General features: G+C 36.2%; 1 protein-coding gene across 1 annotated transcript; it reads right to left on the bottom strand.

Moving 5' to 3' along the window:
- Positions 1 to 12122: 12122 nt before the first annotated feature.
- LOC124101589 (broad substrate specificity ATP-binding cassette transporter ABCG2-like) lies at positions 12123 to 45972 on the bottom strand. Its single transcript, XM_058583447.1, is given in 14 exon segments — positions 12123 to 12215; positions 12593 to 12699; positions 13852 to 13976; positions 15225 to 15314; positions 20732 to 20814; positions 26067 to 26314; positions 26624 to 26704; positions 28127 to 28278; positions 31574 to 31710; positions 37440 to 37455; positions 40428 to 40585; positions 41148 to 41262; positions 41860 to 41919; positions 45782 to 45972. Coding segments are annotated over 14 exon segments (1656 nt in total).
- Between the last annotated feature and the right edge of the window lie 6902 nt (positions 45973 to 52874).

Genomic DNA, 52874 nt, shown 5'->3' with positions numbered 1-52874 from the left:
ACATTCATTTGAGAGAATAAAAGATTGAGAATAGCCGAAGCAATTCTAAGTCAAAAAAGCCATGCTGGAAGCTTCATGATACCTGACTTCAAATTACACTACAGAGCTGCAGTAATAACTTCATGGTACCAGCACAAAAACAGACACATAGACCAAAGGTACAGAATAGATGACACAGAGACAAATCCACTTGAATGTAGTCATATTTGACTTCTGACAGGTGCCAAACACAAACATTAGAGAAAAGACAGCCTTTTTAATTTACGTGGTGTTGGAAAACTTCTTATCCATATGTAGAAGAATGATACTAGACTCTATAATCTCTTACCCTAAATAAAAAAGAACTCAAAATGGATCAAATACCTAGGAATTAGACTAGACACTTGCAACTTCTAGAAGAAAACATAAGGTCAACACTTCAAAATACATGCACAGGAAATGAATTTCTCAATAGGACTCTTTATTTTTAATTGATTTTATTTTTTAAATACATGGCAGCAGAATGCATTACAATTCTCATTATACATACATAGCACAATTTTTCATATCTTTATATATAAAGTATATTCATGCCAATTCATGTCTTTATACATGTACTTTTTTTGCATTACAATTCTTATTACACATATATACAACAATTTTTCATATCTCTGCTTGTATATAAAGTATGTTGACACCCAATTCAAGTCTTCATACATGTGCTTTGGATAATGATGTCCAACACATTCCACCATCCTTGCTAATCCCTTGCCCCCTCCCTTTCCCTCCCACCCCTCTTCCCTATCTAGAATTCATCTATTCCTCCCATGCTCCCCCTCCCTACCACACTATGAGTCAGCCTCCTTATATCAGAGAAAACATTTGGCATTTGTTTTTGGGGGGGATTGGCTAATTTCAATTAGCTTTATCTTCTCCAATGCCATCCATTTACCTGCAAATGCCATGACTTTTAAAGCTCAGGAAATAATGCCAAGAGTTAATAAATAGGATGGGATAGAATTAAAAGCATCTGCACAGCAAAAGAAACAAGAATGTGAAGAGAGAAGCTAGAGAAAGGAAGAAAATTCTTTGCTAGCTGCTCTTCTGATAGAGTATTAATGTCCATGATATTTAAAGAACTCAAAATCAACACCAGAAAAACAAATAACTAATTAATAAATGGAGTAACGAACTGAATAGATCTCAAAAGAAATAAAAATGTTAAACAAATATATGGGAAAAAAATGTCCAACATCATTAGCAATTAGAGAAATGAAAATTAAAAAAAAGTTATACTGAGATGTCATCTGCAGTTAGAATGTCAATCATGAAAATTACAAACCATTTTAACTGTTTAGGAGAATGTGGAGAAAAGGAGCACTTTTACACTGCTTGTAGGATTGTCAACTAGTACAACCACTGTGGAAATCAGTGTGGAGGTTCCTCAAAAATCTAAGCATGGAACTGCCATCTAAGCCAGCTGTACCAAGCCCTTAATATTTATCCTAAAGGATTAAAGTCATCATATTATAATGATACCTGCATACCCATGTTTATGGCAGCACAATTCACCATAGCTAGACTGAGGAACAAGCCTAGGTGTCCATCCACAGATGAATGGATAAAGAAAATGTGACATATATACACAATGGAGTTTTATTCAGCCATAAAGAAAAAAATAAATTATGCCATTTGCAGGAAAATGGATGGAACTTGAGACCATTATGTCTAGTGAAATAAGCCAAACTCAGAAGATCAAGGGTCATATATTTTCTCTCACCTGTGGAAGCTAGAAAGGGAAAAGGAAAAGTAAGGTGGCAAGAATCTCAAGAAAATAAAAGGGAGATCTGTAGAGGAAAGTGACTAGGGGAAGGGGGAAGGGGTAAAAAGGGGACATACTGGGGAATGATATTAATCAAGCTATATTGTTATATATGCATGCTCAAATATGTAACAACAGATCCCACCCTATGTATATTTAAAATGTACATAAAAATAATGATGGAAAAAGTACTATTTCTACATTTTACTGCCTTTTCACCTCATATTAAACATGTCCTGAAATCCTGATTTTGTTATGGTGACAGAGTATATTACTATAAATTATTTTACATATTGCATGGATATATATGTATATCTCTATATAAAATAATGTTACGAATTTATAATTTATACCAAATAACCAAAACATATTAACCTCATTCCTGCTATTGATGAACATTTCCATTTTTTAATGATTTTCTATGAGACTATAACTAATATAACCTCTTTTTTTATTATTTCTTTATAGAATTTTCACAAAAATTATGAGGATATAGTCTTGATGCAATTTTCCAAGCAATTCTTTAAGATGTTTGTACCAATTTATACAAAAGCCAAAACAATATGAGCCCATTTGCCTAATTGCAAACACAATTTTTTAAACAAATTATTTATTTTTAGTTGAATTGAAACAAAAATTTATTCATGAAATGGAATAAATTATTGAACCTCAAAGGTTGCCTCCAAAAGACAGGATTTCCTAATACTTCCTCCAGAGATTAAAAGAAACACATTCAAAACTTTAAGATAGAGATTTCTCAGCAGGTGTAGGTTTGTTTCAAGAGAGTAAAACACACCCAAGATTTTAATTGAAATCACAAGCCATCACTGATCTTGAAAAGGAAAAAAAAAAAAACCTTTGACTGAAAAAAATATTAATTTTTGCTAACTGAATAAGTCAAAATGGCATCAATTTTACAATTTCTTAAGGTTTGATTTTTTTTCATTTTAATCATTTATGTTTCATTGTATGAACTACGGATTCTTTTATTGGCTACAGGAAATATTTATTACTGTGGAGGAAAGGGTATGCCCAAGACATAATTAAAATGATTAATGGGCTCTTCCTATTGGACAAACTTCAGGCTGTATTACAAAGGCAAAGGCATCTCATTGAAAGAGTGGGATGAATAAGAGGGGTGGAGAAATTGAATATTCAGCATATTTCAAAATGAACCTGTCAAATGGAAGAAATATTGGGTATATACAATCTCCCAAGAAAACAGAAGGATCATGGTAAGAGCTGTGTTGAAAAAATGAACTTTTTTATTTACCAGTGAAGGTTAAAAACTATCAAGTAGCCTGGAAAACAAAATGGCTTTGTAAAAAGCAACATATATTAAACACTGGAGGCAGCCAGTGTTCCCCCAAATCCAAATGCACATGAACTTTACCTCTGAAAAGATTATTGAATGATTATGAAATAAATGCTGTTAACACAAATTTTATTATTTATCCAGATCAGTCTCTTAGTTTATCAAACAAATCTGAGCATATCATGAAATCCAATGTGCAGTTGCAAATATAGAAAAATTCTTAGGTTGTCAATTTATCTGTGAGTCCAGACTTTGAACTCAAAATAAATAAATAAATGGCAGTAGAAGAGGAGACAGGAAAGGGGGAAAGGCCAGTACAAAATTATGCTGTTAAAGTTGCCTTTGTAGGCAAAAGGCTGGATTCCTCCTCTGATAGCACAAAGGAATGCATCCCAAAATTTCCTGTCTGAAAAGCATCATGCTGGGACATTTCTCTCTGATCCTGTCCCTGTTTGTTACAGGTGCTCATGGGATATTAACCTTGGTCTTGCCCACCACACTTGCACACAATCTGACCTTCTTGTAACTTAGAAACAGGCCTAAGAGCAGTCCTAAGTGGAGAGAGGTGTGGTGCAGGCTGGAGGAGGGATGTTGTTGGAATGAGCTCAGCTCACAAGGAATTGTCCACCACAGCAGCAACCAAAAGTGGAGGTGCACAGAGGAGGTGTGACAGCACCAACAGCACCCAATTCAGCCCACCCCTCCCACCATACAGATCCACTCGTAAACATCTCAAGTTCACTCTGGACAGCTTGAGGGAGAGGCTAGTAGCAATATCTAGAAAACACAATACTGGAGGGTCAATGGAACTAGCTGGTCCCCATTGCTGCTATTTCCCACAGGCCACAAGCACCATTTTTTATTTCTCTCTTCTAGCGTCCTTTCTAGAACTTCCTTATTCTTGGCCATTACTTCAGCTGTACTAAGCTGCTTGCCAGGTGACAGCCCAGCTCTTATGAGATCCATTGACAGCCTCCATCTCTATCCCCTTGACAATTCTTTTCTAAAGCCCATTGGATATGCACTGGAGTAGGAAAAAGACATCTTACAAGTCAGTATTGTTACTGTTCAAATATGTATATGTGCAGTAGATGTTAATGAAATTCAAATCTAAGGTTTAAGAGGATGGCTTCAAAGACAGAGAAGAGATATGTACACTTCCTCTTTAATCTTTCTCTCCAAATTTCCTGCTTTTTCTCCCCTTTCTTATTCCATCCCCAACATATCAGCCTTCTGTAGCAGCATTCTTGCAGTTTTTGCCATCCCAAGAAGAGCAACTGGAGTATAATTATCAGATGATGCTTCATTTGCTCTTTGCTTTCTTTTATTTTAAACCAAATCAACTAGTCCCCTCCGTTATAGATTAGTTCTGACATCCAACGAAATAACAACAAATTACATGAGAGTACATACATGTTCTTAAATAAATTTCTGCAAACAAACATTTTTCCAACTTACTTTTTAAAATGTTCCTCAAAAGGGGATTGTTGAAAGCCATCTCTGGGCTGTGTGTAGACTATATCATACATCACAGCCCAGTGAATAGAAGAATCTGGTGTCTGGGAACTTCCAGTAGACATTTCCTCTGGCAGACTTCCCATACACGCTGTGAGTCCTATTCAACATCTGCCAAAGGTCCCACACGGTACTGGAGTTGGGGTGACCTGCTGTAGCTGCACAGCCCCCCCTGAGATGGGTGTGACCTGCCAAGACACGAATCAACCTGCTGACTGCAAGATATCAGGAAGAAAGACTCCTCCCCTCAAACCTTATCCCTGCCTTTGATGTACCCCCTTAAATAAACCAGAGGAGTTATTTTATAATTCTCTAGTTCCAGCTCCTGTGTTGACTAGACCTATCAGGGGCTCCATATTTTGAAAATATCTTTCTGACTTTGTCTTTTGTTCTTCACTAATTATTGTAGACTTTAATTTCATAGGTGGCTTAAACCTTCCTGAGCAGGAAAAAGAACCCCCCTAACAAGGCACAGTATTTACCAGTACTGGTAAATACTTCCCTATTAGAGGTAAAGTTAGAATAAAGAGTGTATATAAAAATAAATGAGGTATACAAATGATGGGGCATCCTGTGAGGGGAAAGATAGAACAGCTATTAGACCATAGCTCTAAAATTTTTAGAGCTGAAAGGACCTTAGAAATGATGAAATCCAGCCCTGGCAAATTTCTTCTTGGAGGTGGCTCTATACGTACTGCTGTGGTGGGACAGGAGGACCAGACGATTATGCCTCCCCATCGTGGATAAGTTGATAAATTTTATTATGTGTTTCTTACCACAATAAAATATATAAAAAAGTGATTATAATACAAAAGGATAAACAAACTAGGATTTATTTAAATTAGGAATAATCTAAAAAGAAAATATTTATAATTTTGGCTTTTTAAAATATTTTTGGTCTATATTGTACATAAAGTATGGATAAATATTTTCATATGTGTAATGAAATGTACATGTAGGGAACTGTAAATCACAGTTACAGAAAAAGCAGAATACTTCCAAAAATGGGAAAACCTCTTTGACTTTGATATTTACATAATAACCAGGTAAAGCAGATGTTATGATATGATGCATTAATGAAATGTTGTAAAAAGAAATAAATGTTAAAGTTTAAAGATAAACATTTAAAGTCATGTCTCTACTCTGATATTGCAGGAATATGGCAGGGCACCCACTGGTGGGTAAATGACATTCCAAGATGACCACATCAGGTCTACATCTGGTGATCCCCGGGTCCCTTTAATTCCTGTAAGTATTTCTGTCTAAACAAGAGGAGCTATATGTGATATGATGTCTTGAAACAGACCCCAAAACAATAAAAGAACTAGTCAAAAAGTGGTGGGATCGGAACTGGAGCTTGGTATGTAAAATGTGAATATTAAGGAAAGCTGGGCAAAGGGAACTTGGGAAATTTCCACACTACCTTTGCAGCTTTTTTGTAAATATAAATTGTTTAAGTACTAAAAGCTTATTAAAAGTGGAAGAGGTACTTAATCATGTACTTGTACACATAACCCCACAAACCTGAGCTGCAGTGATGATCTGATAAACAGGAACTGAGAGGAATACACATGGAGCATTTCAAAAGCAACCCATGGAGAGAGGAAGAAGCAGTGATTGCAGAGGGTCTACAGGGCACCTGTGTGCTGGTCACATTCTACCTCTTGACCTGGACTGGTGGCTGCAATATGTCTTCAATATATGATACTTCGCTTTACTGTGCTTTTTGTTACATTGCCAAAAGAGAAGTTTTGAAACACAGCACAGTACTGGTAAATACTTCTCTATTAGAGGTAATGTTAGGATGAAGAGACTATATAGAAATAAATGAGATATACAAATGATGAGCATCCTGTGAGGGGAAAGATAGAACAGCTATTAGACCATGAGTCTGAATTTTTTAGAGATGAAAGGACCTTAGAAATGATGAAATCCAGCCCTGGCAAATTTCTTCATGGAGGTGGCTCTATAGGTACTGCTGTGGAGGGACAGGAGGGCTAGACAACTGTGTCTTAGCAAAGCTCTCAGGAGAATCTGTTGCAACCAGATTATATACTACTGAGGCATCTGGGGAAGTGAAGTTAATTTGCAGAGCCAGAATGTCCCAGATATGACACAAGAGCTTCATTCCTAGAACCCAGGCCCTCAACTCTACCTATAGCTCAAAGCTCCCAGCCAAGAATCTTGAGATATTACAATTCCTTTAAAGAACTATCAGTAAGTTCCACCAACCTCAATTAGCTTATCAAAGACATGAATTTCTATATGAATGTTTTTTTTACTGTAGAAATGGCACTATGTTTCCAATATATTTTAGGTTTATTACTTCTAGTAGAACATTAGCACACTTGTTATTTATTGAAGAATGGCAGATCAAGGATACAAAGGCTGTTAAAACTGTCCAGCTACTAATCTGCTTACTCATTTTGAACATGAGAAATCTGATAGCACAAATATTAGCAACTTGTCAAGAGTTTCTATAGTTAAATTCTCCTTTGTTATATCAAGAAATTAGCTGGCATTTCTTCCTAATTCTGACTGTCCAATGAGATAAGTTAACATGCAATATGTAATAGCATTAGGTTTTGATGTGGATTATTTGATGAATAATTCAGTTATTTCTGTAATTTTTTATTAAAAATAATTATTGCTTACCTATGGTGTAATTAAACTGAACAGAAGACAACAAAAAATTTTCATTAGATATTTTTTAATGGGAGGGTAATTCGTAGAAAATTAAGGCAGAATTTAAGAATATTTGTAAGAGATAATATTCTTAGGCAGGCAATTATGAGAAAGATATTCATCAAAATAGCCAAAGTCACATGATTCTTCCACAAACCCCAAGGTGAGAGATCAATGTTCTGCAGTTCCAAGAATTCTTCACCAGAACATCTGAAATTAAAAACAGAAAGAATGTAACTTCATTCCTAGAATCTATGAAATTTTAGTCAATACAGTTGCTTTTCCTTAAAGACATCTCTATGCACACAAAATCTTCAATAATTATCCCTTCATATATAATACCTATGAATCATTAAATAAATCAAAGGGGTATACATATCCTACATATTTAAAAGAGGAAGGGAAGTAGGTTTAATGAACTTGGCCAAGTTTACAGTCACATTAAGAACCAAATTTCTAGCTTGATCAAATTCATATGTTTTTAAGTCTATAATGGTGCCCTCTTCAAAGGGCAGAAATGATTATCAAGTAACCTATCACTTACTCCTGATGGGGAAAACTGTGGCCTAAGTTATGACACCTATGCCCCTTCCTAAGATGATCAAAGTTGTTTGCAGTTCTGCTTATCCTCAAGACAACCTTCCTAAAAACATAGGCTAAGAATTCTAAAATCAGGACCAGAGAAGAGCAAGGGCTTCCAGCCAGAGTTATGTTTGTCAGCTGTCACTCCAATATTATGATGAGCATCACAGATGCTAGGGTACAGGATATTACCTGCAGGCCCAGAAAACAGACTCAGACCTGAAGTACCAGCTGGAACAGAGCAGAATGGAGCATTCCTGCCACAGGTAGAAAAGCACCTGATACTAAGACAGTATCAACTGTGCAGCCACAGTTATGGCCTGTTGTCTTGTGCATCTTGGCATTTAGAAGTTCCTAAAATAGCCATGACCTCCCTCTGCTAAGAGGAGCTTCTTCCTTCCTCTTGTGAAGATGAGCCCTATGTAAGTGTGAAGCCTGTGGTGGCTCCTCCTATCTGGTCCCACATTTCCAACCACTGCATCCTCCCTTGAAGCCTGGTGGTGACTCTATGTTACAAAGACGCCACACCCAAATCAAACCAAGGAGAGCGGGCAAAAATAGAAAATCTCTTTTCCTAGAGGTTTTTCCCACTAGTAATTCAAAATACAAAATTGTTTTATTACTAAGAATTATTTCTAAGTTATTTGAACATCCAAAAGGGATTTAAAATACCAGTATTCTCTTTTCTTTCATTAATTTTGTATTAATATCAAATGATTAAAAACAGTAATAGAAAAGTAAAATATAAAAAGCACAAAACAAGATCTTCTCATTTCACTAAAACCAGCATTTCTATTTTAAGAACTTGATGCAAAAATGAGAATTCCTTCTTGACTTGTTGAAATATGTGTTTATTCATTAAAGGACATAACCATTGATAGGGAGAATTCCAAGTCGGTCTCTCTCTCTCTCTCTCTCTCTCTCTCTCTCTCTCTCTCTGTCACACACACACACACACACACAAACACACACACATACACACACTCTCACACACACACATAATGTGAGCAGAGGAAAGGACTAGATCCAGATCTTAATGTTACCCCCTTTATGTTACTGCAGCCCTGTTAGTGCCTACTGTGGTCCATGGGCTGGGCTGACAGCACAGAATCCATACATCCAGAGACTATAAGCTTTGCTAAACTATCAAACAGCCTGTTTCAAATTCAAATGCTCTAAAAACTAAAAATCACTCAAAAACTGAAACATTAATTTTTCAACAGGCCCCCAGTGAACATTTCTATACAAAAACAATTTGGACTGTAGCATAATACAAGTACAACATGTTCACATGCATTAGTGCACAATCACTCACTTTATGAGGGAGAAAATGTAGGCTCAGAAAGGTTTGTTGACCCTGAAAATTCTTGTTCCAGCTCTAATCCCAGGGGACTCTCTATATCTCATCATAGTAATAATAAAGCCTCTTAAGACATTGGACACAAACTTACATTACGTAGTTTGGACAGTTATTGCCATGTGTTATATTGAGGGCTTGACAGAAGTATCATCCCAAAAATTCATTATGCTGCAAAGCCTGTGTGACACAAAGGACAATGCAAGGTGGTTTTAAATTTCAAAACATTTCCAAAGAATCATAACAATTAAATCTTCAAGTTCAATCTTTATTGTTATTTCCAAATATATACAAAGTTGCATATTCACAATATATCACAAATTAACTAATTTCCCTGGAAATTAAGAGGCCTAAGGTTGGGATATTCCTTCCAATTGGCCAAGAAGGGAAATCTCTTGGTAGATCACCCCATAGCCCCTTCTTTCTTTTCTCTTTAACTGTGTAACCCTATAATCTTTATAACTAAAATGATGTAGTATTGCTCAATGAATATTGCTGACTTGTGGTAATGATCTTTTCTTGTTTTCATCAAAATCACTTGTAGGAGTTAAAATCTTGGTTACACTGTATTAAGACACGGTTTTCTTTGGAGTTGATTCCTTTACTAGAGCCATAGGGCCAGGAGTGTTGTTTAGCCTCTTTGTTTCTCATAATTTCTCTTTAATTATAAGCTAAGTATCCCAGTCTCCCATCCTCTCATTTATTTCCTTATTGAATGGAAACACAATGTTTTTCATCTGTCATTCTTTCCACTTTACTATAAGATTTATTCTCCTCACTTTTCTCATCTGAAACAACAGGGTGACTGAGGAAAACCCCAGATAACTCCCTGACCTTGTGCTAAAGGATAATAGGAAGTACTCCTCCATTGCTCCTGGAAGGAAATTCCTGCGGGGGGAGGTGTCCACAGGTCAAGGCAGGGGAAGTGAGACTTATGGGCTTTATTTTCACTGTTCCCACCTTGGGCACCTATTCACAATGACAGTCAAGGACAACTTACTGTAAAGCCATAATAAGGAATGCTGAAGTACTGAAGCCACAAGATCTGAGGAGCCATGCTTCCAAAATACAATGTCAGACCCAAAAAAATCTACAAAAAGCAAAAATCATGAATTAGAACTGGTCCAGGAATTTCATGAGGAATTCTAGAGAAAAACATCTTCTGAACATTTCTGGTAGGAACAACTCTTGAAATTCTTTGACCTTGCTCTAAATATTAATCTTCCTTTGCATGTGTAAACCTCACATGGCTAAGACTGTTTAGGGTTTTAATTAATGAAAATATACTCTAGTCTATATCATAGATTTCATTTATTTGGAAGATCCTTAATTGTTAATACTATATTTTCATGTTTTTCTGTACTTGCAAACAATGGAAGATTAAGAAATATATTCATCTCTTGGTATCCAAGGGAGACCAGCTCTAGTACTCACATACATAGATACTCAAATCTGCAGATCTCAAATTCCATTATTTTAAAAGAGCATAGTATTTGCATGTAATCCCAAGCAAATGCTTTATACTTTAAATATATGTGTCCTTTGCATTTTAAATCATCTTCATATTTCTTTTACCTACTATAGTATAAATGTTGTATATGTAGTTTATACTATATACCTATGACCATATAAACTATGTAGTTTAGGCAATAATAACTAAAAAAGAAAATGTACATATTCAGTACATACCTAATTCTTGTTCTGTATGTTTTTCATCTGTGGTTGTTTGAAGTTTCTAATGCAGAACTCACTGACACAAAGAGCTGACTACTGACTATCCTAAGCATAACACCAAGGTGTGTTGCCCCAATGATCCTGAAAATCTAGGAACATATACAAGAATGTTCCTGAGCTTCACATACACCTCTCTATTTCCATACAACTGTAAGATTTGTTATTTACAAGGATTTGCTTTTTGCATCCATGACATTAATAATAATTTGGGGTTCAGAATTGTAGGCTTCAGGTTTCCCAAAGCCTAGAACTTATACACTGTATAGCGTGGTGTAGTACAGCAGAAAACATGGACAATCCCTCTGTTTAAAGCTATGAAAAAGTGATATTGCAATGCAGATTCAGGAAGGAGCGCTGGAGATGAACGAGAGGCCCACATAACACTGGCCCCAACTGGGGTGAGGTGAGCTGGGATTTGCACAATGGTGGCAGTGCTGTGGTGTGCCTGCGTATATCAGACTTGACCTACCAGAAGTGACTGGTGTATAACATGACATCTCTGAGTGAAATAAAATTTTACGACTGGCTTTTAAAATTCTACACGAAAACTTCCAAATCACAATCAATGTATCAAATAAATCAAACAAAACATCTCTATTTACTGAAGGACTTCTTTTTATAGTAGATTAAATACAAATTAGACATCACATTGTTGATGGTATATATTGGCAGTTGACAAATTCAGAAATTGAACTAAACTTTGACAAGAGTATGTATAAGCCATGCTTTTATGGTTGCCTCAAAATGAACCCCAAATTATAGATAACTATACCACATTAATAAAAAGAACTTTTTAAAGTGTTGTATATGTGCCATTCAAGGGCATCTCTTTCTATTGTACCAGAAAGGATGCTGTTTAGCTGATATTGTGTGGGGTGTGTGGTAATAGGCTCTGTTTATCTGTTGATTCATCTATGTGAGTGCAAATTTTAGGACCATGAAAGATTATGATTTTGTAATCATTTTCTAAAAAGATGAAACAGAAACATATTGATATTAGCGATTCTCAGGAAGCCAGACAACAGGTGACCTAATACTATGGACTTTAGAAATTTCCAGTAATTTTAAAACATTTTCAAATGCAAGAGGCATCCAAGCTAGACCCCTGTAACACTTCTCATGGAGCTTCACTTTCACCTTGGGGAATAATGAATCCAACCAAACAAGCTCTGCTGCTTACACGGCTGGCAGTTCTCTAACACCAGCATGAAAGGCAGGTAGACAGCCTGTGGTTTTTGCAAGGGAATCAATCATTATTCTTGTTTTTGAAGTCCTAATAAACGTTCATAATCACCAAAAAGTCTTTTTTAAAAGCTCATTAATAAGGACATAGCTAAGATAAGTAACTACATGAGAACACTAGCAGAAAAGCCTATATAGGAGGAAGGAAGAAAGTGGTACATTCTTTAATATAAACTATAGTTCAGTCTATGGCTTCCTGAAACCATCAGATTCCCACATCCGGAATCCTCAAAACAGACTTTTTCATGACAGGAAGGTGTCAGAGAAACAGGGGGAAAAATTCTGTCCCCAGAGAAGCCCAATTCACACTCACCAACATAAAAGTAAAATAGATGTTCATGACCTGTCTTGTTATAGTTACATCACTATGACTTATTCCTATGGCCAGTGACATGGAAATGGATGAAAAAGCCATCATCATGAGGGTAAAGATCATGATGAAGAAAGCCTCCACTGCTGGTTTTGATCCTTAAAGAAAACAAAGGATCAGTTTAGCTGTGTAGCTCCCTGTGTATCTGGAACTGTTTATAGTGCCAATAACACTACAATATCCTGAGAAAGTAAGATCAGAACAACAAAAAACATCACTCACATGCAATAAAATTTTACGACTGGCTTTTAAAATTCTTCACGAAAACTTCCAAATCACAATCAATGTATCACTAATTGTGTCACTAATTTCATTGTTTCTCTTCATGCGAATGAAGGGTAGCCATCTTTATAACGTAAATCCCCCTAGTATAATCACCACCACGTGGCTCTGTGATTGGGCTGCCAAGCTTCTTAAATTACTTTATAATTATCATGAACTCTGTATTAGAATGGTCTGAAGATTTTGGAATATCTGTAAGAATACTGATAAGAAGTCTACAGCTCTAAGATTCCATGCCTAATTCTCATAGCACACTTATTATTTATAAAACTGAAGTTTCCAGCTCTATTAGTGGTTATAATCCTGTGGTGAGTTGTCAAAGAAAATTTGTGTGCGTGTGTGTGTGCACGTGTGTGCACACACACACATATCAGAGAAACTTATAGAAATGATAATTCAGTGATCCTGGTGTGAAGCCAGAGCATAATGCACAACTGATTCTGTTCTACATCATCAAACAAGTAATTTTATTAAATCAATAGATCCCAAAGTCACCGTCTTCCTCTCGTTAGAGTAGGAGACAGGAAGAAAAGATATGCATACATTGTGTTTTTCAGTCTCTTTCTACATATCTCTGCATATCATAGATATTACCTGCCTGTATATATTTTTTCTCCACATAGAGATACATGTAGTAAGATATAGAGAAAAAAAATACAGATAAGCAATAAATATCCAGCTTCTCTAGCACAGTCTCAAATAATTCAACAAATTCTTTCCATGTTTGAGTATGACACATGGCATCCTTCAGAAAAATATAGTTCCGTAAATACATTTTAAAGTTCAGTTGGGAAAAAGTCTAGAAAAAGTGTCCACATTAACCAGCTAATTTAGAGAATATACCATCAATACATGATTCCTTATAGCTTGTTTTATAGTTTTGGGAACCAAAAGCGTGTTTGCAATGAGAAGTTAACATCTCAACATATTCAAGGCTAGAGACACATCCCCTTTGTCTTGTTACTTACCCACCACGAAGTATACTATAAAAGTAAATATAAAACTTGGCAAGAACCTCCTGGCTAGTAAGTCAGATAAAATATTTCCAAGGAAATAAGACGACACCCTGTAGTATCCACAGATGTGCTCCTGTCTACAGAACAAAAACACACACCACACACCCCAGATTAGTCCCAGAAGGCACAGCCCAGATGAGATGCTGCTGTGCAGACTCCTGCTGCCACCAGGTCTGACACTGCAGCTGCTCACAGGCTCCAGGCTGACCTCCACCCGCATCCTTCTCCACCTCAGATGCAGCCTCCCTGGGGCATCAGTCCCATGAGGCTCTTGCTGTGACCCTCTCATGACAGCACTCCTCCTGCTGCCACCCACTCTGGCCCATATCACCCCTCCAGGGACAGAGTCTGCATGTCCTCACTCTCCTCAGAGACTCTGCTTATGCTGTCAGGCTGGCTCTGCCTGATGAGCAGCACTTCAGGGCTAACTTCAGTGGTAATGGAGGCTTTTCTTCTCTCCACTTCTGAGCGTGAAAGTAACATTGTTAATTTCCACGGCCCTCAAGCAGATTCAGATCACTAAATTTGTTTACTTCTCTTTTGTTAAAAAAAGAAAAAGACTTCTTCCTCCAGTAATCCTGCCTCCAAGGTGCAGCACTGTCAGCAATCAAATCTTCATCTCCCCTCTTGCTGACACCTTTCTTCCCTAAATTCCAAACTCTTTCACCACTGTCTTCATTCCTTTTCTCTCTGGTGGGTGATTCCTGTCCTGGGCATTAAAGCCTGGGTAAATTTCCTCCATCCTTGAAAAATACAAGGGCAAAACCATCTTGCTCTTTCCTGTAAGGTTGCCCTCTGGGTCTCTTCACTTTTTCTTTGATCCACTCAGAGCTGTGCTTGGCCACATACTTTGTTAACTTCATATCCCACTTATAATTTGCTGCTTACACTTCCACTTAATCTCTACCAAAGCCTCTAAAAAAATTCCGTGGGAGGGTCACTATGACCTATTTTTTTTTCTAAAAACTAAAGATACTCCTTAACCCCTTTATTCCTTTCTTTCTCGGCAGAATTGGGATTTGATGACCATACCCTAACCTTGAAATTTCTTTTTTCTTTGTAGCAGGCCCCACACACTCTTGACCTTCTATCCCAATTGGGACTGCTTTTTCTCACTTAATATTGGTAATCCTTATATATACTTTGTGTTTTACATGATAAATATGTATAATTTAAATGTCAATTTGAAAACATAAAGAACACAAGGGAAAAGAAAAGAAAAATAAATACCAGTAATCCCCAGAATCATATTTTTGGTCTAATTCTGCATTTAACCATTTTCCCCCAGCCAGCGATGTCCCTTACCAGAATAGAGACCAACTCACAGAAATAGCTGCTTCTGGACCACAAAGAGTTTCACGGCTGACACGCTGCTGAAACACTGGTGAGCCATCAGGAAGAACAGCACTGCTGCTCTGTCAGGACAGAATGGGAACAAAAGCACCTCAGTTAACTCAGCACTCTTAGGTTGGTTTCTTCCCATAAAACTCCTTCCAGAAATAATGTAACATCAAATACATCTTAAAAAGAAAAGTAGAGCTCTTTAAGTTTAAACAGATAGGAAAGCCTGGCCCCCTCTAGTGGCTCTCCCAACTCTGTGTCTCCTCATTGGTACCCCTGTCACTCCACACTACAGCAAAAATTGAAATTCTTGTTTGCGGTTGTTGTGCACTGACTTGTTTTCCCTAAAATTCACCTGTTGAAGAGATAACCCCCAATGTGATAGTACCAGGAGGTAGGCTTAAGGAAGTAATAAGGTTTACATGAGGTCATGAGAGTAGAGCCCAATGATGGGATTAGTGAATTGGTGGAGAGGAAGAAATACCAGCTGTTCTCTGCCATGAGAGGATGTCCAGTGAAGGCCCCATCTACAAGCCAGGGAGGGACCCTCATAGAACCCTGACCTGCTGGAAGGGAATTCTAACCCCAGACTTCCAGACTCCATTATTGAGAGAAAATAACATTCTGTTGTTTCAGCCACCAAGTACATGGGATTTTCCTATGATAGCCTGAGCTAACATAAAAATACTCCCTCATCTTCAAATTAACTCACAAAAATGCTGTATGTCATTCCTAATGTACGAAAAGAGAAACATTAACCTAAATGAACCTAAATAAATCTCCCAAGGGTTAAAATATTTAATTATCCAGTTTTGTTTTAAAGTGAAGTAATAAGAAAGTAAGACATATGGAAAGAAATGAAATAGGGGAGGAAACCCCTGCTCAGCTCCTTGCTGTAGTCACCCAGGACAGGGCCATCAATAGCCTTGACAGTTACCCTTGATGTGGGACAGCCACTTTCCTACAGGATTTTCTAGGATGCTCAAAACAAAAATCAATCTGATGCTTATTTATAATATAAAAAGTAATTTGATCGTGTGTATGAAGCTTTAATACTTATTTCTTGGTTAAAATAATTGAGGTTTAGAAAGAAAAGTGTTCAGTTAATTTATACTCCAATAGAAATAAGGATTTCATGAAAGCATGCCACCATCCCTGAAAGCTTCCCTTCCAAACCAAACAACTGAACTGACAGTGAAAACCAGAAAGTGAGATGATGTGTGTATCATTTAAATGACTTAAAAAGAAGAGAACATTTTTATGCATGTAAACCCAAGTAAATAATTCCAACTACTTCAAAAAAAAAAAGAAAAGAAAAGAAAAAGAAGAGCCCATAGGCAATTTTTTTCACCTAAAGAATGAAGAACTAAGGGGTGCAAACTGTTTTTAGTTTGAAAGTTCACATAATAATCAAAGTGAATGGAAAATAGCCAAGCCCAAGAGAAAAACTACTATATAACTTTTGCTAATGGAATAAACATAATATCAAGTTGAAAGGCAATTTTAGAAACATGGGACAGGGCAAAAATTCACTTTAATTTGTTCTCTCACATTTAATAATACAAATACATTTAATAATTGTAAGTCAAAAATACAAATTAAAATGAGGTGAGTGTTCATTTTTTCCAGAAAACATCTGAAGAAACTGCTAAAGTTCTTCTTTATTTCTTTGGCTTTTTCTATTAAAATATTCATGATTCTAAGAAAACACAGCATAATTCCTTCTAATACATAAGATGATTTATTTTACATTAAACAGTTTTATTATTAAAAAAATTTAATATTAAAATATTCAATGCTTTTCAAGGGGTAACCTTCATATAGATCTGATTTATTTTTATTCATAAATTGACAAATTGTAACAGTATATTTCTGGGGCAAAAAGTAATGTTATGCTTCAAAAATATAATGTGTGAAAGAATAACAAAATTAAAAAAATTATGGTGGTACCCATCAATTCAAGTATTCATCATTTTTTATGATGAGAATATTTGAAATTTATTCCTAGAAATTATGAATTGTACATTATTCTTTTATGGATTCACCATCCTGTGCAGTGTACCTCAAAAAAGAAGAAGAAGAAGGAGGAGGAGGAGGAGGAGGAGGAGGAGGAGGAGGAGGAGTTGTTCAAAAGAAAAAAAACTATACTTCCTGTTTTACTGAGATTTGTACTTTCAACCTTCATCACCTCATTTCCCCATATGTTAGCCTTTAGCAACCCCCATTCTACTCTCTGTTTTATAGAGTCCAATAGTGTCAGAATTTACATATGAGAACATGTGACTTTTGTCTTTCTCTGTCTGGATTATTTTACTTAGCATAATGTTCTCCAATTCTATCCATGTTGTCACAAATGGCAAGATTTCTTTTCCTGAGGCTGAACAGCGTTCCCTTGTGTATACACACACTTTCCTTATCCGTTAGTCAGCTGATGGACACTTAGACTGATTTCTGAATCGACTATTGTGCACAGTGCTGCAATGAACATGGGAGTGCAGATCCCTCTTCAACAAACTGACTTCAAATATTTTGTGTAAATACACAGAAGTGGGGTTACTGGATCCAAATATTTTTTAAACACCTTTTTTCAAATATGTTTAGCAATCATCACAACTCTTAAGGCTATTCAAATAAGCTCACACTCTACACAGGATTCTAACCCAGTTCCTTGGTTACACAGGGTAAGAGAGAGTGCAAAGACATTGCTTGGTCCCCCCAAAGAACTAAACTGTTGGCCTCTTCAAATGCTGAGGCACTGATACTAAGCCCTGAAGAAAGGTCTAACAATCTGGTTTCAGAGATAAGGCTGAATTTTTTTTTCATAAACTGAAGAATCAATTACATGAAGATGGATTTGATGAGCCAATACACACTGGCCACTTTTACAATGCCCAAACTTATAAAAAGTTGTAGCAATTGTAAGTCAAAAATACAAATTAAAATGAGGTTAGTGTTCATTTTTTCCAGAAAACATCTGAAGAAACTGCTAAAGTTCCTATTTATTTCTTTGTTTTTTTTCTATTAAAACATTTAATGGTTAGCATTTCACTACTTTAAAATTGCAGCTGATGACAGATTCCTTAATATTTTTCCAAATGCTTCCTGCTACATGATATAAATGGTACACAACTTTGAGAACCTGTGATTATGCTGAGCTTGGTTAAGAAATAGTATCTACACAGGGCATAAACCAAGTATTGGCAGAGTTGTAAAAAATTCCAGAGATCTCTGCCTTTAGAAGCTAAAAAGTAGACTTAACTCTGGAAAACGGCTGTAATAATCGTCTCTTCATAGGGAAACACAACCTGATTCAATAAAGAGGAAAATTCACTGTACTTGAGTAAAGAATTAACTTTTATGGTTATTCTTCCATTAAAAGCAACCAGCCTGTAACAGGGATCCATTTCAGGCATTGAGTATGAACTTTCCTGCTCAAACACAGGAGGCTTATTTTAAAACTGATGTGTTTTATTCTCTTTTCTTCCTATTTTCCTTCTTCCCCTCCCTGTGTGTGTGGAAGTAAGATTCACATTTTTTTTGTGTCCTAGTCTGGGCTATCATATCCAGGTTGTTAACATGTTCAGATCATTAACAAGAATAAGGAAATTGGTATTAGTAAGATGTGCAAACATAGAAACTGGTACCAACAGATCTGACCAATGGCTTCTTCAGGGCACCATGTGGACATTATATATACCTTTAAAAAGTATACTTGGAGTCTGGTTCCAGAATTTCCCTTTAATAACACTTTGTTCCCCCTTGTAGAGAGGACAATAACTCTGGAAATGTTAATCTGCTCTTTCTTTTTCATATACTAGAGGAAATCAATAAAATTTATTTTTGTGTGTTTTGCAAAACCCTGTTTTCATGATTTGCACTGACATCTGGGACAAGGACTGAGCTTTTGGAATCAAGCCTTTTCTAGACATCAAAATAGATTCAACATCAAATTCCTCAAAGGTTATCAATATTAAAATGAGGATGAGACCATCCACTTCTCTGGCCATTGGTAGGTAACATGAGCCACAGCTGTCAATAATGGAGCTCAATGCCTAGCAAGGAGTGGTTCTCCTTATATGAATTATGATGAGAGCCCTGTGGACTGTGATGTTGAGAATCTAGGTTCAGACTATGATGCAACTGTGTAAAATGACATCCTGGTATGCAAGTTTGGGGGATACATTTTATGACTGAAACTAGAAAGGATCATAACACTGACAAGTGCTTTCCAAATGAGAGGATAAACACCATTCCGTCCATGTGTCCTATACTCCCAAATAAAAAGCATTAGGAAAATTGGCTCACAAACCTCCAAAGAAAAATGATCAATAGGACTATATCAAAATTAAAAAATCTGTGCAAAAATGGTACTATCAACAGAGAGAAATAAATCCACAGAATAGGATAAAATATGCATACATCATGTATCTGAAGAGGGATTAATAACTCATAAATATAAAGGACTGTACATTAGCAGCAACAATAACAAAAAATCCTGCTAAGAGCAAAAAAATCCTATTTTAAAACTGGCAAAGGACTTAAAACAGACATATCTTCAAAAATCTAATGGAACGCTGTTATTTCAAAAAAGAAAAAAATAATCAATTTTGATGAGAATGTGGAGAGATTGGAACTCTATGTTCTGCTGCTAAGAAGGTAAAATGAAGTAGAAGAGAGTATGGCATTAGTTAAAAAAATCAACAGAATTTCCAAATGATACAGAAGTTCTACTTCTGGTATCTTCTCCAAAGCCCTGTTGAAAACAGAATTCAAATAGCTATGTGTATACCCATAGCAGCATCACACAAATAACCAAGATGTGTAGGCAATCCCTATTTTTAGCAATGGATGAGTGGACAAATAAAATGTAGTATATACATATGATAGAATATTTTTCAACCTTAAAACAGAAAAAAATAGAATACCTTAATTTAGAAGAACCTTAAGGACATTATGCTAAGGTAAATAAGGCAGTCATAAAGAGATGAGTATAGTATGCCTGCACATTCATGAGCTTCCTAGAATAGCCAAATGCAGAAACAGAAAATTGCAGATGGTTGCAGAGGTGGCAGAGGTGGCTGTGGGTGGTTTCTTTTTAGGTGGGTTGAAGATTCCCCCTGGGAAGATGAAGAAACGCTCTGGAGTTGGATGGTGGTGATAGTTGACAATGTGAATATATTTGATGTCCCGGAACTGTGCACTTAGAAATGGTTAAGATGTGTATGAGATGTGTGTAACTTACCACCACACAAGTATACATATATGTGAAAAAAATTAACTCTTCTATTCAGTTTTCAATACATTTACTGTCCCTACCCCATAATAAAACACCAATGTTTACCCTCTATTGTCATAAATTCAAATTATTTTTAATTGTTATACATAGCAGTAGAATCTATTTTGATACAATAAGTTCAAATTCTTAATAGATGCCCCTGAGCTTGAGCAAAGTGACAGAATTTTCTCAAAATCAAGAGCTAATTTTACTTACCTATTTTGTATTTCAGTACAATCAATTTTTAGCCAAAGGAAAGTAGCGCCTACAATAATTCCCAGAATGAATGTGGAAATTATCTTTTCAAAAAGAAAAAAAATGAAAACAGAAAGAAAAGAGTTTCAATTGCATGTAAAAATTTTATTATTTAAAAAAAAAATACATATATATATATATATATATATATATATTTTAGCAATGGATGAGTGGACAAATAAAATGTAGTATATACATATGATAGGATATCATATGTATATACTACATTTTATTTATATCATACTACCTAATCAAATTTCTCCACTAAAATACACACTTTAAATGACTTGGCCAGATTCCCACTACTTTCTAAATCAGTCATTAACTGGAACTGAACTCTCAACTATCATGCCTGTGAACATGCAGCTTTATACTTCAAGAAGATCAAGTAAAAACAGGATGTCTTTACTCTGATCATTGGAAATGAATGAAATTTCAAGGCTGAGGAGGTAGCTTACCAATAGAATGCTGTCATAGCACATGCCACATCCTAGGTTTTGATCCTCACCACTTCCAAATAAAGAGATAAACAAGAATATAATAACATATATACACACACTCATACAAATTCTAACAATGGGATTGTGAATGATAATGCAGTAGTAATAGACACCTTTCCAACTTGTGGGATATCCCCACCTGCACTGGAAAGTACATTGTCACTGTCACCAAAGCACTCAGCCAGTTGAGGACACCCAAAGGTTCCATGACCATCTCCAATGACATTGCTTATCTTCCAATCCCAGCCAGTGAGGTCTACATTTACTTGGCACACCTGAGCCTCAAATTCTTTCTTTGCCATTCTCATTCATCTTTACTTACACAGTCTGTATGAATGGCTCCCATAGAGAATGGACCAACATAACACTTGTTTGTAGAATAAAAAGTGGCTTAAGAGTGATTTAATTGTCAAAAAGTTAAGGGTTACATTGTGATATAGTCTATGTAAGGAATTCCTCTTATAATTATTCTTGCTTTAAATATAATAATAGAGAAAATTGTAGTGCAAAGAAAACAAAATATGCTACCATATATCTTGGAAACATCAAAATAAAAAGAAACCTCAACATTATTGTAACATCAAGCCATGAGCTAATTTGTAAAGGACACTTATGGCAAGAAGTCAAACAAAAGGCAAAAACAGAATCATAGTCTGTAAATACTAGTTTGTAAAGACCAGATGCTGGAAACAATATTATTTAAATGTTTCACCTATGAGATGTTCTTAAAATTCATTTGCTAATAAGAGAAATTTAGGGAGGAAAATCCTTTGCCCTGACATTTTTCAAATACCTTCAGGATATGCTCTATTTCATTTAAATAGCTCAAACTTTCAAAACAAATGCAGTTGGTTCTATTGACATGCAGCACACACATGTATACAAGAATCTATACTTTTACACAGTATGACTTTTAAGATATTAAGACTTCCAAATAGATGCTCTGCATTCTTTGCTTCTTTTGCATCCAAACTTGACATCTTACACTGACTGAATATTACCATTAGGATGTTTCCTAGATATTTTCAGTTTTCAAACATATTGACAAAATGATGAATCCTGGATCATACCATGCTTTCACAAGGTTTATATGTGGTATTTCTTCTGCCATAAAGAAAAAGAAAGCCTTTGAGCAAACTGAAACTCTCACAACAGAGCAAATGACACTATCTATGAGATTTGTGCATCTGTCCACTAGTCTCTTTCAAAAGACATAAAAAAAAGAAATTTTCCAACCATCTTACTCTGCTTTTGTTCAGATGTATTTAAACAACATTTCATTTCTCAAGGTGTGTTTTGAGTGATGTTTGTAGCTTTCTCTTAAAAAAGAAGTAGAAGGAGGATGAGGAGGATACATAGTCAAATGTTTGTTTTTTATGTGAATATAAACAATGAACTTCCAGGTGATTAGTGATAATGTTGTCCAAGTTGATTTGTTCAGAAAACTTGGCACATTAAAAGAACATTAAATCTTCTTTTTCCAATAATCTATTCATTCCTAGATCTTCTCAGTATTTTATCTGGTTAGATGTCAAGTCTGAATCATGTCAAAAAGTCCAGAACAAAGTACAACAATAAGACAATAAATACAGAATTATCAGCAGGAGTCATAAAACTTTTTAACAACTCCATTTTTACAAACTTAGAGAAATAAAAATAATGTGAGAATAAGAACCCTGTGCAAGGGTCAGTAAACTACAACACATAGATCAAATAGGGCTAGCCTCCTATTTTTCTTAAGCATATAAGCTAAAAATGGTTAGATTTTTTCCCATTAATTGGGAGAAACAAATCAAGAATAATATTTCCTGCAATATGGAACATCTAAAGAATTCAAAATTCAGTGTCCATGAATAGCATATGTATTAGCTGTGGCTACTTTGATGCTGAAGCGGCAGGGTTGACTACTCCAGACAAAGGCCATCTATAGCTCTCAAAGTCCAAAATATTTACTATCTGGGCCTTTATCAAAGAGTATTTGCCTGCTCCTGAGCTAATATTCCAGCATTTACAAACGGGAACAATAGTTGTCCTGCTAAACTCAGGGAACTACAAGGTTCTACCCTTATTTTAGAGACTGCATCTTTTCTGAACACTGTTGGAATTCCTTCTGTGGAACTGAGTTTGCTGATGAGGCAAGTAGGCTGAATGTGCAACCTGTTGTCTGCACCTTAAGGAAGCCTAGACCCAAAACATGCACAATCCTGGTATTTTACAGATAGGTGTGTTCTAATAATGCCTGCCCGTAACTACCATATATGTATTGGACAAGACATACCAGTTATAGAGGCAAAAAAGAAAGACCTAATGCATAAATTACTCTAAAGAATCAAATCACTACATCATCTCACTACTGAACAATGGGCAACTAAGGTTCCATGATGTAACTCACCTGACAATTTTCCAAATGAAATAACATCTATTATGAAGAATAAAATGTAACTTTTGGTTGACAAGACACTAAAATGCCTGTGTTCTGAGAGATATGCCAAAGCACAAGGATCAAAAATGTTTGCAGGATGGAAAGCATGATTGAGAAGGAGATGCTGGCTCTCAGGCACACTTGCAAATCAATAATACTTAAAAATGAAAAGTATGGTGCTTGTGCAGGGAAGTCAGTTATTTGGAGCCAAAACCAAGCCACATCTAAATATTCCACAGAAACTCAATGATTGATAATAAAAATAATACCCCACCACAACAAGCTAAATTGATTTTCTTATAAACTACCTGAGGAGAACTAGTTTTTTGTGTGACATAGGGCCATGAATAAATAAAAAAATTGGCTGGCTTTATAGCTCAGGGATACAGCAATTGTTTAGCATGTATGAGGCTCTAAATTCAGTCCTAGCACTGCGGTGGGGAAAAAAAAAAAAAAAAAAAAAAACCTTAGAAGTGAAACAACTACTACAGAGCCAGTAAAAGGAAAAAAAAGAACACCATCACGTCTTATATAAAGGAGTTAAGCCCTTGTTTAGTCTGGTTATTTCCTGTGCATAAACTGCACATTCTTTGAGACATCTATGGCTTTACCAGGATTAGAATCTCTTAACGAGGAGGGTCAATTATAAGGAACAGCATTCTGCCTACAGTCTCTTCCCTCAGACAGTGCACAGAACAAACTACCATCAGGAATAGTCAATAAGACTAGGTTCCTTCAACGTCTGATATCAAGAGCAAACCAACCGGGGCTGGGGATGTGGCTCAAGTGGTAGCACGCTTGCCTGGCATGTGTGCAGCCCGGGTTTGATCCTCAGCACCACATACAAACAAAGATGTTATGTCCGCCGAAAATTAAAAATAAATAAATAAATATAAGAGCAAACCAACCATAGTCCATCTATCTTCTCCCTTCCCCTTTTGTATTTTCTTTCTCTTTAAAACCTCGTCATAGTCTCTTCTACCATATGGCACACCATGAATTTTCTGTTTTCAGATATCATGTCTCTGTCCTCATAAGAAAATAAAATCTATGCCAGTAGAGGTTTTAATTTTTACCCATTTCATTCACCAGTAGAGTATCAAAATGGAATACATACTCTTGAGTTGAACTTTTCAAATGAATCAATAAATGATTGTGGACAGCTACTAGAAAATACTATATTTAGTTGATATTTTCTTTTCTTGACACTTTTTAAAAAATAAAATTTTGTTGAAGATTTTCCATTAAAATTTGTCTACATCATCAAAATTTTGAGTTATATAGTCCAGGAAAACACTTTAAAAAGCATTGCAAAGGTAGAAATGTAATTGTGTCTTACCTGATGTGTTATTCAGCTTTTTATCATTGTGAAAAAAATACCTAAGAAAATCAACTTAAAGGAGATATTATAACTTTCATATGAGGTGTCCCCTGAAAACTTATTTGATAATGCAGCAATATTCAGAGGTGGAATGGTTGAATTGTGACAGCTGTAATCTGACCTGTCCATCCATTACTATGGAATGTCTGAGTAGTAACTGCAGACACATGGGGTGTGGTGGGAGGAGGTGGGTCACTGGGGAGCATGCCCAGAAAGTATTGTTCTTCCTGAGGCCCCTTCTCACTCTCACTCTCTGCTTCTGAGCATTTACACTTATTTGTATAAGTGCTACCTCCCCTTGGGCCCAGAACAATGGAGTCAGTCCTCTATGAACCGAGACTTTCTGAAACCATGAGACTCAAATTAACTTTTCCTCCGGAAGTTGTTTTCTGCTATTTTGGTCACAGAAAAAAGGACACTGACAGGAGATAAGATTTATTTTGGTTCACAGTTTCAGAGGTTTCAGTCCATGGTCTATTAGCTAGATTGTTTTGGGCCTGAGGTGAGGCAGAACATCATGGCAGGAGGGCATGATGAAGAAAAGCTGCTTACCTCACGGCAGCCAGGAAGCAGAGAGAGCAAAGGAGGAACCACAGACAAGATAGTCCCTTCCAGGGCAACCCCCCACCACAGACCACTTATTTCAATTAGGCCTCACCTCCTACTTTCCCAACCTCCCAATACTGCCACCAAACTATGAATCCCTCCATCCTTTGATGAGGTCAGATGATCCAACCACTTTCCAAGAGCCTCACCTCTGAATACTGCTCTATGGGGACTATGCCTTCAACACATGAGTCTTTGGGGGAAGACTTAACATCATTTCCAAACTATTACACTGGTTCAATTGACTCTATATCTCAAATAGAATAGGAATGACAAATAAATGGGAGGATGGGTAGAAGATAAAATAATTCTGGAGCAGTTCATATCAGAACCAAATAGCTCTCACATGATTATTTCACAGCATAATTAGAAGAATCTGTCAGTTACCTGTTTTATCCAGGGCTGGGGACGACCCACCAAGTTTTGGAATGAACGCCAGGTGATGCCTATGAGCTGATGACCAAAAGAGGTAACATAGGTGATCTCCTCCCTGAATAAGCTCTTCTTGTTCTGATCATTTGAGATTCGTTCTAGTTCAGATTTTGTTTCTCCACAGATGGGGGATTTTTCATAAAAATCAGCTAATGCTTCTATGACTGACTTTTCATTCGTTGAAGGCATTTCAGTGTTGTTGGCTGGAATAAAAGTGGATAACAGGCCTCAGATTACTACCTCATTAGTAACAGATTACTACCAGTTTTACCAGGTTTTCTGTGAACTCTTATTTGTATAACTCCTAAATTCTGAAACTTGAGTACAAAAAAACCAACATAATCACTTGTAAATTAGATAAAAATACTCACAGTATTCACTGACAACTAAATTTATTTGGTCACCATATTAATATGTAAATTCACTAGGCTGTGTTTTAATGAGCTACTGCATTGCTAAACCTTAACCAACTTAATTTGGCAAAAATATGGAAATGTTAGAGATTCACATACCTTCTGACTTTTGCTTTATTATACCATTAATGACATCAAAGAAGACTTCAGCAGGATTGGTGTAGTGCTCACAGCTGTAACCTAGAAAAGACACCAGCAAGAACTCCACATAGGTCTTGGAAAATAGAGCAGACTCAGTAAGTCTGATGGAGGTAAGGCTAGGGAAGACTGACTCAATAACTTCTTTCTCCTTGCTCTCTTTTCGTCTCACTGATTTATCCTTTCCTCTTATACATTTAGTCCTACAATATTTCATACACTCTGTCCCCAAGTTAAAAAGAAATATTCCAAAACATTTTTGAAATCTATAGACCATCTTATATTAATCCTTACTTCTCATAAATCTTTGAACCCCAAGTAGCTTTCAATATGTCTTGGTGCGTATTAGTACTTCTTCAAAAATCTAAATATAGGTCCAAGAAAAAATATTAAGTTTCTTGTGCACTTTCAGTTCATGTAAAGAATGCTGAAACAGCAATATGCATATCAGCAAGGATTGCTTGGCTACCTACTAAATCCATAGATCCAAAAAATTACCTCTCAAGCTGCCATAACCCCAAATAGACAAGAAATTCCCATAGAAGCACTATCAAGAGAATGTGACCAGCACAGCACACCTGAGCTCTCATCTCACTTCAACTTCCTGTGGCACGATCATCTAAACTTGGCCTGAGCTCTGACTTTTCACTTCATTTTCCCTGGATTCCAGAGATTCACATGTGTTTGATTATTTTTAAACAACAAAGATTTAATAAAAACAAATTGAGGAAGATAATATTAACAATTTGATTTGGGGTCATGGAGAAACATCTATAAAAATACCCAAAAACTTCTAAAAAGAAGAAGATGGATAAGCCATTAAAGAAATCATAATATTTAATCTGAAATAGAAAGAACCAAGCAGCCTGGAGTGTTGGTCCATTAATGTCAGATTCAGGGCCAGCCATTCCACTCAAGACCACACCACTCAAGATCTACATCTTCAAACTAAAGTTACTAGAAAATGCAGCAGCATCTCATGAACCCTCAGGAAGACAGAGCAAGATCATGTGTCAGGGGAAATACTGGAAAACAACAATGTGTTACATGGTCCAAAAGGCAATGATTTGGGACTTTTAAAAAATGTTCAACCGACAAAATAACTAGCTGTAAATCCAACATGTTAATTACTTAACTGTAAGGGAAAGGTTACCACAACTGGGGATAGAACAGGCAATGAATGGCCCATGAGAAATACACGCATATTCCACCCCCCAACACACACACACACACACACACACACACTATGCATACTCACGTAGGAGAAGAGAAAGAGAGAGCCCTGAATAATAAGCAAGTGCTGCAAAATGAAGGAACACTCTGGCACCAAACTGATCAAAAATGTTTTAGGGTGGTGAAAATCCAGTTAGGTCTATGCAAAGATCAAGCAGCACTGTTGCTACTCCCTCTGCTCTCCCCAGGAGTCTATGAATGAAGGATCATGCATGAAAAGGTCAACTACACCTGCTGATTTGAAGTACTCCAAAGCCATCTTGGCAGGACCATGGTACATTAGTTTTCCTGAGGCCAATATGGTGAGGCTGTCAAATAGCTGGACGATGGAATACTGAGGCTGATAAATAGAGAAGATGATTGTTCATCCCTGCTCTGAAAGGCTAAGTGAAAAAGGGAAAATAATGAATTATTAAACTTCCAAACCTTGCACTTCTTGGTAAAATACTTTATTCCTGTCAGTAGAGCATTTTCTCTCAGTTCAACTTGATCTCATCTCACAAACTTCTCATTTCAATTTATACTTGATATTAGCACAAAAGGACCGGGCCGGGTGCAAACTTCATGGATCATTTCAGCCTTTTATTCCAGAAGGGGATTACATTCACAGGAATGGACCCACTCTTCTGGTGGAGCCCCTGGACAAAGGAGGCTTCTGGGCTTATATAAGCTATACTGAGAGGTGACTTAACTAATGATCTTATTAGTTTAGGGCACTTAGGAATTTGGGGTATGACTTACTGGGTGAAATGGGAGAGGTCTAGGGTCAGTGGGCAGTTTGGGCACTCAGGTAATAGGTTTGTGAGAATTTGAAAATTTGTTTTTACTGGGAAATATTTTTACTTGGGGAAGAATGGAGGGTCTGGGGTCAGCGTACAGTGCTTGTCTCTTTCCCTTCAGGGTCCTACTGTACTGTCACTGGGAAAGGGTTTATTTGGGAAAGGATTAATGCTTTGGCTTCCTTTCTAGGGATTGTTCTGTCACTGGGAAGAATGAACTGGGAAAGGATCAATGCCTTTAATGTGCTAATTTTCTTTTTACATCCTCTGTCCAAGCCATACTATTTTAGGGTTTGTCATATTCCATATCTCATACTTGGAAACCGGGGAACCTAAATTTAATCTTTTTTAAAGAAGATAAAGATTCTTAAAATTTGATGCATCAACAGTCTAGAATTGGCTAGAATTTTAGTGAAAATGCAGGTTCCTATATAGTCTTCCCAGACAGTGAATTACAATATCTGGAGTTAAGTATAATGAATCTGTATTATTAATAAGCATCACAGATAATCTCTAAGTACACTCATTTTGAGGAGTAGTTATGGACCAATGATTAAAAAAATATCATATAACTAATTCTCATTGATCATTTAACTATTCTGGCTCATTAGGAATTGGTTTTCACTTCTATCCTCATGATCTATTATTACTAAGCACTCAGAATATCTTCACTAAATGCTTTAGAGTTAGACTCATTTCCATTTACAAAATGTTGTTATAAGGCAATTCTAATATTATCATTTCCCTCCATTTTACAGATAAGGCTTAAAGGTCAAGCAACTGAAAAGGGACTCACAGTTACTAAGGGGCAAGTTGGGGATCTGAGCTCTGAACTAATGCTAAGCTAGGAACACTGCTAAACTATCTTTTATAGAAGTTATTACTTATGGGTAGAAGAAACAAAAGCCACAGTCACTATTCAAAACAGTTATTTAAATTATTTTAAGAGAAGAATCATTTTAATTTAAAAATTTGATAAGCACCTTGTGCATCTAGCAATGTATCCAAGAATGTTCTCATTCAATGAGAAACACAAGATGGGAATCTGTAATTTCAATATGATGATTAGAAGTAGCTAATGGTTCCTTGTAAACAAACAGAGGGTTACAACCCAGTCTTAAAATAATATAAGTAGAATATTGAAAGCACTAACAGGAGTGAGTTAAGAAAAGAGATACTCACGGTTAAAGAACAAGGTGAACAAAGAGTAAAGTGAACAGGTCTATTCTGAAAGTACCAGAAGAAGTTCTGTGTCACACAATAAGCAGTGCTTATGTGTATGCTTGTCTTGGTGTTGTGTTGGGTGAAAAAATAACTAAAGTGAGGAGCAAAACAAACTCATGATAAACCCTTCACTTAGAAACTGCAACTTTAAAGGCCATAATGAGTTGGGAAATGTCTGGAAGATGGAAATGGGATTGCCTGGGAGCCATGTCATTCAATGAGTGCTGAGTGTAAATAGACGGTATGGAGAAGCGGTGAAATCTGAATAGCCCTGGATTGAATCCTGGCAAGCCATGCTTATTGCCTGGGGAGTGCAGACAGTGGTGTGGCCTCCCTCATTGGAATAAGTAGTATTTGGAGTGGAAGGGCATGATGGCAGAAAAAAAAATATGTAGGGAGCTCCAGAGAGAGCAGGAGGGGCTATAGATGCAGTGAAGTATGACAGTGAGGAATCCAGGTGAGAAGAGTAGGATTTCATCTGTATTATATTTGCATCCTTTCTGTCAGTATGAAATATTTTTCTATATTTTTGGAGATGATGTCTAAATCTCAGCTATTGAAATTTTCTTATAATTGATCCCTCATATTTTTCTTTCTTGTAAGAGGAAAGTCATTTCTTTCATTTCATTCTTCCACATCTTCAAGCCCCAAATATCAGCAGTTTGTCTCCATCCTCCCATCCCAAGTCTAATCCTGAGCTGATCCTGTTGAGTCCCTTGAAAACAGACCCAGAAACTGCCCAATTCTCACCATGATTATCGTAGTCAAAGCTCCATCCGCCCTCAGCAACTCCTTCATGGGGTCCTCCCTCACCCTTGCCCAACTGCACAGTATTCTCCACAGTCATTGCTCTGCTCTAAAACTCTCAAACCATCCCCATGTCCCCTAGGGACAGGAAAAGCACACATCTGAGATGGCCTGAGATCTATGCAATCTGCCAAGAGCCCAACTGCACCTCATATCCTAATCCACCTGTGATGGTCTGAACTGGGTCCTCCACAAACTCAGGTGTTGAAGCCATATCCCCTAGTGCCACAAAATGTGGCCACATTGGACACAGCACCTTTGAAGATGTTATTAAAGTTAAATGTGGTCTTCGAAAGTCCCTCATCTGCCTTTCCAATTAGGAGCAAATTAGGACAAAGACACACAATGAAGTTGATGGCCATCTACAAGCCAAGGAGAGAGGCTAAGGAATAAACAACCCTGAGGATGCATTGATCTCAAATTTCTACTTCCAGAGGCATAAGAAAATTAAATTTTTTTGTTAAGCCCCCAGCCAACCTCTACTACCTTTAGTCCATGGGTCTGTCCCTCTGGCCTCTCTGATGTCCACACACCAGATATGACCTGCCTCAGGGCCACTACTTCTTACAACCAGAACTCTCTTCTGAATTTACAGTACATCTCTCTCTCTCTCTCTCTCTCTCTCTCAGCTCATGTGTCACATGCTTGTGGTCTTACCTGACCTTTTTGCTATTTTAAAAGCTTCCCAACTTTACATGAACTTCCTTCCCTATGCTCTTGTTTCATCTTTCTTGAACCACTTCTTGTTTATTGACTGTATTCCACTAACCAAGAGGAGCACTTTTTTAGATTCTGAATTCTCTGCACCAAGAATACCAGGTGAACAGATAGTAAATAAATTAAAAAACAACGTTGCCATAGCATTTACCTTTTCAGGAGTTTAATGACCTTATATGCTGTGTTCCAGTCTAAACCAGTTGTGGGCTCATCCAGGAACAAGATGGAAGGATCAAGGATCAGCTCCATTCCTATGCAAATCATTTTTCTTTCTCCTTTAGATTTCACCTAAAACACGAATTATTATCATCATCCACATGAATGAATGTAGTCACTGTCATTTGATGAATTAACCTGTACCATTCTTCATAGAGACATGTTATCTCATTATGTTGATTATTCTGTATGTTAAGTAAATGACACCTGGGAGAAGGAGAGGTTTCTCTTATCATATGCATAAGGTGAGGCCCAGAGCAAAGTTATCAAGTGACTGCACCTGATATGATATAAAATTAACTAGAGTGATAGTAGTGGTAATATCATGTGTTATTAAAGCTCAGGCTCTAATAGTCCTGTATGTTCCTCACCAAGTCAAGTATTTAGTTTTAAGAGAGTAAGTTACAACACTAAAAAAAAAAATATGACTCTGACATAAAAAAAAAAAATCCCTACTAAGATAGGAGAGGAAACTAACTATATCGATCTTTCAGTTTTTTCTAACCACCTCCCACTGACACACTGCCTCACAAAACAATCCCAAGGGGATTGATAAAGAGAGTCAAGTCGGAGCCAGGAATGTACACTTTTTACCATACCATTTTAGCATCTTTCCAATTTCATATTTTTTTCCCCAAAATGTTGTTTTCTATACCTTAACTTACCTTGGAATTCCTGATTCATCTTTTCAGAAAAATCCAGAAAATCAAATATTCCACAGGGCAACTGGCCCAGTCTTTGCAATGAGTAAATATATATGCAGGGGAGAAAGAAGGTTTTGGGGAGGAAGGAAGTAGAAAACACATCTGGAATTTGGAGTCTCCACACAGATGATATCCAAATGCTACTCATGGCCCTTGATTGGGTATTATTAACAAATGAACTATAAAAGACATTTGGGTACCTTTATCAAAATGTCATATACTTGTACAAATATGCCACAATGGAATCTATTATTCTGTATAATTATTATAAACTAATAAAAACACTTGAATATAAATATAGAGTTGATGCTTAATATTAAAAGTGCTACACAAATACATGATATTACCACTACTATCACTCTAGTTAATTTTATATATCTCCCTAAATAGATAAAAACCTTCAAAAGAAAAGTATACTAAAAATGTAATTGCTTGGAGTTTTAGGAAACCTTTCCCTACAGGAGATTTTTCTTAAATTTTTTCTCTACTTTAAGTAACAAATTACGACCAATGTCCTGGAATCTTATGGAATTCAACTTTTGACAAGCTAATCAGTATTGAAGTTGGGGGATACAATGAATAATTTACAAAGGAAAAAGTCAACAAGATACTGAATGTCAAATGTCTGTCCTATTTTTCATCCTCCCTTTATATCCATGTTGATCTACTTACCTGTAAAACAAAACAAAACAAAAAGAATTTTTAAGATTAAGAAAACCTTAAAAATTGGGAACTTAAAAAAATGATTTGTATTAAATCTTCATCAATCACGAGTCTAAAGCTATTGTATATTGTAAACCATGATTGTGACAAAAAATATGGACTTAAAACAGCTGATTATACAGACACATTTTTTAGAGACATTTTGTTGATTGATAATGTGTTGATAAGGTAAGTAAATGTACTTATTTCCTTTTGCAATTATGTGAGAAGAGGTAAACAAATGAGAAATCAAAGAGAATGATGTAAGAGTCTGGAAATAAAAAACAACAACAACAAAAAAGACTGGAGAGAATGAGAAAAGAAAACTGTGAAAGAAAGAAGAAAGGCTTTACAAAATAACTTTATCACTCCACAAATTAGAAGTAACTCCAGAGGTAAACAAATATCATTTGGAAGCCCAATTACAACAAAGTGAATCACAGCACAAGAATTAGCAAGTCCCAATCAGTTCACACAGAAGGAGGTAGTGAAGGAAAAGCAGAATTAAGATTTGGGTGACAAAACAAATGCTTTAAGATGCAATATTACAAAGTTTAAGACCTGGAGAAACTTGATGATAGGTTACCAGAGTAGGAAAAGAGCACAGAGTCCCCTAACCCTAAAACTGAACCAGATCGGTAAAGTGGGACAGGGCAACAGAGAGAGAAAGGAGGGAGCAGAAAAACTCTTAAGCTCACCCACTTAAAAACAAGTAGAAAGGCAGACAAAATTTAAAGTGTGACAGGAACAGCAGGGTTCTTAGAACAAATAGTTTAAAACCAAATCTGAAAAGAAAACTGAACTGGAGTCCACAGTCCTTCCACCCCTTAAAGTTATCCCTTAAATCACCATGGCCATTTCCCATACCCAGACAGCTGCATCAAAGAACACAGAGTTCCTGTGCTCATAGAGTTGCTGCACTCAGTCAGTCACCAGGATCCTCACCACCACTAAAAGAATCTGATAGAGGGTAAGAGGTACACAGTGACCCACAGCACTCATAGGGACACTCCAGATTCTGCATCTGAACTCCTACGCACAATAAAAACAACCAACATACAACACTGCACCCTCCAAGCAGACAGCTTCAAGCCCCTGAGCTGACAAACCAGAACTGCATGGTGGAGGTTCACAGCAACTTGCGAATTGGCTCCTATGCCCCTGTAATATGGACGGATCCACAGCCAAAGAATGATGGTAATCTCCTAAATGTCCAAACCGCACTGAAATCTAAATCAAAATTTAACAAGGCTTTTCTTTGCCTCGGCATGGTTTACTATAATCAATTCTAACATCAACTTTGATAATATATATAACTCTTTAACTTGAATGATAGTTGTTACCCAATAACTAACATTGTACCCTCAACCCATTTGAAAGTATTTCATCCAATGGTTTAAAGCATTAATTGGAAGCAATGTTCCTATCTTTGCTTTTCTAGCACTAGCTGATAAATGTTCCTCTTAACCCTAATTCATCTTCTTGCCTTATCTGCTACTATTTCAGATATATAACATCTATCTATTTCTCCTCTATATCTGGGTCTGAATTACCCTTTTATAACTTTACTCTCTCTTTCTTATTTTCAGTATCTCTTTTCCCTCTCCGTTTGCCCAATCTTTCTCCTTTTCCCCATTTAGCCCTCATTTAAGTATAGTAATTTTACTAAATTAAATACCCATTTTTTGCCTGTTAGAGAAGTTTATTCCAAGCTTACACTAGATTTGAGGAACAATAAAAAACAAATAGCAAGAAGTTTTAGTTTCTCGTAAGGTTGAACAGCATGAGGCTTGGCACAGAAGCAATTATAATAAAAAAATAAATATCCTAATATTATCCCAATATCAGCACTACTCTGAAAGTAGTGCTGATATTGGGATAATACTGGGATATTTGTATAAAAAATAAAAAATCATTATGTGGATATTCAACCTACCCAGGACTCTTAAGAGAAAGAAACTCACAAAATAGTCCCTCCCTTAAAAGAAGAAGTGAGAACTATACCCATACAAGGATAGACATACAAACAGTATGAAAAGGCAAGAGAATGAACTATCCCAAATTTCCCATAATGCTTCAACTGACTTCATCAACATTATAGTAGAGGAAATGTCAGAGAAAGAATTTAGAAAGTTCATAGGTAAAATGTTCTATGACCTAAAGGAAGAAGTAAGAAGTGAAATTGAAAGAAAATACAGGAAGTAAAGATTATTTCAATAAAGATAAAAAAATTCTGAAAAGGCATCAAATTGAAATGTTAGAAATGAAAGGCTCAAGAAACCAAATTAAAAACTTAAATGAAAGCATCACCAATAAATTAAACTACTTCAAAGAGAGATTTTCAGACCTCAAAGACAAAGTATATAATCTTGAAAATAAAGCTGACAATAAAGAAAAGAGGTTAAGAGACCATAAATAAAATATTTTTAAAAATGTGATAACACTAAATGACCAAATTTAAGATTCATTGGGATACATGAAGGCTCTGAAATTTGAGCTAAAGGGATGCACAGTCTTTTGAATAAAATAATACTAGAAAAATTTCCAAGCCTTAAGAATGAGATAGAAATTTAAATAAAAGAGGCATAAGAATTCCAATTATAGAAAAATCATAATAGATCCACTCTAAGACACATTATAATGAAAATGCCTAACATACAAAATAAGGAGAGAATTATAAAAGCTGCAAGAGAAAAATGATTGGTCACATTTAGAGCTAAACCAATCCAAATTACAACTCATTTCTCAACCCAGACCCTGAAAGTCAGGAGGACTTGGAATAATATATACCAACCTCTGAAATAAAATTGATGCCAACCAATAATTCCATAGCCAGCAAAATTAAACTTCAGAATTGAAGTTGAAATAAAAACCTTCCATGCTAAACAGAACCAATAGAATTTATAACTAGAAAGCCTGACCTAGAAGATACACTCACGGGAAAATTTTATGAAAAGGAAATGAAGAATAAAAATGATAAGCAGCATAGGAATGAAGTGTACTAGTAGAATAGTCAAAGGAGAATCAAGTCCACTTTAAACATTAGAAATAAAACAAAATGTCAGAGAATAAAAATCATCTCTAAATAACAAATTTGAAAGTAAATGGTCTGAAATCTTAATCAAAAGACACAGGTTGGCAGATTGGATTTAGAAACAGGACCCAAAATTATGCTGTCTCCAAGAGACTCACCTTACAGGCAAAAACATCCACAGACTGAAGGTGAAAGGATGAAAAAGACATACCATTCAAATTTTACTCATGAACAATCAGGGGCAGCTCTTCTCATATCAGATAATATGGACATTAAGACATAATAAATCAGAAAAGAAAAAGAAGGTCACTTCATGCTGCCTAAGGGAGCATATCAAAAATATAATGATTGTAAATATTAGTCCCTCAAACAAAAGAGCATCTACATACATCCAACAAACAAAATTTTTAATTTAAAAAATTAAATCAATATTATAAATCAACAAAACACTAATACTGGGTGATTTTTAACAAACCTTTATCACCACTGTAGAGATCCTTCAAACATAAACTAAACAAGGATTTTACAGAATTAAAAAATAAAATTAATAAGTGGAGCTAATAGTCATCCATGAAATAGTTCATCAATCAATGACTTGTTTCACTTTCTTCTTCTCAGCAGCACGTGGAAATTTTTCTAAAATAGACCATGTTTTAGGTCATAAAGCAAATCTTTGCAAAATAGAGAAAAATACCTTGCATTCTATCAGATCATAAAGGAATGAAGTTAGAAATCAATTATAATATTAAAAAAAAACCACTTTAACACCAGGAGATTAAATACTACACATTTGAATGATGAATGCATAGTAGAATAAATCAGAGGAGAAATAAAAAAATTAGAAGTAAATGAGAATAGTAATACCAATCCAAACTTCAACTCATTTCTCAACCCAGACCCTGAAAGTCAGGGTCACATCAAAATCTCTAAGTTCATAGCATTGAGCTCATATATTATAATAATAGAAAGATGACAAATAAATAATCTAACATTACATCTCAAGGCCATAGAAAAACAAGAACAAATACACCAACACCAAAATCAGTAGAAGATAGGAAATAATTAAAACCAGAGGAGAAATCAATGAAATTGAGAATAATAAAAGAAAAAAGATTGGAGAGATCAACATAAGAAAGAATTGGTTTTTTGAAAGGATAAACAAGATTGATAAACACTAACAAAAAGAAAGAAGGCTAAAAAACAAATTCAGGATGAAAAAGGAAATATCACCACAGAATCTATTTTGAAAATGTATATCCCAATAAGCTAGAAAATCTTGACGATGTTGACAAAAACATATTAAAAAGGTAGTGCATCAAGATCAAGTGGGTATTATCCCAGAGATGCAAGTTTGGCTCAACATACAGAAATTGATAACTGTAATTTGCCATATAAATGGACTTAAGGACAAGAATCACATGATAATATCAATAGTTGCAGATAAACCATTTGACAAAGTACAACACCCATTCATTTTGAAAAACTACAGACAGAAGAAATTTAATTGAACATTAAAATGATATATATGACAAACCCAATGCCAACATTATACTGAATGGAGTAAAACTGAAATCACTTCCTCTAAAAACAGAAACAAGGCAAGTATGCCCACTTTCACAAGTCCTTTTCAAAATAGTTCTTGAAATTCTAGCCAGAGCACTCAGGCAAGAGAAGGAATCTGTAGAAATGCAAATGTGAAAAGAAGAATTTAAATTATCTCTGTATGCTGATGATATGATACTACTATATTCAGAAGACTCAAATAACTCCAGCAGGAGACTTTGAGAACTCATAAGTGAATTCAGTAATGTAACAGGATACAATATCAACACTCATAAATCAATCATATTCCTATACTCTAATGATGAATCAACTAAAAAATAAATTAGAAAGACTATCCTATTCACAATAGTCTCAAAAAATACTTGGGAATAAATCTAACAAAAGTGGTGAAGGATCTCTACAATAAAAAATATCGAACTCTTAAGAAAATAGCTGGGTTCAGTGGTGCATGCCTGTAATCTCAGTGGCTCAGGAGGCTGAGGCAGGAGGATTATGAGTTCAAAGCCAGTCTCAGCAAAAGTGAGGCAGTAAGCAACTCAGTAAAACCCTGTCTTTAAATAAAATACAAAATAGGACTGGAATAAAGAAAATGATTGAGGAAGACCTTAGAAGATGGAAAAATCTCTCATATTCTTATATAGGTAGAATTAATATTATCAAAATGGCATTCTACCAGAAGCATGTACAGATTCAATGCAAATCCCATCAAAATTCCAATGACAATCTTCACAGAACTATAAAAAGCACTTATAATATTTATTTGGAAAAATAAAAGACCCAGAATAGCCAAAGCAATCCTAGGGGAGAAAAGCAGAGCAGGAGGCATCACAACACCAGATATCAAATTATAGTACACAGCTATTGTAACAAAAACAGCTAGCACCAAACAGGTATGAAGACCACAGAATAGAACAGAAGACACAGAGACAAACCCACATAAAACAATTATCTTATACTAGACAAAGGTGCCAAAAACATATGCTGGAGAAAAGATAGCCTTTTTAACCAATGGTCCTGGGAAAACTGGAAATCTATATGGAAGAGAATAAAATTTAACTCCAACCTCTTACTCTGCAAAAATGTCAACTCAAATTGAATTGGAGACCTAGGAATTAGACCAGAAACCCTGCACCTGCTAAAAGGAAATGTAGGCCCAACACTCCAATAAATCAGCAAAGGAACTGACTATTTAAATAAGACTCCTAAAGTGCAAGAAATAAAATAAATTCAATAAGTGGGATGGCATCAAGTTAAAGTTTATGAATGGCAGAGGAAAGAATTAAGAGCATGAAGAGAAAACCTACAGAATGGGAGAAAATGTTTTCCATCTGCTTCTCAGGGCATTGATATCCAGAATATACAAAGAATTTTTTTTTAAATTAACACCAAATAAATAAATGAACAAATCAGTAAGTGGGCAAAGAAATTAAACAGAGACTTCTCAAAAGGAGAAATACAAACTCTCAATAAATACATGAAAAGTGTTTAATATCTGCTAATCAAGGAAATGCAAATTAAAACTACATTGAGATTTCTTCTTGATCTAGTTAGAGTGGCAATTATCAAGAATACAAGTAACCATAAATGTTGACTAGGATGTGGAAAAAGGTACATTCATACATTGTTGGTGGGACTAAAAATTAGTGCAACCACTTTGGAAAGCAGTGTGGAGATCCCTTTAAATACTAGAAATGAAAGAATCCTTTCACCCAGTTAGCCCACTCCTTGATATATCCAAAACATTTAAAATCATATACTATAGTGATAAAGTCACATCAATGTTTAAAGCAGCACAATTCACAATAGCCAAGTTATGGAATCAAACTAGGTGTCCATCAAGAGATAAATGGGCAGAAAAAATAAAGTGGTAAAAATATGAAATGGAGTTTTACTAAAGCATAAAGAATGACATTATGCCATTTGCCAGTAAATGGATGGAACAGAAGTCTATCACACTAAATGAAAGTAACCTGTTCCACAAAGCTTAGGTTCAAATGTTTTCTCTGATATGTGGAAGCTAATCCAAAATAAGAAAACTAGAAGAAAGTTCAGTGAGATAGAAAAAAGAGGATGAAGAGGAGAAGGAGGGGTGAGATAAGGAGAGACAGTGGAATGAGTCTGACCAAACTTTCCTATGTGCCTATATGAATAAACAACAGGGAATCTTCCCATCATGTAAATCCAAAAGACATTAATTAAAAAAAAAAACTATAAGTAAATAGCTGAAGTTTCAGTAGAGTAGAGGGAAGGATACAGGGCAGGGAGGTTAGAAGGGGAAGCGAAAGCTTTGGGGACTGAACCAGAACAAACTATATTCCATGCTTTTCTAATTATGTCAAAATGAATCATAGTGTTATGTGCAACTAAAAAGAACCCATTTAAAAAAATCCTTGAATTCTTGTCATTTATGAAACACAGAAGTGTATTTCAGAAAACAATACAACAATGTCCCCCAGAAGAAGAGAGGGAGAAGAAAAGTAAAAAAGGAAAGAAATAAACAACAAGAAAAGTGCAAAGACATCAAATGATCTGTGTCTTGAGCAATGAGGGTGGGCTGTTCGGGGCTCTCTCCACATAGACCAACTCCACCCCAGGATTAGATCACGGTTAAGATTATTTCTTCACTTAATTTACCCCTTTAAAGTAGGAATCTGGACACTTCTTTTTATCACTACAGAAAGCAGCCAGTTTTGACCACACACATCTTAGGAAACTTCTGATTAAGGTCATATTGCCCACATAGGGAAGTCTTCTTTCCTGGTTATGAATCTGTCAGGAATTTTCACATTACCTTGGAATCTGCCACTTCACAGAGACCTAACTTTTCAATGACCTTTTTGATTCGCTTATTTTTTCTCTTCTTTGACATAGTTGTTGGAAGTCGAAGAGAAGCTGAGAACCACATGTTTTCTCTCACTGTCAGGGTGCTCATCACGACATCATCCTGAAGGGAAATGTGCTTTCAGTGAGTCATACTGAGTCTTTTCTAAGACCATCACTCCAGCGAATGTTTAAGTTTATTCACAAAAATAACAAACTCATGGAAAATTTCTAGGTAATGGTGAACTTTCAACTCTAAACATTTCAGTGACTCCACAGAGCTTCAGAGCCCAGGGAATAATTTTCCTTCCCTATCTGCACACCCAGACGGAGCACAGGTGATTATGGTGACTTCTAAGCACTTCCAGAATACTTTATATGAGGATTTGACAGGGGCATCTTTTAGGAGAAAAAGAGAGGTGAAGGAAGGGCAAAAGGGCAACAGTAGACCCTTTGGAAATGATTCAAAGTTAGAATTGTTACCATTGCCTACAGGTTCATATTCCAGATCATTTCTTCCTCTCCTTTTAACCTCTTTGTCAGTCTTAAGGGAGATTATGTAAATTCGGTGTAAATAAGATTGGTTCCTTGAGCATGTTTAATTGGAAGCATGGTATACTACAAGCCAAGGCTCTTGCCCATATAGAAACAGGGGAAACCTAAAAGGAAAACCCACCCATACTTACCTGTACCACATATCCTGAATTACATTGGAAATTGTCAGGGTGAGGTACTTCATGTACCCAAACATTTTCATATAATACTCTTGGTTCTTTCCTTGCAGCTAAGATATCTAATAACCTATAAAAGGACACACATGTTGTGAGATTTTTCCTTACTACAAAGTTCACATCTCTCACCTATTCTGAATCCAAATTCTGTTCAGGTTAGAAAGTGAACTAGCCAAAATATTCTGTGGTTTAACATATGCGTGTACATGCACGCAGACACACAAATTCTTACTTTCCTTTATCATGTGGTATAAGAAAGCCAAAAAAAATTAAAGCAAGATATCATTGGTTTATCCAGTACAGATCTTCCAAGTGACCCTCATCTTTATGGATCCAACCCAAGCAATAGGAGCCTTTACCTCTGAGGTATGTCCCACTGAGACCTTCAGTTCCTTATCTACACTTTTAATATTATTCCTTTATTTTCCTTTCTCATTATCTCATAACAAGGTCAACTGCTTTGTGCTAATTACTTTATCATGCTGTGTTTGTAATGCTGAATTTAATAAGAATTCCTGGTCCTAGGATTAAAACCATAAGATAGTCCAAATGCACATTATCCATAGGACAAAGGCCCAGACAAGACATGAAAAGAAAATGCATGTGATTTGTAAAAGCACACAGAAACAGCACCAAAAGACTTATTTGTGCTTTCTGTTATACTCACAGTGATTTGCCTCCACCTTGGGGTCCCACGAAGGCATTAAGACCAGGTTTCATGATCCCACTGTAAACACAAAAACATACTGATTTATTGTTTCACTTTTTAAAGAGTTCTATAGGTTTACGGGCTACACTTAATATATTATTTAAGGCTAATGAAATTGCAGACATATAACATGAACCAAATTTTAAGGAAAAAAATCATTGGTTAAAAATAGTCTAGTATACATAGGATATGAATCACTAGTCAAGACCTGTGAGAGAAAAGCCTCAGATCCTTGAAAATCCCTTTCATTTATTCATGAAGCCACTAATCCCTAAATGGAAATGACACATTCTATATCAACAATCTGTGAAATTCTTGTAAATAATCTCCATTCCTCTTACTCTTCTTAAACAGCTTCTGAATAATGTTTGATGATCAGCCTCTTCAAATCCCTTGGCATGCTTCCCAGTCAAGTAACACACAATTAATAAATCAATGATTTGTAGACTATCAGGAGTAGTGTTCTCACTTTTAAAATCTAATCAGAACAAAAGAATCAATGCATCTTAAATAGAAATAAAAGACTGGAATAAAGCACTCTAGAGTATAAGAAACTATCACCTGTTCTTCACATTTGAGAAAAACACCTTACCAATTAAAAAAGCAAAACATGCCCTAGGATAGATGATTTACTCCTTGTTCAGGATCTGATAAATGGACTGGAAAATGATCTGTGTAGAATTAGGAGACATCCCTCTAGCATGGATGTCCTTTGGGGATGCGCAGGCACAAAACAGATACAATTGTGCTTCAATCTAATTAAGGGTGTATGTGAGAGTAGTGAGTATTCAGATGGAGAAGAAGGGGGTGATGATGGCAGTGTTGACTGTGCTAAGACCCAAGATGAAGTCAAATAGGCTGAATTTTGTCCTAAATATAAGAGGTGAAACTACTAAGAAAATTAAATGGAGGAAGGAGAACTAAGGGCAGGGACATTGCAGGTGCACAGGAATGATCAAAGAACAGTTTGACTTAACCCATTCAGAACACTGGTGTCTATGCCAGTCTCTCTTTAGAACTGTTAGGTACCTCAAAATGTGTTCTACAGTGTCCCACAGCACTCACACCACTAGGACTTTGGCATTCATGGCCGGTGCCACCTAATCTGTCCCACAATGATACTAGGGCAGCTGGGGGCTGAGGTGAAATGTACCTTTCACTTTGCTTTTTAACTAGGAACAACTCACTCAATGACTGAACTAATATAATGAGAGTGTGATAAACCAGGAACAAGATGTGACACAGAAAATTCTTACTCTTTTGGTAACCTTCCTCCCCCAGTGTAAGGACACACAAATGACTGGGTACATCTGGGGGTGAAGATCAGTGCTAGCATGGGTGTTTAGCATGCATAAAGTCTTGGGTTCAATCATTAGCAAACTCCCAAATTAAAAATGCTTGGGTACACTCTCAAAGTGCATTTGTATACAGTTCCTAATGATCTTCTTTATTAATATCTACCTAGAAACTGCTTCTAAAATGAGTAGGAAAAGCCTTCTTATTTCCTAAGTCTTCATTCAGTGCCTGGAAAACTTCCCAGGTTTTTAAGATATGTACTGAAGGAAAGATCAAGCCATCCTGAATGATTCAACCAAAACCAAATGTAAATATGTAAAGGCAAAGTATTTCACAGGTACCACTGTTTGGTTTTCTTTGACACTAAACCCAGTGTTGCAGAAAATGGAAGTAGTGTAGATTCCCAAATGCCATAGTTCCAATGTGGAGCAGTAGCTAATTCCATATCCATTGAGGCAGCTGGAAAGGATAAGCAAGGTAAATGAACCCTCACACAGAGTGTATTTTATATCTATTCAACCTGCACATATTCAAAGCATGGTACATTCACTTCTTTCATCACAAAATCTGTAGGGACAAACATATTTTAATTACTGTATTTCACAAAGGCTTGTTAGCTTTTCATAAGTCAAGTCTATCTAATGTAGTAAAAGATCAAAGCCTTTTATCCACCATTTCTCTCCTTATTTTCCTAGTCAGGATTTCCTGAACCAACACGAGAGAGACAAGAAGTAGGCAAGATAGCAGGTGTTGCTGCATGGACAGAGATCCCATCCTAATAGCAGTCAAGGCCTCAGCCCAATAAGCCCTCAGATCCTCACCATTTCTTTTCCACCTATGCCTCAACATTTTCTATGCTATTTTATCACTTCCTTGATCTGAAGGGAGTTGCTGGAATTAACAAAGAAGTATAAAGTCACATAAAAAATATCTAGAAAACAGAATGAATGTCTAATTCCATATAGATCTGCAACCACATTGAGTCAAAGTACTCTTTTATAACTACTCTCCAGCCTTGGGGAGCCAGGAAAAAGTTTTTGTTTTGTTTAGGAAGAATTTTTCCCTTATGACACAAACAGAACTTATAGCGATGGTATCTATGCAAAGCCAAATTCACATCCTAACATCATATATGGGAATCAGAGACTCACAAATATCAGAAAAACATTGACACCCATAACGGTCAGTATCTGAACTCACAGAGGTACATGTGGTAGTGATAGGTTACATAGAAATATTCATTGCCCTCCTACTCTAGATCTCATTTCAACATTGCACTTTGAGTTCTGAATTTGTTGTGAGATGAAAAGAATAAAAATCATAATTGCCATGTACTTTAAAAATATAATTATTTATTCCCAAATGACTTAAAATCATCATACTACAGTGACACAACCACATCAACATTTATAGCAGCCCAATTCACAATAGCTAAACTATGGAACCAACCTAGGTGCCCTTCAACAGATGAATGGATAAAAAAAATGTGGTATATATACACAATGGTATATTACTCAGCCTTAAAAAGAATGAAATTGTGGCATTTGCTGGTAAATGGATGGAGCTAGAGAATATCATGTTAAGCAAAATAAGCCAATCCCAGAAAAACCAAAGGCTGAATGTTTTCTTAGGTATGTGAATGCTAATTTACAAAAAGGCAGTGGGGGTTAGGGAAAAATAGAGTGGACTAGGCAGAGGGGAGTGAAGGGAAGGGAGAAGATACAGGGGTCGGAAGGTTAGTAAAATGAATTGGACATTATTACCCTGCCCTATGTGCATTTATGATTCCATGACTGGTGTTATTCCACATCATATACAACCAGAAGAATGAGAGGATATACTCTATTTCCATATGATGTGTCAAAATGCAAAATTCTACTGTCACGTAAAACTAATTAGAACAAATAAAAAATAGTTGATTTAAGATTATAAATTCTTATTACTCTGTACTTTAACTGTATAACTTCAATTAATTTACAGACATCTTATATTTAAATATGTTGTACCTGTCTTTATTAGAATAAGTGATAAGTAAATTGTTATAGAACAATTATAACTATTATAAAGAGACAATTTTAAAGCAACCATTCATTTAACCCAGGTCTGTTTGAAAAGATAAGTACTTTCACAATATACTAGCATTTTAACTTTCTTGCTTCTAGACTATAAAGGATATAAAGTGCACAAGTACCTAAAATGCATCTGTTTCAGAAAGCACATTGTATTTCATAGTTTGGAAACTTCAGAGTTACAATTATATACCCACAATTAAAAAACAATGATACAGACATCCTTCCACCCAAATACAAGGTTACCCATGAAAAACTAAAGACCTATTAATTGTTCAGTTTCTTAAATAAATATTGATATACGTTTTACAATCATTTTTAGAAATGGTGTGTCAGTTCAGTTCCTTTCAAACTAAACATACACTTAAAGATGACTCAATCATTTCAGTCCTAGTTTAGCCAAAAGATGTGAAAGCATATCTTAATATGTCTGTACACAGTCTTGAACACAGTAGCCAAGACCTGTATTCATTGTTGGTCAATATAGTGGTCTTTTAAAAAGTTCATGCACATACTTGATATTCCATAGTTCCTTTTCCTCAGTTGTTTTTTGATTAAATGGAAAGCATTTCTTCTCTTTTACATGATAAGAGACATTGTGAAAACTCAACACAGGCCCTTTCTTATCACTGGAAGTTGTCTCAGGGAGATCATCAGAGTTTCTTTGGGACATGGAAATTGAACACAGGTCATTACTGGAAGACATCTGGATAGTTCTGCCTTTCTGTAGAGGGAAAAGCATTAGTAAGTTGATAGTCCACGTAAATCAAATTATAAACACTAGATAACAACATATGAACACATTTAAACCAGGATCCTTTTAAACTGTGCTGTAGTGAGTAGGTTCTTCTTTATAAAGAAGACCCCACATCACTGTGATAAAAAGAACCTTAGAACCTATAATGGGAGGCAGATCCAAACTAGAATACCTGCACTCCAATTAGATGTCACATTCCCAAATTAAGGTGTCCTAATAATTAAACAGTATGAAAATTATTCAAAACCCAGGGAGGCAGAAAAATGCAAATAATTATTAGTTTTATCTGGCTTGAAAATCATAATATGATATAACCTCAATTCAGGAAGAGCCTAGAGGAGCATCATTCAGTGGTTGTATTTGTTTAATGTTAGTGTTTATAATATTTTTACTACCAAAAGGAACTTATTCTAGCATTCTGGGGCAGGAGAGATTTCTCTGAATTTATAGTTGTACAACTTTGGTTGTTGTGCACCTTCAATCAGCAAAGTAGGTAAACGCCAACATTCTTTTGCAATGACATTATTATTTCCTTCATGCACAAACATATGAAAATTATGAACTAAATCAAACCAATAGTTAAGCAGTTCAAAGCTTTAGAGCAAAAGTGAATTTTAAGTTAAAAATATTTCATTACAGAAATTACAAAAGTTCCCTTAAAGTATTTAATCAGAATTAGACCTGTGGCTGAACTAAGCTTGTTAAATTGGTTTTAAGTGCTAACTGCAATAATCCTAGCTCTCATTTTTAAAAGCCAAAGACATTCATGAAGAACTTTATCTTTGCCTATGGTGGACTAGCTGCTCCAAACTAATCATCCTCCCGAGAACAACCATAGAAGCAGAGAGAACATGAGAAGGAGTGTGTGAAGAGTTCTCTGATGAGAGCAAGAAAGCCAATGGTACTGGAGGAACCAAAATTGTGTGGGCTCTCTCTCATCCAGCGAGTAGGTCCACAGAACAGGGTAGAGGAGAGTGTGACTGCAGAATTGCTAATCAAGACCTCTGGAGACCAAGCAGGAAACAGATCTGATTTTATTGCACAGTTACCATGTATATATTCTTAGGCAGTAGCTAAGCAGATTACAGGCAGCTACCAACGCAATTTCTGCTACCTGTCCTTGCAGTGACCAATTGAGGAGTGGACCATGGAGCAAGCACGGGGATTGCAACACACGGCCTCATGCCCAGGGCTGTGCCTATGGGGTAAGAGTTCTGCTGCTCACATGCCTAGCACAAGGGAAGTTGCCTGCCACTCAGAAAACCTTGGTGTATGCCAGGTATGTAGTCCTCCATGCAGAAAATCCCAGCAAGCAAGGAACAGCACTGGGCAATCCCAGAACCCTGTGCCTTTTCCCCTCTGGGGTTTGCAAATTCAAACTTTTACACACAGGGCACCACTCAGGAGCCAAGCAGAAAGAAGCTGCTAGAGGCATTGTCCAGGAAGCCCCTAGTATATCTGAGCAAATATCTCAACAGTCTTTCATCCAGGGAGACAAAATTTGGAATTGTGAGCCAGTAAAGGTGAGGATTCCTAGAAAACCAAGCTTTCAAGATCTCAGAAACATTATGTCCCGAGAATACAGGAAAACCAAAAAGAGAACATTCTCTGCTCAATCTAGGTCATCATTCTTAAAAAGATATCATCACCCAGATGGAGTGGCACATATTTTTGATCTTAGCAACTTAAGAGACTGAGGAAGGAGAATTTCAAGTTCAAAGCCAGCTTAGGAATTTAGTGAGGCCCTAAGTAGCACAGCAAAAACATGGTCTCAAAATAAAAAAATAAAATAAAACGGCATGTGGATGTGGCTCACTGGTTAAGGGCCCCAGATTAACAATACAAAGAAAAACAAAAGATATCCTCATTCAAATTTTCAAGTATGTCAGATATAGGAGCTAAAGTTCCAAAAATAAGAACATAAAAGAAGACCCACAGGTAATCCAGACTGGAGTTATTAAACATTGACATTAAAAGGTAGTTTTAATTACAGTAGTAATATTTTAAGGAAAACAGATTATCACCTAATAACCACATCTTTAAAAAAATATTAAAATAAAGAATTCAAGCTAGATATGGTGGTGCAAACCTCTAAATCGCAGCTACAGAAGAGACTGATGTAGGACAGGGGGTCAGGAAAGCACTCTCCAATGATGCTATTGAGCAGTCACTGAGGGTGGTTTTCTGGAGGAACAGTGCTATTCTAAGCACTAGTGTAAGGAACCAGCAAAAAGGCCAGAGGGCCTGAAGAGTGAAGGAGGGCAAGAAGACAGGTGATAAAGTCAAAAGAAGGAGAGCTCAGGCAGAGATCATTACTGACCACCATGAGAAATTTGACTTGGACTGGGAATGAGATTGAGGGTATCACAAAATTCTGAGTGAAGGAATGCCATGATTTAACTATATTTAAAAGGACCACTCTTACTTTTATCAGGGTAAGGATGGAGGAAGGAGATCATATAAAAGACTACTCTAACAACCAAAGAGCCAGCATGGGAACACTGTTCTCAATCCCTCCTCTGTTGCCTATGAGAGAACTTGGAAGACTTCTTTATCTCTGTATGTGCTGCCCCTGTGCAACACCACTTAGAAACTCCAAGAACAGAAACAGCCCCAGGTTTATCAGACACAACACACCAAGAACACACCACCTGTAGCACTCTCTCCTGGCCCACAAGAAAATGGGGGTGCAGGTGGGGAAGGCACAAAACTTCAAGAGGAGGAGATCCTTATTCCCACAGCAAGGGCACTATGGTCCAAACAGAGGATTTGTGAGGGTCCTTTATGATCTTAACTTGTTCCAAAAATATCCCAGTATCCTGCCTCACACACCCCATGATCACTTTAGGAAATAGAATAAGTATAATACATCATAACAGTTGACTTTATGTCCCATGGAAACTAGAGAAAAACTCATGCAAATTTAAAAGGAATCCAATGGAGAGGCTCCTATGAATCCAAACAAGAGGAGTAGGTATCAAGACATGGGGGAGTGTGCGTCTGTGGGAGTCAGGAGGACAACACCGGCAGATGCCCTGGGAAGTCCTCACCCTTTGTCTCCTCTCTTCACCAAGCTGACCCCACTGTACTGCATCCTGTTTAGACCTTCTGTGAGAGGGTAGATAAACCTCTCAGTCTGTCCTTCCTCTTTCTTTGTAAGACTCTCACCTCCAGTGGCTTCAGTGGGACATGGCATCATTTATTTATCTCCAAATAAAATCCAGCTATCAAACAGTAGCATATGGACCACAGGGTCTTAGTGTCCAAGTGTGTACTGTCACATTTAGTATAAGGACAGTTACAGCTACAAGATCTTCAGACTTGTTATCTTCTAGAAACTTCTGTTTCACCTCCTGGATAAAATGAAGTGTATTATCTAGTGCCAGCTGAGCCTAAGAACTAAATTCCAGCCAGACCCTGCTTAAACAGCAGCAAGGTCTTTCCAGTCACAAACCCAAGACATTGAGGTATTAATCAATAAAATACAGGAATACTGGTTCAGGAGGGTTTCTGACCAAGTACAGACTTCATTCCCTTCTTGTAAAAAACAAACTTATTCATAGACACCAGGATGCAAGCAGAAGGTTGAATAGCAATTTCTCCCTGTACTTATCACCCATCCCTGGCTTAAACAACTACTACACTACTAACTTTGAATATGATCCACCAAATATTTCCTCTCTGTATATAAATTAAATGTGTAGCTCAAAATCAGATATTCACTCTTGTCAGCCTCCTATTGAGTGTTAGAAATGGACAGATCTAGTGGCATAAAATCAGCAACAAACTAGATCAACTCACCAAGAGGATCAATCAAGTGTGTGTAATTGAATATAAAAACGACAGCCATAGACATTTTGTTCAACAATGGACTGCTTCTGTGATGTTCCCATAAGATTATAACAGAGCTGGAAAATCCCTGTTGCCCCGTGACATGACAGCTGTCATCTGTTGTCAACATCATGGCAGCTGTGCTAGCAAGTGCACTACTCATTAAATTTGGGGTGTTGCTGGTATAAATAACCTACAGTACTTCTGTCATAAAAGTATAGCATGGAAAGTTATGTACCATACATAATACTCAATAGCAATGGTAAATGATGATGTTACTGGTTACATGTTTACTATTCTATAAGTTTTCTTTCTTTCTTTTTTTTTTTTTTTTGTGGTACTGGGGATTGAACCCAGGGTCTTGTACATGCAAGGCAAGCACTCTACCAACTGAGCTATATCTCCAGTCTACTCCTACTTAAAAATAAGAGTAAAAAAAAAAAGAAGGCAGGAAGGAAGGAAGGATGGAAGGGGAGGCCCAATTATTCCTCTATAAAATTTAGATTTATCTACAAATAAAACCCAGCCATCAAATGGTAACATATGGACCACAGGGTCTTAGTGTCCAAGTGTATACTGTCACACTTAGTATAAGGACAGTTACAACTACAATAAACCATCTCAGAAAATGCACTTAGAATATGCACTACTCCATGCATTATGGACAGCACTGAGAGTGCTGTCCATTGTCATTTCTAAGTCCCCTCTGCATCCTTAGGTGACACACACAGACACTTCCCTCAAAAATAATTGCCCTAAGAACAGACACATAGACCAATAGTACAGACTTGAAGACACAGATACAAACTTACTCAGATACAGTAACCTCATCTTTTTTTGACAAAGACAGCCTTTTTAGCAAACAGTGCTAGGAAAACCGGGAGCCCATATATAGAAGAAAAAAAATTAGACTTTTATCTCTTATTCCACATGAAAATCAATTAAACATGAATAAAAAAATATAAAAATTAGACCAGGAACGATTCAATTTCTAGAAGAAAATGCAAGGTCAACACTCGAGCAATATAGACACTGACAATGACTTTCTCAATAGGACCTTAAAGCTTAGAAAATAATGCCAAGAGTTAATAAATGGGATAGCATCATTTAAAAAGATCCTGCACAGCAAAGGAAACAAATATGTGAAGACAGAACCTAGAAAATGGGGAAAAAAATCTTTGCTAGCTATGCTTCTAACAGAGTAATAATGTATAAAGAGCTCACTAAACTTAACACAACAACAACAACAAAACCCAAAATAATCCAATTAATGAATGGGCAAATGAGCTAAAGAGACACTTCTAAAAAGAAGAAATAAAAATGGCCAACAAATATATAAAAAACGGTGCAAAATCATTAGCAATTAGAGAATGTAAATTCAAACTACCTTGAGATTTCACCTGAGTCTAGTCAAAATGATAGTCATTTTGAGTACAAACAATAATAAATGTTGGAGAGGATGCAGAGAAAATGGAACACTTTTACACTGTTGGTGAGATTGTAAATAAGTACAACACTATGGAAATCAGTCTGAAACTTCCTCAAAAGCCTGGAAATGGAACCCTCATACTTCTAAGCTGTATAACTCCTTGGTATTTATCCTAAAGAATTAAAGTCAGCATAATATAGTGATATACACGTACCCTTGTTTATAGCAGCCCAGTTCACAATAGCTAAACTAGGGAACCAACCTAGGTATCTATTAACAGATGAATGAATTTAAAAAAATGTGATACATACACAAAATAGAGTTTTATTCAGCTATAAAGAAAAATGAAATCATGCCATTTGTAGGAAAATGGATGAAATTTGAAACCATTAAGTTAAGCAAAATAAGCCAAACTCAGAAGATCAAGGGTCACATGTTTTCTCTCATCTACAGAAGGTAGACAGGAAAATGAAAACGAAAGGTAGGGGTGGAATAGTCTTATGAAAATAGAAGGGAGATCAGTTAGAGTAGAGGAAAGGGAACAGTGGGAGGGAAGAGGGGAGGGAAAGGGGAAATGCTAGACAAAATATATTGGCCAAATTATATCACTTTGGATAATGATGTCCATCACATTCCACCATCCTTGCTAACCCCTTGCCCCCTCCCTTCCCTTCCCATGCTTCTGCCCTATCTAGAGTTCATGGGAGGAATAGAAGAACTCTAGACAAAAAATACATTTTGAAGTGACAGGGTAGTTTTCAAAAATGGCAAGGATGTTAGAATTAACACGGGGAATTTAAAAAGTCTGATTAATATGTTAAGATAAACTAAATATGTACAAGATCAGACAGGTAAAACAAGGCAAATAATAGACTGCTCACATGAAACTTACTTTAAATATAAAGATGCACATGGCTAGGTGTAGTGGTGTATGCCTATAATCACAGTGACATGGGAGGCTGAAGTGGGAAAATCACATTTCCAAAGGCAGTTTCTAAAACTTTGAGACCTTATCTCAAAATTTATATATATATATAGTACTGAAAGTATAGTTCAGTGGGAAAAGTGACCCTGGGTCCATTACCCAGAAAAAAAAAATTATAGTCAGAGGTTAAAAGTAAACGCCTAGAGAATAATATGTCATGCCTGCACAAATGATATCAAAGGAAGAATAGCTATGTTTCTTATACATAGACAAGATTTCAAAGTAAAGTTATCAGGGATAAAAAGAATATTATATAAAGACAAATGGTCAGTTCTTCAAGAAGATGCTACAACCCTTGACATGCATACACCTAAAAACAGATTATCAAATTATGTGAGGCAAAAATGTGATACAAATGCAGGGAGAAAAAGATGAATCTGTAACCACGGTGGGAGACTTCGATACTCCTCTGTTAGAAATGGACAGATCTAGTGGCATAAAATCAGCAACAACCTAGATCAACTCACCAACAGGATCAATCAACTGTGTGCAATCGAATATAAAAAACCACAGTTATATGCAACATAAAGACATTTTGATCAACAATGGACTGCATCTGTGATGATCCTGTAAGATTATAACATAGCTAGAAAATCCCTGTTGCCC

This window comes from Marmota monax, unplaced genomic scaffold (genome assembly GCF_021218885.2).
Source record: "Marmota monax isolate L192 unplaced genomic scaffold, Marmota_monax_Labrador192_F-V1.1 WCK01_AAM20220418_F8-fsc00128, whole genome shotgun sequence".
Taxonomy (NCBI): domain Eukaryota; kingdom Metazoa; phylum Chordata; class Mammalia; order Rodentia; family Sciuridae; genus Marmota; species Marmota monax.
Note: the sequence above shows the minus strand (reverse complement) of the source record. Positions and strands in the feature narration are given on the sequence as shown.